Here is a 72,089-nt window from a genome sequence, read left to right as displayed (position 1 = left end):
TAATGATAGTTGTTAAGAGAGTTGCATTTAAAACTAATCTTATGATAATTGAATATGAAAAATTGAAATGTTACCAATAACTTTTTTTATGTCGTTTTTGTGTTTAGAAAATCATCATAGACATAAAGGCAAAATAATTGTATTTTTGTCTTTAGAAATTGTTATATAAATTTATACTATTTTAATTAGTGAAATTAATTATTTCAGATTTTAACATAAATACAATGGAATCAATTTTAATTAATAGAGTATATTATTTCACATTTTAACACAAAAATAATAAAATCAATAATTATTAATTACACCTTAAACAATATTCTTAAAAACTGGTTAGCACAACCCTAATGATAATACCTACCATCACAAAAACAATTATATAAACTTTACAAAATATTAATTCTGAATAACATTAATTAACCATGAATAGACTGATAATATTATAAAATTATCCTGATTTGAAACTAAGTCTTTTTAGACTGTAAAGAACTTCTGGATAAAAAAAATTAATGTTGTGCTTTATTAAGAACTAAGCTTTGGGATTATCAAATATGAACGTAAAAGAATTAAATTTTGAATTTGTCACATAAAGATATATATATCAAAAGTGTATAATCCAAACACTAAGTAATATATATATTTTTAATTATGTAATATGAAAAAATATTTTTTTATATTTCTCACATAAAGATGCATAAAAATATAACGATAGTGCATGTAGATATTGTCCCCTTTTTGGTAAAGGTACTTTTTGTCTTTGACATATGGGCTACAAAGCCTAGATGAACGAGAGAAAAACAAAGGAAGTAAGCTAAAAAAAAATCATTTTCTCGTACTGTACTCCCATTATTATCAACTGCACCCCTATATTACGAGAGAAAAATACTAAAATATCCTTCTCTCACTATAACACTCTATCGTTGTTGTCACTGCTACCGTCCCATTGTAGCTTCGTTACTGCTATTACATATCTGTTGTCCACTGCAGAGGAAGAAGAAAGATGGAGAGAGGGCTTGTGCTCGAAAAAAGCTCGTTTTGGAAAATTTGTTTCGGAAAACTCATTCCTAAAAATATTATATGTCCCAGCAAGAATGTTTTAGAATGCATTTCATTGGTTCTGAAAGATTTGCAGAATATATAATCTGGAAGTCACTTTTACAAATAGTAAATTGATTATTTTTAAAACTATTTGTAGTCAGAAATTTTAGGGATTCATAATTATTTTTATAAGGTTTATAGTGTGTGCGGTTAAAGACCTATTCGTTTTGTCAATCGAGATTTATAGCTTAGATTTAGTGAAGTTCGGACATCGAGAATCGGATGTTAGAAATTGGATACTGTATGAGAGAATTTAGTCAAAGGTGAGTCTGACTTAACAAGTAATTTGTTCATTGAATTTCAGGACTAATAGTTCCATAAGTTGTGATTGATTTAAATGAACTCATAATCAACATGATAAACACTATAAATAGTGCATTAATGATGATTTATAATTCACTTTCTGCATTAATTGAGATTTGATAAAAAAACTCTTGATCAATTACTGAGTTGAAGGTTAAAGAATTTTTTGTAGAGAAAATATCTTTTTGAAAAATACTTTGTATGTTATTAGAACAAAATTCAAAATATAAAAATGATCTGAGTAATCAATTAAACCCAGCATAAATTGATTTCAAACTTGGAAAGATTAAACTCTGGTAATTTACTAAGAAAAAGTTATTTAAAGTTGATTAATATAGTAGATGGTGATGGCATATTAGGGTTGGCTTACCGTGGCAAATCAGAACTTTTGAGACCAAAATCTTATTGATGGCGATGGATCCAATAATAGTGGTAGTGTAGTGATTTAGTGTGGTAGTAGTGGAAGAAGAAAAAATCACAATGGTATTGATTTTGGAGGATTACGGACAATTCATAAATGTGGCCATCCAAAGATGTAGCATCAAGGATTTGTCACATTTGTTTGGAAGTTTTTCAACAATCATCACAATGAAAGAGATTTCATTCATCACGTATGTATTCTATTCTTATTTATTTCTGACATAATTTTTATATATATGTACATCCTATATAACCTAAATTTTTGTTATTTAACTAGGTGACAGGAAGCCCTACAAAATTTAGGATGATTAAAATAAATTTAAGAATTCGATATTTTTATTTATTATTAAAATTATTTATGTTGACATATATCATAATTTTATTTAAATTATATTTTTCAGACTTTTTATAATATGAAATTATCTATTAAATTGATATTTTTTTCAATCAAGAATAAGATCGATTTCTATTATTTTTGTTGAGACATTATTAATCTTAAATAAGTTTTTATTATCATTTTTCGATTCTATAATTTCCTTTAAGATATTTAATTCTGAAAATAAATTCAATAAGATTCAACAAATTATAATGTTTTAAAGATTTTATAAAGTTTAAGCATTTTTCTTTATATAATAATTACTTTATAATAAGAAGACTTTCTTCAATTATACGTTTTGACATTATTTAGATTACACTCGTTTGATATTTTATTACTTATTCAATTGAGTGTTTGAAACACCATTACCAAATTACAAGAAAATATGAAATTATACACTTGTATTTATAAAAAATATGTTATCAATAAATAGATACAATTTTATATTAGCATCAAGTACGTTTGTCGATAATTTATGTTTATACAATAAACAATACATTAATCGGTTGATGTGACATTAGATAGAGAAAACAAAATTTTTTAATGTTTAATTTACTTATTAAATAATGAATAGAATTACATGTGCATTATGGGCCAAATTTACCAACTATCAGATGGTTTGATAAGTAAGTTCTTATTATGAACTTATTTTTATTGGTAAGTTTAATAACAAAATTGAAAATATTAGATGAAATCTATATCATTTTTAAATTTTCTTAGATTATATATGATCATAAATACATAATATGTATTTTTTATTTTATTTATGTACAATGATAAGTTATAAATAATGTAATAGGCTAATAATTATGTTTAATATTTAAATTTATCAAATAAATTCATTATATTCGTTTCGTAATTAAATTAATTAAATATTTTTATATTTTTGACTAAATTGAGGAAATCCATGATCAATGTTTTTCCATTACATTAAATTAGTTGAATGATAAAAAAGTTCATCACATCTTCTTTCATCCCCATGTTATCTAAGGTTTTCAGCGACTTTTTGGTTTGCAAACAAACGATTAATTCTAGGTAAGATTGGAATTGAAATAATAAAAGTGGAAGTTGAAATAAGCACATCGATATTAAATATCTAGCCATAAAAGAACACGTTAAAGAAAAGAAAGTGGTCATTGAGCATGTTAACATTAAGTTGAAGATTTCTAATCCTTTAACTAAAGGCATGCCACCAAAGAATTTTAAGGATAATGTAACATGAATTAGACTTGGTTATGCGATATGACAATCATGTACATACTTTCATTTTGATAAAACTCTTATCTGGTTTAATGTTTTCTAAATTATTTTGTGCACATAACTAGTTACTTTGAGAAAATTCATTTAATTGTGACCTATGATAGACATATGATTTATTCGTTAGAGTTATGAGCTTATGATGTGAGACTTAATACATTGTGATACATGGGAATACTCATTATTAGAGGAACAATCACTATAATTCTTATATTTGGTCTCTTATTATTACCCTTGGTCTCTTTGTTGCATTTATGCAGCAAAGAGGTTATAACATAGTAATTGCCTCTTTTTTTATTACTATGTCATCTCCTTTAATTTTCTCTTTACTTTAGTTAGGATCTTTTTTTGAATGTGGTTTATTTTTCAAACCGTTTCAAACGTGTGGTGGATAGGTGTAGTGATTCCTGCAACAAGTGTTCAAACGTTCAAAACTCTATAATGATTTTGGAGTTCTTTAAAATTGGATATTTTTCTTTGGTTTGATCATTGAAGCTACTTTTGACTTTATATACATTATCATTGTATTTTGAGAGCAAAGGTTTAGAAAAAAAAATAAGCAAAATGGCTGAAAGTTGATTTTTTGCTTCCACATTTCATATAATTTTATGCTAATATATGTTTATATTAGATTAATAGAATCTCTAATTTAAATGTTACATGTTATTCACTGGAAAACCGTTTCTTACTCTAAATATATGAATATAGGCTACAGTGTTATCTAAACCATAACGAATAAATTATCAATAATTTGAAAAAATGTCATGGATTTTTATATCTTATGTTTTTGTTATGATTATAACCTATGTAATTAATTAAGATATTTTGCACAGGTAGTTATAAGATAACCTGGAGGATTTGAAATCTTAAGTTGGATGGGTGGCTCTGCAAATGTATATATAAATTCTGTAATTAAAGTCGACAAAAAGTCAAATTTTACAAGGAATTCTATAAACCTGAATTAAGAAGCAAAATGAGAAACAGTACACATGAGTTTCTCACCAATTTATTTGATGCTTTATTCAAAATAATGATTTATTCTTTATAATTTCTCTTTCTTTTCATCTATTTTCAGAATACATTTATCTTTCTTACAGTTCCTCGTTTCTTTTAATCTTTTTTAAGTTGAATTCTTTATTTATGATTTATTGTTTTAATTTTCAGTTTTATTGTCTTCCAACAGTCCTTTAGCAAATCTTATTTAACAGTGCTTTAAAATTTGAGTTATTTGTTTTGTTATTTTCAAATTGAAGATTATTATTTTAATTTATCTTAACGGTTTTTCAATTACAATTTTTTTAATATAGTGGATAAATTTGACGCTAGTATGCATTTAAAGAAAATCACACATATTTTATAGAAATAATCATATCAATGTCTTCTAATAGAAATAATCATATCAATGTCTTCTAATAGATCAATTTGTACTAATATAACGTATTTATAAATCATAAAATGAATCTTCAAAGTAACTTCAATTCTTTTATTTATTATACATCGAATTACAAACATTTTCATTAAAAGCTGATTCTTAGAATAAAATAAAATATTTTTAACAATTAAATTAATTTTAAAATTATAAAAATTAAGTGAAAATTAAAAATTACAAAATATGGATTCTTATAAAATTTCCATCTTGAGAATATTTTTAACAAAACATATCGTATTTTCTTAAAATTGATAAGGTATATTAGAATCTAGTTAAAGCAAAATAATACCTTTTACAAGACTCATAAATTGTAGATTGTTTAACTAGATAAAAAGGAAAAATCTCCCATAAAATATTAGGATAAGATTAAAAAGCTCATGAGTAAATGATGGTGAATTATACTAAGAAATTTTAAAATAGAAAAACATATGAGAAATAGTGTGTGGCATAAGGTTGAAGAGGTTGAAGGAGCCAGGCCCCACTGGAGAGGGACATCAAAGATGAAAAGACAAAAATGAGAGAGCTGGCGACATGTGGCATCGGCGGCGCGACAAAGAGTGACGCGGGTTTTGTTAGAGAGTGAATGACGCTAAAACAAGAAGCGCGTGGGTCCTTTCATTCGTAGGTGTCAACTCCTAAATCTCGCCTAACTTTTCCCCCACTCTCATCTCTTTCTGTCACTGTGGGACACTCATCCCTCTCTACCGTTTAAACCTGACCATTGTGGGACCCGGAGACAACTCACCAGTTTTTACAATTAGCTTAGTAAACTTTCCATATATATGTTTATATAAATTTATTATATATACATGTATATATATATATATATATATATATAGATATTTATATTTGATTTTGGGAATTAATTTACAATGATTTCATAGGAGAATTGATGAAAATAATTCAACACCTAATAAAATAAATTATGAAATTATTATATTTAAGTTTTATAGTTTGTAAGTTTTTATTAAATGAAGGATTTTGATCGATTAGAGAAAAAGTTGATGAATATAAAAGTAATTTTAAGAGAAAAATTAGACTACTTGAAAGAAGATTAAGTTGTACATGTTAAAAAATATTGAAACGGAAGTTTATCTTTGTTTAAATATTTTTGAACTTGTACAATTCAATAAGAGATAAAATAGTTTTTTATTTTTATTTAAAAGGTTTATTTCATTTTAAAAGATTTTTTAAAATAGTAAGATTTGGTGAAAAAAATATTCAATTAGAAAAATCTATAGATGTCAAAACGGATAATCAGGTTCGACCCAACTCGGCTCATCATGGGTTGGTCACTTAGTGAGGAGTATTGCTCCCTCCACCATCATCCCTTCTCCCTCCACTTCCCCAACCCTCTACAAAATTTTTTTAATTACAAAAGTAGCGTTTTTTACTTTTAACCCTATTTGTTTACTTTATTCTGAAACCCTAAATTCCTACTTATTTTTACCCACCCATTTTTACTCGCGCAGCCCTACCCTCCCACTCTCCCAAGTCTCATTTTCTCTCTTTTCAGATTCTCATCTCCTCAAACTCTCACCGGATCTGTTTCTTCTCATCTCCCAACTCTTACTTCTCTTCTCCATATCCATTTGGTTCTTCTTCATATTCCTGTCTCCATATTTGTTTGGTTTCGTGGTGCGGTGGTGTGCCTTTTCATGGTGCGACGATGCAGGGTGTTTGCGGTGGTCATTCTATGGTGCAGCAGATCCAAACGATAATGAATATTTTATGACTAACAATAATGAATATTTTATGACTAACATCATAAAAAAATAATTTTATTGACATTGATAAAAAATTATAAATGACATATATCGTTAATGTTGGTAAAAAAAATGATTGCAAAATAAATTTGAAAATTAACCACAATCGATTGTTAACATGAGAGAAATATTGATTATTGTTAGTAAAATGTGTTAAAGTATTTGTATCTCAATTTCAAAACGATAACGAAATAAAAAAATGAAAAATGTATACATGAAATAATTAAAAAAATTTCAAAAGTTCAAAATTCTTACTATTTAATTATAACTTAAAATTTTCTAAATTTAAATGATCAAATTCCTCTCTTAAAGTTTTAAAATTTCAATATTTTAATTTTTTTTATTTAAATGATTATATAAAATGTTTCAACCTTTTTATGACATATATTTTTTCCTCATGTATCAACATTTTTTTATGTGAGATTGCTTAACTATTCGTATGTTGGTGTATGTAAGATAAACAATCAGAAAATTCAAAAGATACAACAATGGAAAGAAGCATAAGAGAGAGAGACAGAAGAAAATGAAACATAGAAACATGGGTCCACCATTAAAATGGTTGTGTTGTTTGGGTGATGAGATCGAAGAGAGAAAGAAACAACATAACTATCAATAACAAATGCTTGTTGGTTAAACATAAATCAGACCATCGCATTCATGTAAGGGATTGGAGTGGGTAGAAGTTAAAAAATATTAACTCTAGAAATAAAATTGACCTGAAGGATAAAACAGGAATAGGAAAGTAGAGGAAGGAATAAAACAAGAATAAGGAGGTGGAGGGAGCAAGAGGTGGTGGTGGAGGAAGCAACACCCCTTAGTGAGTCAACCCAACCCGACTCACTTATTAGCAAGCTGAAAAAATTCAATCTCGGCCTGATCCACCACGGGTTTGTGGGTTAAAAGGGTTGGCTCACTGGCTCACTTAATTATAAGTTTTTTCTAAAATAAAAAAATATATAATTTTTTAATTCAAATCTAAATAAATTTAATTCTAAAATGATGTTAAACTCCAAAAACAATTAAAAAAAATTATACAATCTAAGCATAATCCAAAAACTAGTGTTGTCAAATTGGGTTGTAACCCGCGAGCCAACCCGGCTCACCACGGGTTTGAGACGGGTTGAGTTTGAAAAAAATGTAATTTTTTTATGTGGGCTAGTTTTCAACCCGGCTCACTTATAACCCAGCTCACCGGGTTGAACCCGTGGTGAGGCGGGTTGGTTCATTAACCTAAATAATTTAATTTAATTATTTATTATTTTTTGTTTCAATATTATTAATTAACCTTTGTTTCTTAAATTGTAGATGATGATAAAGAAAAAGATGTTTCAAGAAAGAAAAATATTATAGATTTATTTATTCAAGCACAAAAGACAAACAAATAGTTTTTAATATTGATAATTTTTGTATCACTTGTCCATTTATAATATTAGTCTTAAATAGATAAATTTATAATATTTTTTCTCTTGAAACATCTTTTTTTTAATCCTCATCCACAATATAATAAAAACATGTTAACTAATAATATTGAAACATAAAATAATAAATAATTAAATTAAATTAGGTGGGTTGATGAGTCAACCCGGCTCACCACGGGTTCAACCCGGGTGAACCATGTTCTAAATGGCCGGGTTGAAAACTAACCCACATAAAAAAATTACATTTTTTTCAAACCCAACCAGTTCAAACCCGTGGTGGGCTGGGTTGGTTCACTGGTTACAATCTATTTTGACAACACTAGAAAAACCATTATTAAATATTGTTAGATATTTTTGGATATTGATATATACTAAATACATTTAAAAATTAAAAGATATATTGAAATATTGTTATAAATTAAAAGATATATTAAGATATTATTAGATATAATTAGATATTATTGTTAGATAATAATAATAAAATAAAAATTAATATTTAAGGACTTATCATTATCGATTAGAATAAAAATATTAAGATAGAGTATATTATCTAAAGACTTATAAGAATTAATTAAGTTAAAAATAATTTTATTATATTATAAAAATAATGAGCTTCTATAAAGTATTTGGAAAAATAAACCCAATTGGGTTAGGTATACCTTCTACAGATAGATTATCATTATATATCTTAGATAGATATCTTATTTTTATCTTATCTTTATCTTTTATTTTTAGTTAGTTGTTATTACTTCTTATTAATATTTTGGGCTTAGCCCATATTTCTTCTATTATAAATAGAGTATCTATATGTATATTCAACCTAAGAAAAATTAATCTATACATAGTTGCTACTATATTAGACACCTCCTATTTATATAAAAACTCTAGTCATTAGGAAAAAGAGACAAAAACATTGAGGGTGAGAGTGAGAATTTGATTGAGTAATGATCTGTGAAAGCTAAGGGTGTTGTTGAAGGACATTGTTTATTTTAGGAAAAAGTTTTAGCGGGAAACCTAGGTGAGAGAAACTTACATTCTTGATTTGTTACAATCTTGACTTTTGTTTTCTTGTTTTCCTTTCTTTCGATGTTGTTGGGTATATTGTTGGGATATTTTGTATGATGCTATGTTGTTTGGATTTGTTGTCGAGTTGTTTGTGATGATTGTTAAGTCATAGATTTTATCGGTAGTGTTGTTCAGTTCTGTTATTGAGTTGTGTGGTTGGTTGTTATGATGTTTGAACATGAATGTATTGCTTGTTGTTGGTTATATGCATGTGAGGATAGACATGTTGTTGAGGGGTCGTTTCGGCATACCTAATAAGTCCAACGATGACTCTTTTGGCCATGTGATACATGATAGATACTATCTTTTGCCTTGTGTGCAAAAAGAGAGTGGCGTTCAAGTGATGCACCCCCTTTGTATGGAGGGAATGATGTTTTGCCTGGTCCCTGACTTATTGTTGAGTGTAGTATCCGATGCATAATGTGCCGACCTTTTTACTTGTAAGTTCTTGTGGAGTAGGGAAACATATCCTTTAGTCACGAAAAAGGGACGACTTGAGCGGGCCTATATGGGGAAGCTATATATGGTATGGTAAGGTTAGGGTGATAGACCATGGGTGTTTATGGTAATGTGTTTTTGTATGATGCGTATGTGATTGACTTTATGACTTGGGGTGAATATCTGAAGAGGGTAGATGAGTGTGATTATTGTGATTTATCTTGTTTTTTTTAGCTCCACTCCTTGTGGTTGTGATTTTTACCTACGATGATCGTTTTTATACAAGAGTAGATGATGTTAAAGATGACGTTGGTGGTGTATAGAGTGAGAATATGCATGAGAAAATAGTATGAAAATTTTCTAAATGTATTTGAGAAAGTAAAAAAAGTTTATGTTTAGATTTTTTTTAACATTATAAGCTATAATTGAATTAATTTTTATTTTTACATGATTTTAATTATATTCATGATAATGAAAGAAAGTTTTTAACTTTTTACTATTTCGTGATGACATAAAAACTCAATTTTTCTTAACTTAATTAATTACACATGAAATCTCAAATTAATTACACATGAAATCCTAAAATGAAATGTTACACCTCATACATGGTGACCCTCGGGCTTGCATACTGACCCACATTATATGGTACAATCCCTAGTTATGTTACTAGTGTGAGGAAGAGAAGGCATAACAGAACAAAACACAAGAGGGACAAGACAACATTAGCTAAAATTAAAGCATGGATTTACTGTGGTGGCAAAAGGGGAATAAACCAAATCCCAAGATAGCTCTCAATCAAACCCATCCTCTTTAATTCCCAAATCCAACATCACAGACATAACCAAACCCCTCACTAAGGCCCCAAACATGAATGACATTATCGTGGTTCTTTGACCACCTAACGTCACTACCTAAATTGAAAACATGTAAATACCTTATGTGAAAGACTCCCAAACATGTGTAATGAAAGCTATAATACTCAATACATCTCTAATATCAACATCTTCAAATATCAAAATCAAAACAACTTCTCTTAAGGCCTGAGTATACATTTTAAGTCTACAAAGACACACATGAAGCGAGAGTTGAATTATATTTGTATAATTTTTTTTAAAATTGGTTTTAAGATATTGTTTGATGATATACAATAAAAAAATTATCAATCATAGGAGTGAAGTAAAAGTAGAAATAATGTAATGGATGAAAAGAAGGTGAGACCAAAAGGAGAGGCTGAGTGCATGAGAAGCACACGTGTGAAGTGGGCCAATTCAAAATTACATGGATTTCAATGTTGACAAAGAATACAAATTCTGTTAGAGGAAAGAGAAAGGGAAGGAGAAAAAAAGAAACTTGACCCATCTCTCTGGGAAATTCTCTCTGTGATTTTCTGTTATGGTTGTTTAATTGATTTTCATTGTATCCTGACTATCCATGGTAGCAGGGGAAGAAAAAAAATAGAATCTGCCATCAATAAACTTTTCTCTAATATTCCATATTATTTTGTTTATTCACTGTTCTGATACTTTTGTCATAACAAATAAAAAATTGATAAAAGCTAGTCTTAAGGTAGTTGTTGAAGTAAAACAACTTAGCTTGCATCCTAAGATTTCTTTATGTTTATATGTTCTTTGATGGATCCTCTTACTAATATTAAGATGAAAACATTTCATACATAACAAAATAAACTTAAAAAATATTTTTATTAAGTATAACATAAAAATTAGAACTATGTGTTTATTGTTTGATGAAGACTTCACTTATCCAACAAAACACATGCTAGTGTCTTCTGTTAGAAAAATTGTTTGTGTCTTGTAGGATATCTGAACAAAATATTTCATATTTTATTCTTTGTTTTGAAAACCACTTAACCAAAACTAAAATTGTTAAACTTTACTCTAAATTTGAGTGTTTTCAACTAAATTTTTATTAAAAATTATTTTTCTACTTAGTGCGTAAAGTCTTTATATTCTTCATTTAATTCCTAGTTTCATTTGGAGTCATGTAACTATTTGATTTTATAGTGTCAAACGAACATGACGACTTGGACCATAAAAAAATAAATTCTAGAACCTAATTATCTTTGTATAAAATAACATTATTTCCTTTTATACATTAAATATCGAAACTATGGGCTAAAAGTAAAATAAATGATACAACCCTAATTATCTTTATATAAAATAACATTATTATTTCCTTTTATAAATTAAACATCGAAAAAAAAGTCGTATAACTCATGTAGAGACACAAAACAACAATTTTATTTAAAATCTACTATCAACCATTTAGATAGCCACATTATATGAGTGTTGACGTGGTTCGTGTAATATAATAGTATTTTGACAAAAATAAAATAGAATAAAAATATATTACATGAATTACTATAAAATTTATATGAATTAAAAATCAATCTATATATTTTATATGAATTATATACGCCAATTATTTAAAAGGAACTATCGATCGATATATATATATATATATATATATATATATATATATATATATATATTAAATAAAATATTATATTAATGTATGAAAGAGACGAAGACTTAGGATAACATTTCTCAAAATCATTATAAAATTTTAATTAATTTTCATGATAACAAGAGTATAATGACTATAAATAACGATGAACTATTTTTATATAAGGTGGTGATAGTATAAAGTATGGAGGCAAGATAAATTTTTACTTACATCACATGGTAGGTGTCAAATATTTTTATTAGGATCCAAATATGAATCTTTGGACAAATAACAAGTTTTTAATACTTAGAATCAAATTCATTATTGTTCGTAAGTAGAAGATTTATTTGTAAAAAACTCTCTGATACTCTAAGAGAGTTTTAGATCTTTATGCATAAAAGAGATAATATAAAAAAGTTGTGTGTTTTTTTCTGTGAAATACTATATGTATTTATAATATATATATATATATATATATATATATATATATATATATATATATATATATATATTTATAAAGTTTCAAAACCTTATTATAAGTTTTTTTTGTAAAAACTATAATATCAAGAAAATATAAAATAATATTAAAAAATATAACAACTTATCATTTATATCAATAATAATAATAATATAATATTTTATCTTATTAACCATATATTATATTGATAAATGATATTAAAGAATATTATAATATAATTAAACTATAGAGATTTAGTTACTTATTCAGTTAATATATAATAATTGGATTAATATTGGGTTGGATATATACAATTTATAATTTTTATTAAACATTTTAAAATTTAATTATTTATTTTCACACTTAATTAACAAGGTGTTATCATTTAAGAAAATATAAAAGTAAGTTCTCCATTACATGCTTCATCATCATGTTCGTACGTTTTTTAAGTGTATAATTTTTTCACGGTTTGTATAATAGGTCCCTAAGTCTTATATTGAAGAAAAGCCCTCATATTTCAGAGAATTTGTCACTAAGTAAGTGGGAATAGTTCTTTAGAGAAAGTTGTCAAAGATTCTTAAGTGCTTAATTAATACCCTCGTTGGTTTTGCACAGCTTTTGGAATTATTGGTTGAAAGTTGTGATCTTTTGTACTATAATTGGTTAGAGCACAATACTTTCTAAACTGTGTCTTTCAATTTCTTTATTAAGAAAAGGAAAGGAGATATGATGGCTACTAGCACTCACTCATCTATATCATGATTTATAATTTATGGTCATAATCTTTTACATATAATCATTATTTTCATATTTATTTTTTATATTTTATTATGCAACTTTAGAATTGCAAAGTAAAGAGTTTTTCGAGATTGTTAAAAAATAATAAGTGAAAGACTTTTATAACTTTTATTAACAATTATATAGAGCAATTTTTGAATTGAATATGGACTTTTTATATTATTATAACACCTGGATCCTTTCGTGACTTAGAATAATCTCTCCTTTAAAGTTAATAAGTTCTCTCTCATCTATCATTGAGATTATCAAAGAGTGATGTGTTGAGGAGTTTTATAATTAGTTATGTTCTTAATATTGTATTATAACTTTCTTCTTTTGAATGATGTGAAATACAAATGGTTGTGAATATTTTATATATTTGATGTGTGTGTAAAAGAATTAGTAATATCTTGACAAAATTTTATATATACACTTTGAGGAGAGAGAAATAAAAGAAAAATTAAATATGTATACACTTGTACATAATTTCATTCAAATTTTTTATCTTAGATTATGATTGATGGATTAAATTGAAAATTATTCTTATTAACAGTCAACCACTCACTTGATAAGATGAGATGCTAATTTATCAATTGCTCAAATTTTGAATAAAAAAGTGAAATAATTTACAAATGTAACATTAGACCAAAGACATTAAATCAAGAAGAATAAAGTTTTTAATCTCACATAGAGGAGCAACAAAATGTCTATTATCCTTGAAATATGTGGAATCGAACTATTTCTAATACATTTGATGATTTTTTCTATAATACTTTGAAGAGAAAAATATAATAATAAAATTTGAAATTAATTTAAGTATAAACTAATTTATATAAGTTCTCCCACATAGTTTTTCTAAAATTTTGTCTGTATATAAACTATTATATTTTATGGAGAAACTCATTTAATTTAATTTATTTTTCTTTCCTATTTTGGATGATGAGCGATGGCAAGATGACAACAATTCTTATGAATGTCAAAATTCCACTCGAAAAGATGAGTGAAAATATCAATTGATAAAAATTTAAATCAAATGTTTAATTATTTCGGTATTAATTCTATGGAGAAACTCATTTCATTTAATTATTTTTTGATTTCATATTTTAGATGATGAGTGATGGTAAGACGACAATAATTATTATGAATAGTAAAAAAATCCACTCGAAAAGATGAGTGACAATATTAATCGATCAAAAACTGATTAAAAAATGTTTAATCATTTCGGTAAAAGAAAAATAAACATATAATAATAATATATTTGATTAGACGCAGAGAAAATAACAAAAAGATTATTGCACCAATACTTCTTTCAAAATCATCATCAAGAAAATATATTAACGTATATGTAAATAAGTTTCATTTGGAGTTACTTTCAAATATACTCGGTAGATATTTTTGTGAAACCGTGACACTAACTTTTCTGACGTAGCTTCTCTTTTTCTTATATCTGAATCTTCTGCTCCAAGTTCTTTAAGTCCAAGCCGAGGGATACTTGCAAAAGACACTTTGACGCTCAAGTTAGACGTCTGTTGAAAGAGCTGTTGCTCACAAATGGATATTATGGTAATTGAGTATTATGAATTCAGTAGCCGTGAGTAGGATGTAAATGGAATGTTTTGGAGTATGAATTGAGCCTACCCGGTTGATGTCCCTGACCTTGTATTTATAAGTTGTCACAAGCCAAACAGACTTACCTTAAAATTCGGGCGGTTGAAAACAGACTTTCCTTAAAATTCGAGCAGTTGCTCATAAACAGCTTTATGAATATCTTTTAATCAGATATCTTTGACTGTTTTGACCATCCACTAGACACTTGGCCAAATGAGCGCTAGCCCAAATTAATAAAACCGATTGCCCTTGTTAGCTATAGTGGTGACCGAACGGTGCTGAGTGTATGATCGTTCGGTATCTACATAATTGACGAGCGTTGTCACGGTTTGACCTGGCTGACGAGCGTTGTCTGGTGGACGAGCGCTACTACAATATATAGACCGATCGATCTTGGATGTTAAACGTTCGGCCTAGATATCATACTATACATAATGTCCCTCAAGTCCGAGTTAACCGTTTGGCTTTAACCAAGGTTAAGTATAGGACTTATATGAGCTTGGGGAAGGCCGTCCTTGTTCTTTTTATAACTTTTTCCCTATGTTGACTAGCGACTTTGATAGCCTTTTGTTTACCTGCAATATGAAGTCGACTGGCTGAATACTTTTTGGACCAAATGGTCGAATGTCTGTGAAGCCGAACGGTCTAGTACTTGTGAGGCTGCATGGCTGAGCACTTTTGAGGTCGAATGGTTGTGTATTTGTGAATGCGTGTGAGCGAGCATTCGTCGGGGAAATGCCTTTATCGTTCGGATGATAGTCCATGAGGGACTGTCGTTAACGCTCGGTTTATAGTCCATGGGGAACTGTCTTTGATTTATAGTCCATGGGGAACTATCTTTACTGCTCGGTTTATAATCCATGGGGGACTGTCTTTGATTTATAGTCCATGGGGGACTGTCTTTACTACTCGGTTTATAGTCCATGGGGGACTGTTTTTGCCGTTCGGTTTTGAACGTTCCCTGAGTCTTGTAGACGACCCTGTAAGGTCGATTGGTCGAGTATCTGTGAGGCCAACGGGACCGAGCGCTTGTGAGGCCTGATGGTCGAGCGCCTGTGAGGCTAGATGGCCGAGCGCCTGTGAGGCTGGATGGTCGAGCGCCAGTGAGGCCGGATGGCCGAATCGAATGCATGGGATGCCGAATGACTGAATACATGCAAGGTCGAACGGTCAAATGCATTTGATAAAGCGTGATGGCAGTGTCATAAACGTTTTATTCCAACAAAGAATTTAAACAACAAAAGTCTATGCCTTAAGAAATTGAAATAAGCATGATAGTAATGTTTACGTAAACTTTGAGATTTGTTGCACGTCTCATGTTAGGAAGGAATTTTTATCATCTCTTTTAGTCGATATGGCCCCGAACTGAGCGGTAAGGGCTCTGACTGCGGCTACGACTTCGCCTGTGTCTTCGTTCGGTCCTTTGATATGACCATTCAGTTTCTCTATGCTGAGACTTTTTTCTGGTAGGACTTTTTGTTCGGGTTCTTTCTTCTACAAATCTCTACATATGTCGCCCTCGGATGAGCCTTTTTATCTCATCCTTTAATGCATCACATTCCTCTGTAGTATGTCCTTGGTTTAGATGAAACCGACAGCTTTTCCTTTCGTCAGCGTCTTTTGGAGAAGACTTTTTTCGAATTGTAAGAAGCTCAGTATTTAGAGCTTCCTCAAGAACTTTTACCCTGTGTGTGTTGAGGGGAGTGTAATGATTATACCTGGGTGTTCGGACGAAATCCTTGTGAAACGTACCTCCATTCCTGTCATTACTGTTGAATGACTGCCTGCCTTCTTTCTTGCTTCCACCTATAGAGATTTCTTGTTGTTTCTTTCTTTGTGAGATTCGCATGTCCTCCATACGGATGAACTCAGTTACTCTTTCTTGGAGTTCTTCCAAAGTTTTTGGTGGTCGCACATATAATTTTTCAGCAAAATATCCTGGTCTCAGGCATGAAGGCAAATTGTTAATAATAAAAGAGTGACTAACCTCTTTAAACTGTCGTGCGGTTTCGTTGTACCTTTTCATGAAGGCCTTTAAAGTTTCCCCTTTCTCCTATTTAGTGTTTACCAATTCCGCCGGGGTTATCTCTTGTTTTTTATTGGAGGTGTATTGCCTTCTGAAGAGGGTTTCTACGGTGGCGAAGCAATCCACTGTGTTTGGGGGAAGACTGTTATGCCACTCCAATGCCTCGTCCTTGAGTGATAAGGAGAAGGCTCTGCATATGACCGGATCATTGTCCGTGTAGAACGCCATTGCGTTGGTGAAGATCATGAGGTGATTGTCGGGATCTGTCGAGCCATCATACTTCTCTAATGTAGAAGGATTCTTCTCCAGCATTGGAGTTTGTATGATGTTTGCCGTAAAAGGGAGTAAACTGTTAGGCCGAACGGTTTGGAGGGGCGATGGTTCTCTCCTTCCTCGATCGTTCGGGTTGGTGTGCTGGGATGGCTGCCGATTACGACTTCTCTCGTTGTCATTCTCTTGGTTTGAGGCAGACTGCTCGGTACGAGCTCATTCCGCCCTAAGCGCTGCAATCTCCTCTACATGCTTTCACTGCAACTACTGTTGTGCTTGCGCCTGTGCCTATATGGTTCTTGACTAGGCTTGTATCTATGCTTGCATTTCTGCTATTAAATCTCTGGTATTCTGTTGTTCGTCGATGATCCTTGTGATCACCATTTGGGCTTCTTCTGCTTGCTCCCGGCCCCACGGTGGGCGCCAAAATGTTTTGGTAGATATTTTTGTGGGACCGAGACACTAACCTTTCTGACGTGGCTTTCCTTCTTCTGACCTCTGAATCTCCTGTTCCAAGTTCTTCAAGTCTAAGCCGAGGGGAAGGTACCTGTAAAAGGCACTCCGACACTCAAGTTAGACGTATGTTGAAGGAGCTGTTGCTCACAAATGGAAATGGAAATGGAAATGTTTTGGGTATGAATTGAGCCTACCTGGTTGATGTCCCTGACCTTGTATTTATAAGTTGTCACAAGCCAAACAGACTTATCTTAAAATCCGGACGGTTGAAAACAGACTTTCCTTAAAATTCGGGCGGTTGCTCATAAACAACTTTATGAATATCTTTTAATCAGATATATTTGACTGTTTTGATCATCCACTGGACACTTGGCCAAATGAGCGCTAGCCCAAATTAATAAAAATGATTGCCCTTGTTGACTATAGTGGTGACCGAACGGTACTGAGTGTATGATCGTTCGGTATCTACATAATTGACGAGCGTTATCACGGTTTGACCTGGCTGACGAGCGTTGTCTGGTGGACGAGCGCTGCTACAATATATAAACCGATCGGTCTTGGATGTTAACCGTTCCGCCTAGATATCACAGTATACATATTATATTATGCATGTAAATGTTGATTCATGTAAAGGATTAATACTTTATTAAATCAATATAAACTTCCACCGAAATAAGTAAAAGTTGAGTACAGTGTTTGAAATATTCCAAAAGCATACATGCCAAATATGAAAACTGTAACCCAACACGAACACCATTTGAATGGGAAGAAAAACATCAAGAATGCGAAATAACCTTAATGAAATTCATGAAATGAGACTTATCAACAACTTCTTACCGAAACACGAACTGCTCATGATGTAATCAAATAGACCACAGCACTAAGTTAATAACCACAGAATTTACCATAACTTTGTTGTTATTATTCTCAACCCCATACGTAATGATCTTTACAATTTATGTTTGAATTGTGAAGAATTTCATTGGGTTTTGTATTTAGATAATTTGAAGTTAAACTGATTGTTATGATAGTAATTAAGAAGATAAGTATGCGAATGAAAGAAAGAACAAAAAGAACATAGTAGTTCTTTGCCATGAAAATGGTGAAAATGAGTTGAGGAACACTTTGTGAAAGGCATGTTGGCAGTGATTTCACATAGTTAACGATGAAGCCGTGTAGGACTCAATTTGATTTACTTTTGTAGATGGAGGATTTATCATGTGCCATAAATAAAAGCACCAGATGGTACAAAAAGGAGACACGTATATTATATTTTTGGACAAAATAAGAAAAAAAGAGGGCATTGATGTTCTCATGTCATGGCATTGCAGCTTCAAAACGCAATTCAAGCATCATGGAACGGGAAATGAATGATTGAACTTTTTCGAATGAATGAATTAACTAAACGTTGAATCGATAATCGCACATACAGACAAATCCTCTCAGCATATATGTCTTTATTTAGTATGACCAACGAAAACAAAAGTATTTGTTTTTGGAATATTGTTTAATTCTCTCTCATACACACCGATGTATAATCATAAAAAAATTATAATTTAGTTCAAGCGGATGAAATTGTATAAAAAAAAAACATCCTTGAACCCAAAAATATCAAGAGTAACAGAATTGTGGGAAATAACTCCGAGAACATATTCTGTTTCTTTGTTCATCTATCTTTGATTTTCTGTGTCGAAGATGACTTCAAGTGGTCCTACGCTGTTTCGTACTTGTCATTTATATTTGTTTATGTTCACGTGAACACTTCTAATTTAAAATCTTAATATAATAAATTTATGAATTTTTAGAGAAAAAAAGAATTTAAAATGTTTATGGATGTTTTGCAGAAATCTTTTGTTCTTATTATTGACTTGTATGAGTTCTTGATTTCAAAGGCAAAAGCAAAACAATTAAAAGAAATTAGAAAAAAGATAAATATGTTAGAACTTATAATAGCTGGTTTATTAGTTTCAAACAACAAGAAACGTTTTCAAATATATAATTGACTCTATCAGAGAATGTCCTGAAATTGATTGGGTAAAATTGAATGGTTGACTGAGTTAAACATTCTGGCTTATCATCCACATGAACAGAGGAGAGAGAAAAAGAAAAAAAAAAACTTTCAGGGTCATTTCCACAAGGAGCTTCACTTGCAGAAGGTAAATGCAGATAAGTTTGTTAATATTAATTTGTCCATGTCAAAGGAAGCGCGTGCACGTGTTTCCAAGAGAGGGAATAGAGAGATTTTCATTTTTTAATGGTTACTGTTCTTGATTCAGTCCCCACATCGAAGAATTAAATATCGAATTCAAATATTACAAGAATAAAGGTCATTCTCTTAAGATTTGGCCATAGAATCCAGATATAAAAAAATGAGACCAAACCATGTCTCATTCTAGTATTAATTTTAATAAAAGCTGATACACAGTAATCATGTTCATACCATACAAACCATAACAACAACAACAAACCTAGAGTATCGAACCACCAAAACAGAGTTCAGAAGATTTTTTACAGTACAAAATATATGTTTCGCTATTGTACAGTACAGTGCATCTTTTAGTTAAAATCTATTGCAGCAGCAAGGACAACATCCCAATCAAACCCAAAGAATAAATATTAAATGCGGATATTCTTTTTCTGCTGAAAATGTTGGATTTGTTTTCTTCATGTGAGATCAGTAGTTCCACAAGCTAGCAAGGTCCACTGGTGCAGCTGAACCAATTGGGTTGTTTCGATTCTCAAAGAGTCTATTCCCCATCTCAAGATTTGACACAACTGAAGAGGTTTCTGCGTTCACTTCAGTAGAAACACCTGTTTCCTGTGAGACACTGACCATTTCCGTCTCTGGTTCAAAGCCATTCCTCAAGAATGATCCTTTTCCATGGTTGTTAAAGAAGGATCTGAGGTAATGGTTTGAAGAACCGGGTGAAGGCAACGTTGGTGGAGCCTGAAGTTGAAACCCTTGAGTGGAGTAGAATGAATGGTTTGAAGAAACCCCATAAAGGGCGTTGTTGTTGTTGATGACGTTGATGTTGCTGAAGGAATCGAAGATCCCTCTTGGAACATCAATTGGATTGGAGAAGCAGGGCACGTAAACCTGTTCAGTCACACTCAGTGCTTTGGTGTTGCCAATGGAAGGTGAGGAATCAGTAAGAGGTGGCAAAGCAGATGAACCCAATTCGTTTCCGTAAGAGTCCATCATCATTATTCCATCAATATGAGTCTTCTTCCCACCCGAACTCTTCTGAAACACCCTGCAAATCACCCACTCGTTCTGCAACACACCAATGAATAGCACTGAATTAAACTCAGCAACAGAAAATTCTCATGACTGCAACATGGTGAAGAGAAAATTATTGTAAATTAGTTACCTTTGCAGTTTTGGGGAGGTTGGGGACAGAGAATTTACCCTCAAGTCTATATTCATGCATGACCCAATCAGTTTTCTCTCCCTTGGGTGCCCTTCCTTTGTAGAAAACCAAAGTTTTCTTCATTCCCACAGGAGATTTTCCTCTGAAGATCTCTTTGTCTTTCCCTGTGGCCTTCCAGTATCCTGCTTCAGTGGCCCTGTTCGTCCTCAAACCGGTTGGATACTTTCTGTCTCTCACACAGAAAAAGTACCATTCTTTCTCTCCCATTTTGGCCTTCCCTATAACAAAAAAGCGTGTGCATAAAATTTATGATATTTTGCAGTACTTAGAAGCCAAAACCAAAGTGAGACTGAACTTTTTTTCTGTTTTGAACTTACATGGCAAATCCATCGGAACCTCTTCCTTACAAAGAACCGAAACGTTTTCCATTCCCACTTACTCTAAAACCAACCTCTTTGCTTCCTTAACCAAGAATTCTGATCACAATCAAGCTAACGAGGATTCAATAACAAATAGACAGCAAAGTTTTAATTTTCATTGGAAAAACAACTTGGCCAGGAAGAGAATGGAATGCCCTTTTGTTCTTCTTTATTTGGTTTTGTTTTGTTTTGAAACAACTGAATTCAGAAGAATATTTGTAGACAGTAGAATAAGCTAGAGTGGTTTTTCATCAGATAGCAAAGTCCCCAGAAAGTAAGAGAAAAAAGAGAACGATGGTGGTGGAAATCATGGAACATGGAATGGAACTGAAATGTGATGGTAACTGAGGGTGGAAGAGGTGGTAATAGGTGGAGAAAGAAACAGAGAGAAAAAGAAACCCCTAAATACTGGTACGCTGAAGAGAAAGAAACGTGGAATGTAAGGCAACCTTTCTTTAGTTATTTATAGCTCACACCTCTTATATTTATGCATAATCATAATTTCATCACCCTAATTTTGTTTTCAGTTTTGACTCAACACACAGTGCCCAAATACCATGCATGTAATTATGATATTCTGAAGTGTTTACTTTGCAAATTCACTGTTTGTGGAAAACATTAATTCATGTACAACTAACCTAACTTGGGAACTTCCAAGTTTTTAACACCAACCACCAGACAAGACATTGTTGTTCATTGGTTCTTCTCAACTCAGCTCACAACTTCATAATATTTTTATTATTATTTTATCAATAGTGTCAGGTGGTGCAAAAAATACAAAGGGCATTGGAGGATCAGTTATTTTCACTTTATTTGAATTTAAATTACTAATTTGGCCTTCGGGGATGGTTGTGGGGGCAAAACGCCAAAAAAAAGATACGAGAATAATAAGTGGCTTTTATGTTAAAGTTTCCGAAACTGACATGGCAATTGTATTTTCAAGCCATTAAAAGTTGAAAACTGAAAATAGATACTTGCAAAGCCTGGCAAATTAACATTTCCTTTTTCTTTTTTCTACTCCTAGTGCTGAAATTGTGAATTTGTTGTGACACACTAACTTGAAGTAAAAGAAGCGAAGATAAATGAAGCACGTAGCTCTCGAAAGACACACTTTGAGAATATCTGTGATGACTTTAAGCTAAGTCTTGGAGGGTGGCAAATGACAAATGGCAAATCCAACTTCCACACATTATTTCATTGTTAACACGTAATTTAGTCCCGTAATTCAGCACTTCATAATTAATTTATGAATATAAATATTTTATTTTTGGTTTTCAGAGGCGAACAATTTTAATTTTAATTTTAATTTATTTTTTACCTTCCTAAGGGGTGAAATATCATATATCTCTCTACCTTGTGTTAAAAGATGGCCTTTTAATAAGTTAATTATTTTCTAAAAGAATATAAAATGTTTTATGAAAAATAATATTATCTGTATAAATTTTTTTGAAGGAAATTAAAATTCTTAGAATTTTATTAAAATAATTGTATTACTTAAAATTAAAGAATTTAAAATAACACTTAAAAGGTAAGAATTTAAAATTATTCTCATTTCTAAATTCATATTATTATCTATAGGTCAATATAGTTTCAAGTTGTTTAGTTTGACATGAGTCTAGGTAGACTCAACTTGACTTGACATGAGATTGACCTAACATAGTTTGACATAATATTAACCGATGTCTAAACTTAATTCGACTTGATTATACCTAATTTGATTTATGTTGATCACATATGAGCTTAATCTGACTTGGACCTGACCCAAGTTAAACCTAACCAAACTTGACTTGACATTGACCTAAACCAACTCAATTGAACATGATCCCACCCTAACTCAACTTAACTTGGACTCCGATCTACTCGACTCAAGCGGCTAGGAATAACTTAGTTTGACTGACCTTGACCAACTCAGCTCTACCTGAGTTACGGTATACTTAGGTAAACATACGTCGAGACCAGCTTAACTTGACCTAGACTTGCCTTAACTTGGTCTTGCTCGAGCTAAGCCTGACCTAGTCTTGATTAGACTGGGACCCATCTAAGCCTAGCCCAACTTGACTAAACGCATGTTGGTGTTCACTAGGATGAATGTTGACCCACCCCAACTCGACTTGACCTAACCCGAAGCGACTCAGCTCCACATAGAGTAAGGCTAACTTGGCTTAATTCTGCTTGTTGGGATTGACTCAACTCAAATGAGCTTAGGATGAATCAACTCAAACTATATCCAAACATACTTGGTCGACCCAACATGACATGGTCTTTATTAGGCTAGGACTAACTTGATCTTGATCTATCTATGATTGACTTGGACCTAGGCTAAGTTAGATTAACATGGACTCACCCCAACTCAACTAAATATGGGCTTGCACTAACTTAGCATAACTGAGACCTTAGTTGACTCATATTGACTTTGGCCTAGACCAACTTGGGTGTAGATTCAGCTTGTCTAAGCTGACTCGACTCAGCTTGTCTAAGCTGACTCGACTCAGCTTGTCTAAGCTGACTCGACTCAGCTCAACTCAATAGACCCATACCAACTCTATATTTGAGTGTAACTCTTCACAATTAGTCTTGCTTTATATCGTTATACTATCTCATCTTATTTGTGCTTGAGTTTATAAATCCTTTTGCAACGAATGAGTTTTTTTGCCTTGTGTTTATCAATTAGGACCAAATATTATTTCTTGTCAACACTTTTAGTCCCTAATCCATGGCTATCCTCCAATATTCATGTTTGATAGTCTTGGAATATCTAGTGGTTTAGGTATAGTGGTGACATTCATAACAAAAGATTGACATATAACATAACCTTTTGTTCCACTTTTATATCCCAAAAAAATGTACTTTATGGCTCTAAGATCAAATTTAGTTCTATGATTAACAAGTGTGGAGGAGAAACAAAGCGAACCAAAAACCTTAAGTTGAGTGAACCAAAGACCTTAAGTTGAGTCAAGGTAGGAAGATGTTTATATAGAAGTTGATAAGGGCACTTGTTATCCAAAATCGATGTAGGAATTTTGATGTTGATATAATTTGACCACATGACTATATAAGACCAAAATAGTTTGGGAAGGTCAGCTTGAAACAATAAGGCTCTAGAAACATTAAGAATATGTTGGTGTTTTCTCTATACTATGAATTTTTTTTCGAGGAGTTTTTATCCAACTTGTTTGGTGAACTATTCCTTTTGTAGCATAAAATTGGTCAAATTTGAACTACCTACCATTAGTTATAACAATTTTAACTATAGCTTGAAATTGGTTTTCAACTAGTGTACATAAGGCTTGAATTAAATGTCTAACTTCTATCTTATTTTTTACAAATAAATTCAGGTGTGTCTAGAGTAGTCATCCACTATGGTAAAGAAATAAAAATGACCATGTATGGATATTACAGAAATTGAGTCCCAAATATAAATGTGAATCAACTCAAATATTGTAGTGATGAAGTAACGAAAAAACTTAGGTTTCTTTGTTTTGTAATATTTCATAAATTATAATCATAATTTTTACTACAATGAATGAAAGGAAACATGTTATAGATTTTTTTTTGATATTTTGTTTATGTAACCTTTATTACCTTTGTTTTCCATTTTTTTTGAAAATTTTGCCTTTACAATTTTTTGTTAATGATAATATGTTTTTATTGGGATTATTTACTTTTTATAGGTATATTTAGTGTAAGCTTAGTTTGTTATTAAGATAATTTGTTTTTTATTAAGTAAACCTTAATTTCTTGCTTGATATTCAATATTTAATGTTTTGTTTGCAATTTGAAAAAATTGCATATTTTTTAAAATTAATATAAGAGAAAACATTATTAATAAAGTATGTATTGAATCTTGAATTGTTCGATTAGATACATTGAAAATATTAATAAATTTTTAATAATTTTACAATACATACATACATATTATATAAAAATATAAATTTTAATAAAAGTATTTGTATAATATTTATATAAAAAATAAAATTCGTTTCAATATAAAAAGAATGAAATGTTTAATTTAAAAAAGAAAGATTTAGTGGAGACAAAATAAAAATAAATTAAAACTAAAGTAATGATACATTACATATATTGCAAGAGTCACATGATACAAGATGTGCAAATTATTATTTTTTAAAGAAAATTAAAAAAATATATTAAAAAATAATGATGTTAATATTACTAACAAAAAGAAAGTTACTCCATCAAATTGTTTAAAATTGAAACAAATAAAAATAAGAGTATGATTTGAGGTTTTTCTAAAATAAAATGATTTATCTTTAATTTAAATACATGTATTAATTATATGTATATAGTAAGTCGTAATCTTCATGAATATAAAGGGTTTTGGGATTAGTTTTTTAAAATGAATAATACTTTTGCCATCAAACTTTTATTATCAGTGTTTTTTTCCCATTTACTTGTTAAATTGTGTTGAGCCAGAAGTCTATATTTTAAACATATTGAATAAATCTGACGCTTGAAATAAATAACATTTTTTTTCTAGGTTTATATTCAATCCACGAATAATCAATCTGGTTCGAGTGTTAAATAATAATATGCAAAAAATGTTTCTTTCTAGAATAAAGTTTATCAAACTAAAAATGTTTTTTTTTCTAAAATCTTTCTAACTAAAGATATTATGTTATGTTTCTACGGTTTGTAATTAAAATATATCAAGACTTAGAGTGTCAAAATTTAAATCTTCTTAATTGAAGTATTAAAGTCTTGTATACAAATATTCATTTAGTTAAATTTGTGGATAATTACGTACGCTGAGGATTAAATCCGTTAATTCTACAAACTTTAATTTCTTCTACCCACCCTATTGTCTTTTGTTTTCATTAAAGGATCCATGGCAAGCTTTTGTTTTCATTAAAGTTTTACATTTGGTGGGGATTTCCGCAGTGGTAAAGTCAAATTGACAAAGAGTGCAACGATTGAATCATATTTAATTATAACGAACTTAAATTAAAGAAAAAAATAAAAATCTTAAAGAAGCATTTTCAGAAGATCAAAATTTCAAAGCTAACTACCAATACAAGAAAAGTGGTATTTAGAATCTGCCAAAATTAAGCATAAAAGAAGAAAAGTGTACACCAATCCTTTATTAATGTTATTGTCCCTTTATTAATGTGTTGTTGTATATTTACATAGGACGACATTAAAAATATGAATCTTACTGTCTATACCAACGATACCGAATGCTATTAATGTTGACTTAAATGAAGTTAAATCCGACACAACTAAACAAATTTATGAATACGAATCAATGTTAATGTTGACGAGAAAAACATTACAAAGATAAAGAAAAATTTACTGGATCTATGTGAGTCCAAATTTTATAATATTAAATCAATTTTATAATATTAAATTAGGTTTAAATAAAACTAAAGGTGTCCTAGATTGTATTCGGTTAGTCAGTTTATCTGTCTACTAATAAAGAATGAGTTGAGTTGAAATTTTTAATTCACTAGTATGCTTTGATCGGTTTAACTTAACTTACTAAATTAGTCTTGACTTATTGATCGGTTTTATTTTTATATTTTAATTAAAAAATTAAACTTAAAATAATTAAAAAGATAAATTTGTTATATTATATTTTTTTTAAATGTAAATATGTAATATAATTATAATTTAAATAGTTAGCACTTATTAATTAAGTTCTAATTATTAATATAATAGAATAATTTAACTTGTAATAATCATTTTAATTTATCTAATTAAAACTATTAATTAATTAATAAAAAGCATGATTAAATATATTTTAAATATTTATTTATAAATGTATATACAAACAAATTTTAAAAGTAATTTTTTTAAAATAATTAAAAATAATATAAATTAAAAAAAAACATAAAAAAAGTGGTGATTTTGCTCATTGGCTTATCTTGTAGTGGAACAAGTTGCAATTTATAACCCGTTTCTTGATGGCAGAAGAGTCCAGTCCGATTTGGTACGTCAAAATTTGGGTAATCTGTTTTTTCACCCTAATTTAAGTGTACCTTTTAATATATAACATTGAAATATTTATTAAAACATAACATTGATTTATCCAATCCTAACGAATGATTGTATAATATTATTTTAGTATGTATTTGATCAATGTTAAAAATTATAAACTGAATAATTTAACAAATATAGAGTTGATGGATAGTTCCGATTTTAAAAATTCAGCCTCAGTAGAATACTATAAATGAAGAACTTTAACTTTAAGGTGGGTATGTGGATTATACTTCCAAGGTCCAGAAACTTAGACAACAAATATACGAATCTTAATTTTAGTTTATAATTGACAACTACAAAGGATTGATAATTAATATCTGGTGTAGCCCTGCCTATAAGTTCTTTATTATTAATCATATTTTCATAAGTAGAATGAGGATTATGAAAAGAATGATGTTATTCACCACCCATAAATTTCAACTATCACACTAATTTAATTTGTTGATTCTTTTTATGTAAAAGATTTTCAGTTTAAGGTTCAAGGTCAGCCAATTCACTGCTATTAGATCTAATCATACAACTCGTACAACCAAGAACAAAATCAAACGTAAAAATGAAAGTAAGCAAAATACAGAGTCTCAAATGCAACAGCTGACCATATTTTGAGAATAAGATTTTTCAAACCAGATCAGCACAGCAGCTGCACCAAGGAAACTGAATGCACCTAAATTTTGAGAATCATATTGTTTTATACCTCATCAGTTTCAGCTGCCCTTTGTGAAACCAAATTTGAAGCAAGCCTTGCACCAAAATTTTAAAAATAGCTACACCAGTTTGAGCGAGCAGTTTGCGAACCAAAGTACACAAATCAGCTTTGTAACAGTTGCAAAATATTTTCTGAATCACAGCTGCAACAATTTGAATTCTGATTTCACACCAGATTTTTAACAACAGCAACAAATCATCGCAACAGCACTGATTTGTCTGACCGCGCCAGTTTTTTGACTCAGCTGTCTTGTACCAGATTTCGTGAGCCAGATTAGCAGCTGCACCAAATGTTTGTTTTGAACTACTCACTCGTATCAGAACAGACCACACTGTGGTTTGTTCCATAATTTTTTAATTGAACTGCTTATGTTCTTAGAGTGCCGTAAATTCTGTAAAGACTTCAACAAGTACTTCAAAAGCTCTAAACGCTTTAAGCTTCTAACTTCAAAGGGAATTTTTTCTCTTCTAACTTCAAGGGAATTTTTTCTCTTTAAGGATACTAAACTTTTCCTAGTCGAGTAGGACTTCTGTCTATAAAAGACGTTCCTTAGAAGTTATAATCGACTAGAGAAAAAATCAATTTATAATATATAAATGAATCTCATTTTACAAGTCGGTTTATGGAGTTGAATTAGACTTAAAACCCATTTTATAATATGGTATCAGAATCAAGATTAGAGTTTATCCTAATCATATTTCTTGTTTTTTGACATTTCTATTATGACATTTCTATTCTACATGTTATCGAGCAAGTATTGATCATCACAACAAATTTCTTAATGAAACTAGACTACAATTGATTTACATCCTTGTTCCATTTTGACAAGTGATTACTGAATTACTTTCAAACAACTTAGTTTCTCCTATTTTCATCAATATAAAGTTTAACCTAATTTATCTTTCTCGATGATGTAAATCCAAGTTGAATACATTTTTTTTATCAAACAATTAGAGATGAAAAGTGTTAAAAATTAAAGTGTAGAACAAGGAAAATCGAAAGCACCACAAGAACGCAAGTCTTGCAAGTGTCAGAAGCAATCCCGAATCCATCCCTTCAAACATTTAATTTTAACAAGAAACAACACTATGAGAAATTAAAAAAAATATAACATTGCACATTACAATTTTCACTGAAAAACTCAATCCACATTGAATCCATATTGGGTTTTGGACATGTTCTTCATTCTTGATTTAATTCAAACCTAATCAATAGCATGAAGGAAAAGAAACCAAACTAAGCACATAAAGAAATTAAAAATTAAAACCTTTCCACAATTCTTGAGAGTCTCAAAGGACAAAAGACTAATCATCATTTCAAAATAGAAATATAGTTTAAATATATTTTTAGTCCTTAAATCTTGTTGTAAAATTGAAATTAGTTTATACATGAAACTTTAATATATTTTGGTCTTCAAATTTTAAAAATAATAAATATATATTTTTTAATTCATTTAAGATAAAAAGTTTTGAGTGTTAAATATATATTTTTTTAATCCATTTAAATTAATTATTCATAATGTTTAAAATATTTTCGCTTAAATATCAACTCAAAAATACATTTGACAAGTAATAATAATTAATATAATTATGGTAAAAGGAATTAATTTATTTATTTTTAAAATATGCAACAATGATAGATTTCAATTTCACGTCAACAGATACTAAAAAAGTTTAACTAAGAATAAACTCCAAAACAAGAAAACAAAAATATTGGAAGAACTAAAATATAGTTTTTCATATATAATTGTTCTATCATTTCTACGTACGGTGAAAAAATATAATCACAGAAACTACAGTTTCTATATTTATTATTTTTAAAAAAATTAAACATATATATAAGTAAACGCTTAAGCTATGTCCTTAGAGTGACAATTCCTTTTCATTTATGACAAATTTTGTACACTTGATTGTGTTTTCATAAAAGTTGTCACTCATTTTCTTTACACTAATTTAATGATGACATGTGTGACAAACAATTTTAGAAATAAGCATTTGGTGTCATAAAGCGTCGTCATTAATAAAATTTTGTGATAACTTATGCGATGTAAGATTTAAAGATGTCATCTCAAAAATTATAAGTTAAAGCTTGTCATAAAATTCAAGTTTTTCTACAAAAGTTGTCACAATATCTTTATTTTATAACAAAATATTTTATAGAAGCAATATTTTTTTAGTGAATTTCTAAACTTCTCCTCTCCTTCTTCAATGTTTTGGTTTGTTATTTTAATAATTATTTTGATTTTCAGAGTACTTCAAAAATGAAAACCTTTTTTTAGATTGCAATTGAGAAATACTATGCATTAACACCAAAATAAAATTCCCGTTCAATAATGTGTTTTCTTATTGTTTAACAAATATTTTAACAATAAAAATATAAAAAATATGGTGTTTGTCTCATAAATTATCACCTTTTACAAAGAAAAAAAACATAAAACAATATTTATATTAAATATGTTTATAGTTTTTAAATTTGGATATAAAATTTTAGACTTTGAACACACACTTAAAAAATAAATTGATATAATCTTTTTAATTTAATAATTATTTTTTTATATATTAAACGTTGTTAGAGGCTCAATATTTATTTATTTTTAAAATTTAAAAATTAAAATGTATCAAAATTTAAGAAGAAAGACAAATTTAAATTTTATATCAAAAATCAAATTTTAAAGTTTAAAAATTAAATATATATATTATGAGAGTTTTTCTACAACTGCATTATATTTGATACATATGTTATACTAATTAGCGATGAGTGTAGCTAAGTAATCAATCTTTCACGCAACATGCTCTAATGACTAGTTAATTAAAGTTTTCCTCTTCATATTTGAATATATGTGGTTCTTATTACAAATTGAAAGATAAAGGTTTCTACCATTAATGTGAGAATATGAATGAATAGGATGAAAGCAACATATGACACCACGCACGCCAACGAGTTTCATTCATCTAGCCAATTGCCTAACCTAACTTTTATTTTATTCACCTTCTAATACTCACTTGTCACAACTTTTTCTGATTTTTAATTTGCAAAACCTTTAATGACTGATTTTTAATTCGATAGTTAAATATTTATCAAATTTCGATTGCTAATTAGTCACTAAAAAGTTTATTTCTTCTTAGTTTGTTCTTTGACAATAATAAGATAAAAGTAGAACTTATCTATAAAAAAAAAATCAGTCACAAAATCAGTTGCTAAATAGTGATGCAAATTTGTTGGTCTTTAATATAATTTAAATATTTTTGGTGGCTAAAAAAATAAAAATGACATTATAATTTTATTTTACTACGACATTTATAATAATAATAATTATTATTCTATTAAATTATTAAATAAATATATTACTATTAACGGTTATAATTTGAATATTTTATTATTTATTATTATCCATTAATATTGATAATTTAATAAAATCTATTTTTGATAATCACCATTTAAATCTATAAAAATTATAAAGTGATAATTATATTAGTTATTATCTCCATGAAGTTGTTTGATGCTACACTATAAAAATAATGTACTATCAGAGAAGTTTGTTTTCGGGCGGTTTAGAAAACTTTCAGTAATATTTTGTGGTTTTATTAAAATTTAGTTAAGTTATAAATATTTATTTTAAAGATATTTTTGGCGGTTTAGGAAGGAAATTGGCGGTAAGGGTGAAAATATTATTTTGTCTGGTCTTCTTAAATCTTTGTGAAAATATTATTTTGTTTGGTCTTCTTAAATCTTTGTCGATCGCCTAAGTCTTTATTCCTTGTCTTGTCATGGTTACTTGAGCTTCGTCGGTCACATTTAAGTTTTTTTCTTTCACCATGCCTAATTCTCTCGTCACTTAAAATTAGTCTGAATTCTCTTTTCCATTCTCTATTCTCTTTCAAAAACTTTAAAAATTAGAAAACCTCTTCCTATTTAAATTTAGGGTTTTTAATATCACGTAAATGGTTATGGTTAAATTATTGGATTTTCGTCTTATATCACATCAATGGTTAGAGCATGTTGTGAGTGATGTTCTTGGAGGGAATGCACAGATGTTTTAGGGTATGTTCTTTTGGGGTGATTTGTGAGAGATGATTTGGGGGAGATGATTTGAATGGATTTGAGTGGATTTGAGGGTAATTTTTTAGTTGTTTTTTTTAGTGGATTTATGGATAATTGAGAGTGAATTTGGAAGTAAAATTTATGAGAATTAGTGTAGAATTTGATTGATGTGATAAATAAAAAAATTCTTTAAATGATAAAAATTGAAGATTACCAAAATACCCTTAGTGATTATTATAATATAAAATTATATTTGTTAATTTTATATTTAATATTTTATATTTAATAAGTGAAGATAATTATTGTAATACATGATGCATGTTGCAGTGTGTTTCTAAAATGGACACGCAAGCACACATGTTGCAAGACATCATCTTTAGTGCTCCTCCCTTCCTTTAGACATAACACCAACATGCTCTTTCTTCCCCACCACTATCATCATCGCCTACCTCCTTTCTCCCTCATTCTTCATTTACAAACTCATCCTTTTCTCGGAATATTATTTTCTCCTTTTTCTTTGTAAAAGAAACAAAAAAAGGTCAATTTTTGTCATTCCTTTCCTCTACCCTTTCGATCGCACGCACGCTGCATTCTCTCCGCACCTAAATTCATCCAATGTCTACTAATTCAACCTTTTAAAACTCAATTTGGGATCTACTTGGCGGATCTCAATTACTGAAATCCTAATGCACAGTTACACCTGCCTGAGCGGAGCAGCGCGTTCGCCGCCGTCGTCGCCGCGATTCCACCACGGTCGGAGCAAGAACGGAAGCTGGAATTCATCTAAGGAGAGCAATTCCATGGAGAAGTTGGTCTTTATTCTTATGTCGGCAGTTTTTAGAAGGCGGGGTTTGCTTCTGTTTGCGCCTTTGCTGTACATTTCTGGAATGTTGTTATATATGGGTTCCTTCAGCTTCGATGTTGTACTTCATCTTCATAAATTCTTCACTCTCTGGAACCGAATACTGCTACAAATACACCTCCAGTTCTTCCTCTTCAAATGCTTTGAATTGTTCTTCGTCTTCAACCATTTGAAGATCAGCTAGGACTGGAGTTTAAATTATAAAATACGCAAAGGGTAAATTAGATATTGTATGTAAATCTTTGCAAATCTTTGCACTTCAGCGGGTGATGAAAAATACTCCAATCCCACAAATCCGCGCCTTTCCATCGTCGCAATTTCGTTAATGTGAACACGCATCGTCCCGCAAATCCGCGCTTCCATTTTCTTTTGAACAGTGAAATCAGCTCAAACGAACAGAGCCTTAGAGTAATAAAGATTTCTAAAATGATGCGTTTTTTATTCATGGACTTGTGAACTCTGAGGCATAGTAGTGTAGCAGTTTTTTGGGTTTGTAATAGTTGAGTATGGAATTAATTTTGCTAATGAGTATAATTTGTTCTTATATTCTTTTGATCATATATGCCTAAGTTTTTTAATGTTAAAAAGCATGTAGCTGAGTGTTGGAACGAACTGTTTAAAGTGAGATTGTGTAGGGTAGTAGCTGATCATTTTTATTTTTCCTGCAGTGGTAGTGGATGTGGGGGTTTAGTGTAGTTTTGTGTTATGTTACTTTTTGTTCACTTGAATGAATTTGGGAGAGAGTGATTGACTGGATTTGAAGATAAATTTTGTTGTTGTTTATTTGAGTGAATTTGGAGGTAAGTGAAAGTGAATTTGGAAGCAACGTTTGTGAAAAAAATAAGTGTAGGATTTGATTGATGTGACAAATTAAAAAAAATTACTTCCAAATTCACTCTTACCTACTTCTAAATCTACTCAAATAAACAACACAAAAATTTATTTTCAAATCCTCTCAAATCCGTTCAATCACTCTCCCCTAAATCTATTCAAGTGAACAAAGCCTTAGAGTTAGTGAACGGTGAGTAGTTAGTGCAGAAAGCAGTCTTTTTTCTTGATACTAAAAGTCTTGTTCAAACTAGTTTGAGAGGACTATCGAGTGTAGTGTTGTTCAACTTGCTATTGAGTTTTGAGTGTGTGAGAATCGAATGCATTGTCTTGCAGTTCAATCCAAATTGCAGACAAGAAGATGGACCGGATTGAAATAGTGTTGCCGCCATTGTTAAAAAATATGTCTCAATCTAGTGGAAGTACTTGTTTCATTCATCATGTTTCTTGTATTTATTCCTCTTTGTTTTTCTTTTTCATCATTATTTACATTATAGGTAAGAGTTATCAATCAATTTTTAAATCTATAACCATAATGTTGACTGCTTAATAAATTTTACCAAAAGCTGGAGATCTTCCTCAAATAACATAAATTTTTTCCACTAAGAGATTAAAATTAAATTAAACTAAAGGATTAGTGGATTAATTAAGTAATGAAAACTATTAAATAAAGTCCAGAGTGAATAGCGTGGTAAGAATTAGTAAAATTGATCTATCACGCACACATAGATATATCTTTTCTTTATATTAAATAATTACATAGCAAATTTATGTGAACTTAATACTTGAACTCTTATTCATTTACTATTTCCAACAAATTAGTATAGTTGCTAAAATGTCATTAGCCATATAACTTACACTCACTTGTTTTTGTTATGCAACTTAATAGCGTCATGGTTAATTTGATAAAATAACGAGATAAATGCATTTTAATAAAAAAAAGGTTAAATAATTTTTGTTACCTGGAATTAGTTTCTTTTTAAAATTTTAGAATAATTTAATTTTTTATCTTTGAAATTACGTAAATTAATTTTTTTAGCCAAATTTTATTAAATTTATTTAAAATTTTAAACATAATTCATGATAATATTTGATTTGTTTATATTGTTTGACACATTTTTTCTTTAATTTTAAATGTGTTTAAAACCTCAAATAAACCTAACAAAATTTAGTTAAAAATATTAAATTCACACATTTTTAAAGTTAAAAAATTATTAAATTAAAATTTTAAAAATAAATTAATTTTAATTTTCACTTAAAGTTAAAAGACAATATGTTTAATTATTAGTAAAAAAGAAGGATTCCCTTACAAATTTTAAAACGAATTAAATGAAATTGAGCCCAACTAAATAATAATGGAACAAATTAGTATATTAAAATTGAAAAATGCAGAAAAGAATTTTTAATATATAGTTTTCTCTTTGCACAACTCTTTGACAAATAAAGGTGAATTATGATAATATACAAGATACTAAATAAGTTTTGACATCCTCCCACTATATCTGAAAAGTCAATTATTTGTCTCACAATACCTTTTCCAACTTTCCCTCATATTTATAAAAAAATACCTTTTTTTCCAACCAACTTAGGACGTTCCAATATAAGAATAACCACAATCTTAAGTTTAAGATTTGGTCCTTATAGAAAATTCCCATGGGTCTTAGAACTAAAAAAATAAATTTTAATAAATATAAAAAATTACGTTGTAAAAAATTGAAGTATAAATATAAAAAAGTTATAAAAGAGTGACTCTAATAAAATTCTTGTATCAGAATAAATTTTACAAGAATGTCTTGAAAAAGAAATACCATGGTAGGATTTATTTAAAGTAAAAATAAGTTTTATTATAAAACTCTTAAATTATACATAAATTATGACGTACCAATAGATAACTAATTAAGTAATTAACTGGTGACGGATGAAGTTATCTGTAATTGTTATAAGCTGATGGAGCTGAAAGTAAAATCTAGTGATAAAGTTAGGAAAACATATTTACACCTTTGAGACCGTCAATTTTTGAGAGTGCAGTTGAGTTTTGAATGGTGGCATCGACAAAAGTAAACTTTAATTGACAATTTTACTTTGTTTCATTTTTCAAAATTCTTACTTTCTAAAAGCTGTTATCCAAAATGAGTTGGGTGAAATAAATTTCAGAACACAATACTATTTATCTTTATCTATTCTGGTTTTTTTATTCTTGAACTTATCATTACAAAATGGTATTTCTGGAAAACAATTGCTTCTTCCACTCCCTCAAATTTCTTTTCGCACCCATCAATTCTATCAAATGTCAAAATTAACTTTATTGCTTCTTGCACTCCCTCAGACACTTTACAAAATATGTTTTCGGAATGAACTTTTTGAAACATATTTTCAGAACTCATTTCCAAAAAGCACACCAGATCTATTCCGGAAGCATTTTTCCGGAAGACATTCATCAATGCCACTTCCCACACTTCAACATACTTGCTCCGGTTGCCTGAGTTCTCATGAAATGCTCTTGATCTTGACTTTGCAGTCCCTCATACCGCTCTGCTTATTCTAGATTCGTCACAGATTGCAGCAATCAAGCGAATCTGAGAAGAGAAGAGGAAAAAGATTTATATGGCATATGGGTGGCCTCACATCACCCCTCTCGAGCAAGGACTGTGTCCATCTGCACATAAGGAAAAAATTTCAAATAAAAAAGAATTCCAAAACATAATGGGGTGCAGATAAAAATTAATGGGGTGCAAGAAGTAATTGTCTATTTGAAATTGATAATTGTTTTTCGAGCGTTACTCCCTCCACCACCACAACATACTTTCTCCACCTTCCCAAATTCTTTTAATTCTAATTTTACCCTTGATTAAAACATTTTACTTTTATCATTTAGGATATTTTAATTTATTTAAAATTCTACTTCTCCTTATTTATTCACTACACAGCTGCACCTCCAATCTCACGGATTTCTCTTCTCCATCTCCGTTTCACGTTTCACTTTCTCTCTATTGTTCTTCACGCAACTGCACTCCCATTTCCGTTCCTTATTTTTCTTTTTCCTTTATTTGTTTCTTCCTTTTTTTCCTTTTGGTTTCATTACTCAGTATTCACTGTATCATCACCATCAGCAGATAAAAATGGCACCAATACAGTCAGTAGAGATACTCCTGCAAACTAGCCACGGTCCACAGATGCTGATTCTTGTGAGTGAAATTCATCAATCACTCCAAAAGCATCATATTTTAAAAAACTATATTATTCATCACGGAAATGCCTTGCAGGTCCACGTACACACTTTAAAAACACTGTCATGCAGAATTTTGAGTTTGTCAAATATCAGACACAAAACTTTGTTTGTAGCATAAGAGAAACAAATATGAATTCATGAACTTTGAAGGTCGGAAAGGATTAAAAGAACCATAGCCGAAATGATAATACAAGTTAGTGTGGCACAATTGGAGTTGCTGTCAACTAGAAAATGGGGTAAATAATTTTTGGAGTACAAGAAATAAGTACAAGTCTCAATCTTGCAGGTGTTTTCTTCCAAGGTTGCGAAAAAAAATTGAAACAGACAAGAAATTGGCTTCACGAGGTTCCATAATGTTGGAGCTTAATTTATGTAATGACCAAACTACGTAGGTAAACTAATTAGCGGGAAGAATAAAATTAATGAGCAGAAGCACATGGGTGACGGGTTGAGATAAGAGGCCGTGATCCCGTGACTATTGTCTGGTTTACTTTCCATAATAAATTTAACTCCGTTGATATCGGTTAACGGATGCTGACATCCGTTTAATTTTAAACTTTACTAGAAGGCAAAACAGAAACGGGAAGGTGCTGGACCAGTATGTGATGGTATAGGGAACAATACTCTTGTTTTTTTTGTCAACCTAATAGACAACAAATTAAAGAGTACGATCCACTAAAACATTTTAATAAACATTTTTGTTATAGATCAATCTAAGTTATGTTTATTTGGATCATATTTTAATATTATAACTCAGTCTCATATGTTAATAATTATTTATTATTCTATTGTTATTTATTATATTATTGTTATACTCTCTATTTAAGTATTATAATAAAAAAAAGCATACACAAATTATCTATGTTAATCTTATAAATATAATTAGTATTTTCAAGATATTCACCTCATAATCATTTTTGCTTTCACTCTTACATACAAGTCTCAATTTTCTTACTGTGACTTTGAATGCTGGAAATTTTTTTGTAAGTAGATCAACAAATAAAGGATCTCGTAGGTCCACTTTCAAAATCCTGATAAAAACATCTGAAATTGAGAAATGTGACAGCGTTTACTTCATGCAGCCCAGCAATTATTTTGTAGCAAAGTGGTTTCCAGAATACATATTTTGAAAATTATATATGTTTCAAAATAAAAATTTAGAACGAGATTTTTCAGAAAATAATTTCTGAAAATGGAATTTTCAAAATGTGTTTTTTAGAGTAACACATGAAATATATTTCGGAATTGACTTTTTGGAATGCGATTTTCGTAAAAAAATTCAGAAAACATATAATGCCTTTCGAAATGAGTTTTCCAGAATACTCTTACAATGAATGTATTTAAAAAGAACTCTTCAGAACATGTGAAATACATTTTGGAAGACCTTTTTGAAACGAGCTTTTTTCAAATTTTCTCTCTTTTTCCTTTGCAATGTTTCCTATCTTTTCCTCTACGGCAACAGTGATGATAAAATCGGTGTTCGTGGTGACAATATGGTGAAAGGTGTTTGAGTCTTTTTCTTGTTATTGTGGGGTTCAATTAGTAATTGCGGGGTCATCATACACACCAAGAAGAGTGACCCACCACAAAATTCCATCCACTAAAATTTGGAGCTATATTCCTAATTGTCCGAGCAATCCGGAATTCATTAGAAAAACCATCATAGAAGAATGAAGAATGAAAAGAAGAACGAAGACCATGAACATGAAGGAGGAAGAAGTGCAGGAGTAACTTTTACTTTTTTATTATAATTTTAATTTTAGTAAGGATTGTTTGAGATTTATGGATTTTATGGAAGAGCAAGAACAAAAAACATTGGTACATAAAAAAAAACCATCTTGAAGAAACAAGTTCCATGGTGATCCCACATTTTTCAACCTCTAAACAACATTCCAGATTTTAAACCCTTTTAGAAATTTCATTTTCTAATAATAAATACATGGAGTTTTGTAAAATAAATATTTTAAAATAGTTAAAAACTAATCTCGAATTATGCATTTTGGAGTTTTTTTTATTTTTTATTTTTTGGGATATGCAATTTTGGAAGTTTTTTATTACATTAAAGGTAGTATTTTCTGAAAATATAAGAATTTTAAATGATTATTTGTATTACTTCGCTATAATAAACCATTCCAAGGTGTAAAAAGAAATTACCTCGAAATCACGTATGAATTGACTTCACATATTGAAAAATGTAACTTCAAAGAAAATTAAACTAAGTTTGAAACTTTCTATGACATTATAATGATAATTGACACAATGTTTTGATTGTAATCTATTTTGGTTTGAGTGTGTATGTATAATACAACCCATTTCCTTAGTTTCTATGAGGGGGTCGATAACTCCACGTTTGTAAAGGAATGGTAATCTACGAATGTTTCTTTTGTTTCTTATCATGCCATTGTTTGATATCAGAATCTATCCTTGCCTTTACCCTGGTCTTGAATCCTGGATATGGTTCGTATCCAAAACTAGATTGGAGGATCTGCGAAAGACAATAACATCAAATCCACCTTGTTTCACTTGTCAAAAAGACTCAAATACAAACATTATCAGCAAACAATTACCTCAAGCACTACGAAGTAAGGAGCCATCAGAAAAGCTTGGCTAAGGTTGTCCAAGAGAGCTGGTGCACGTTTCTAAAGGAGATAAACAATGGTCAAAACATAATTGGAATGTAAAACCTCTGCATCATGGATATAAGTAATGGAATAAATCCCTTACCTCAAACAAACCGTGACCAATAAACTGACCAGTCCAACAAAACAACTGAGCAGCCAAAACAACCTGTGGATTGTCATCATAAACAAGTTACAGATTTGAAAACGTACGACTACGGCATTGTTTTCTTGTCTCTTACGAAATAGAATATGCACTCACACGATGATCAAATAAACGATGTTTTAAACATATCAAAATAAGGATATGTATTTGACAGTTTTGAGGGCCATTGAACTGAATCTAGAGCATGGTTAGATTAAATTTCACAAACTCAAGTTTGAAAGAACTTCATTTTACAAACTGAGATGGCAAAAACAACTCTTCTTTTGCTTTCATTTCAAAGCGAGTGTCAAGGTAAGATTAAGACAATACTCAATTTCCAAGCGGACCCAGTTGGAAACCAGACAAGCAATTCATTAGGGTCTCCCAACCAAAAACCAAAGATACCATCATCGTTGGTAGAAAACTAGCAATTCAAATATTATTCTATCTCTTCTATTATATAAAGACAACTTCTTTTCATAGCATTAGGATGAGCTGATGAGAAAATGAAAAAGAAATATTGAACTGAGCAAAAAAGTCAACCAAAACCGAGCTTTTTTCACTCTTATACAGGAATGATGTTTGCTCCAGAACATAATTTCCTCACTGGCAAACTTCCAAGTTGTAAGAGTTGGGAAAATGCAAGAACATGCATATCAGAAACATAAAATTTAAGCATATCTATCAACAAAAACTACCATAAGAAGAACCGGCATTTGTCAATAAAAAAAAACTCCAGGCGTGTATCTGTTTATCAGTCTAATTCTTCCTTCTCACAGTCAAACCACATCCGACATGCATTCATGATCAGCAAAGTACAGCGTGAATTCAGACACAACCTGAGACTCCAAACACCGAAACAAACGAAAAATAATTTGCCAACGGCCCACATGATTTTTTTTTTTAAAATTTTCCACAATCATCTTCTTTTCAAAACTCGGTCAAACATTAAATGGTTAAACATTAAAAGCTGACATATCTACCAGCAGAAAATCAAACAACAGTCATCCATGTGGAAAAATACCAGTCCTTTTCACTTCATCCTTCTCTGGACGAATATAAATTGGAATTATGGAGGCTCCTTGGGGGAGGAAACAGCATTTAATTCAACAACCAAATTTCGTACAGAGAAGAGAATAAACTTAAACAAACCAGTTGAAAAGAGTGACAGAAATACATAACACATAAAGTGAGCCCCAAATCAAAAAGACTTTATTTTTAAGGGTATCGGTGATTTAGTATTTAGTACCTTCCAGGCGAGCGAATAGCCGAGGTTATTGGCGACAAAACTGGAAGCGACCCAGCAGAAGAAAGTGAGAAAAGCAGTGAAAGAACCAGCCTTTGTATCCAAGGCCATGTAGAAGAGAGCGTAGAAGACGGTGGCGAAGAAGCCCCAATTGAGAACAAGCACCGGGGGAAGGAACCCTAGGGAGAGAAGGGAAGGGGTGAAGTAGAGGATGATTTGGGCGGTGAAAAGGATGGGCCAAACAAAGAGGATGTGGATGCCCACGTTGATGGGGTTGCTGTGGTAAGCGCCATAGAAGGCGAAGTGCTTCTCTAGATCCAACAAACCCATTTTTGATTCTGAATTTTTGATGAATGGTTCGTCAGAATTGGAGGATGAAAACTTTCTTATAATACGTTTTTTGGGTTGAATGGGTTGAGATAAAAAGGTTGTTGTTGAAGTGTGAAACCATGTGTTGGGGTAGGCTGTATTTGAAGGTTGGTTCAGAATTCTGGATGAGAACGCTGTTTTTCTTGTTTCCACGGCACGGGGCATGAACATGCCCCTGCTGACCTGGAGCCACACGCAATTGTTTGTGCCCAAGAACATCCTTTTCCACCACAACCTCAATTGAATCCTTCACACAAATACTTTTCAAGGAAGGAAAAAACGACAAACCAACAAATCTATCAGGCCCCATCATTGTTTAATACAGAGCATATTTTCCTTCAAATTTATTTTTGTCAAATTTCTCATTTTCTAATCTTAAATGTTTTTTTGCAATTTTAATTATCTTAATTTTAGTCTTAAATTTCTCCTTACCTTCATCTGTTTTTTTTTTCTCTATAATATGTATTTAGTTACACTTTAACAATTATTAAGAAATCATTTTTCGATGTCAATTTTCCTGCATTTATCAAAGTGAAAGAGCAATTGACGTTTTAACGAGCATTAATTAATTCACACCTATCTTTGATTTCGACCTTTATTATTTTCTTCTTTTTATTTAAGTATCTCTTACCACTTTTACTTTTCTCTCTCCATGGGTTTGTTATGATAGTGTTTCCTTTTTAAGATGAATTTAGGTGGTGATTTTCAAGAAAAAAAATATTACACATTAATTATTTATTTATAAACTATTACACACTAACTTTATAACAAAGCAGCCTAAAGTATAACAGATAGTTTAGATTGATTAAGAAAAAAAAATATTACACATTAATTATTTATTTATAAACTATTACACACTAACTTTATAAAATGTAAATCGTATTCGCATACGAAATATGCTAAAAACATTACTAAGAAATAATGATGATAGAAAAATAGTTTATTTGTTTTATTAATGTTATTCAATTTATTGTTCTCCATTATACATATTTATATATTTGTGTAGTAAATATTATTCAGTTTCTTTTCTTTCCTATTATTCTGATTTTTCCTATTTTTCCAAATAATGTATAATACAATTAAAATTCACCTAAATTTAATTAAGATGGGTTAAATAAAAGAACTCAAATTGAAACGTCGTGAATGTTAGTACTAATTTAAAGAAGTGATTATACTTTTATTAAAATAAGTTCGTATGGTTTTTTTTTTCTACATAATAATTCATGAGAACTTTTTAACTTTTTTATTGTAATACCTTTAAGTAAATAAGAAAAAAAAAGGAAAAATGAAACAAAATCTTAATTACTCTACCTGGTAATAAATGGGTAAAATTTGCCATTAAAAAAAACTTTTCTAATTAATAAAATGTGGCTAAGGCTACTACAGAAAAATTAGATTTTTAATAATTGATTACTTTCTTTAACTTTTAGTTTAATGATGCATATTCTTTTGTTATTTTAAAGATAATATTACATTGTACTCATCAATTTCCTTACATAATTGGAAAGAGCAGTAACTTGTGATTTATTTCTTTTAATTGAAAGCGTTTAATTAGGAGATTAAAATTGTATAAAAATAATTAAGTCTAAATTATGAATAATTAAAATTAATAGACTAAGTGTTAAAAAACAGATACTAAAATTAACAATTTACAAATATGCAATCAAAATATAAATTAAGCCAAAATAAGTTTATAAAAATAGAATTTGAAAATTAGAAAAGTTGGAGATAGAACTGTGAAAATGAGATGGGAGTAGTAAAACCATAACGTTTTGCTTAAAAGTACCCAGGCACTGTACCATAGAAAAGGCAAGTGAACACAAACATAAAACTTACTAAATAGTTTAAATAAAAGAAAGGAAAAACATTAATTATTTTCCGGAATTAACATCGCCACTTAATTATATTTCTTACACAAAAATATCAAAAGATATATATACATATAATTTCAATTTTGAAAATTATAGAATGGGTTGTTAACATTAATACACACTAAATGTATATTAATTATTCATGTTAAATAAAAATTTATTAAGAATCCTTGTATATGCTAATAATTCAATAAATTTCTTTAAGTTCCCATATAATATTATTTGTTGTGATTCATGGAAGATTACATATATATGAGTTTTCCTTTATATATAACATATTTTACTTTTATTTCATCTTTATCTTTAAAAATATAGAGAGTGGAGTATAATATGTACATATTTAACCATACTTGTTTCATCTATAATATAAAAAATTATATTTATTTTTGCATCGATATAATATATATATATATATATATATAGACACTAGTATTATATGAAATATTAAATAGATATTCAAAAAAAAAATAAGCATGTAGGATGGTAACCAAACACATGGTCCAAATTACTTCAAACAAATTGTTACACCTAACGCATTAAGTACTAATGTAGACATTCACATACAAAAGATTAAGCTTTAAATAAAATATTAATGTGATACTTAATAAATATCATACGTGTATTGAGATGACTTCTTAATAAAAAAATAAAAAAAACACCCTAATCTAATGTTACGTCTTTTAATTATGCGTTGAATTTTTGGTTGTTATTTGGTTTACATCATATCATAGCTCTTACGGTATGTTGACATTTAGTATTAATATTTAGAATTAAATTGAATATTCAGCACTCGATCGTAGGTCATGCGTATTAATATTAAGGATTAGATTGAAGAAGAACTTTAATTAAGTTTCAAATACTTTATAAATTTAAATACTTTTAATTAAACTTAAAATTGAGATAACGTCAAAAGTTGGCACTGAAATGTTAAATTAGTGCTTAATTCAGAGTAGTTGAGACTTTTTTTAAAAAAACTTAGCAAGTAAAAGCAGACGTGAGATTTAAGTTAACTGAGTCTGGAAGTTAAATGTTTGCAAGTTGAACATAGATTACTCGAAGGTTAATGTTTGTAATAAATTAGTCGAAGGTTAATGTTTGGAATGAAAAGGATATTCATGAACGAGGACAATAGGGTCATTTTGGTGAATTGTTGAGTAATATTCCAACCAGACCAAACTGTTGGAATTATGTGCTAGAAACTGAAGGGTGGTTCTTCTTTGTGCTCTTATCCACTCTATCCCAATATGAAAGGACCATAGTAGCAACCACTTTTTCTGCACTTTTTGCTCAAAGCAATGGCTGAAGCTGTTATGGGTTTCACCCTTTTCAAATCACATAATCTTGGCTCATCTCTACAAACAAGGAGGTTTCAAATGAACCATTCTTCAAGACTGGTAAAATGCTCCTTCAATATCCATTTTCATCACATGTTACACGTTCAAAGATGAACCAAAAAATGAAGGTGTTTCTCTCTTTTGCAGCATTCAAACTCGACTCTTTTTTCCAACAGACCGTGGCAGGTACGTATAGTTCATGTTCAAAGTTCAAAACAAGTTTACTATATTTAACCTTAGAGCATATGGATTGAACTAGAGTTCACAAAATTCATGTATTTGAAACCAAAATTTTTATATCATGTTGCATGTTACGTATTTGTAAGAAGGTGTCAGAGGGACAGAGCAAAAGGGCATCTTTGTGTAAAGTGAATGGCTTACCAGATTGGCCACTTATGGCAGTTATAGTTGAACACATGGAAGGACAGAGAGATTTGATCACTACTAAAACAGTTTCCCATCTTAGCGATCAAGCAATAAAGAATGTTTGTAAGTCTCAACTACCAAACTCTGTTCTTTAATTTCTCTTTTGATTTCTTATTGGTATATTTTTTCTGTTGTAGACACTTGGTACATAATGTTCACCGTTTGGGGAGGCTTATTCTTTGGTTCAATGAAGGTAATAAATGAAGGGACTTCTATGGATGTTTTATTTATTTATTGTAATATTTCTTTGTTTGATACGATTTTAGGATCCATATTACGACTCTGAAGCATACAGGGGAGATGGAGGAGATGGTACCGGCAACTGGATCTATGAGAAGGTAATTATTATTATTAGGGATTTTTTTGATGGGAGAAACTGTTTTTCCTGCATAAAATATGCAGTACTGAAGATGACATCAATTGATTTTTAGTTAGGAATATTTAATGGGTGTCATTATGTATATGCAGCAAGAAACGATGGAAGCAGAAGCCAGGGAAGCTCTATGGAGGGAAGAATTGATTGAGGAGATAGAAGAAAAGGTTGAAGGGTTGAGAGAACTTGAAGAAGGTGCCAAGAAAGAGGAACTCGTCAAGTGATTCATGCATCCATACTTATTGTATATATAAATTATGATTAACTTCTTATGCTTCAAATGCAATGCTAAATCACAATATAAATCAATGTGTGGATTTTATTCCTACTACTACTACTATTATTATTATTATTATTATTACTATTATTATTTAATTATTTTATTCATATATAATTGATTGACTGAGACTACATATACTTAAAAAGAACACAATATTATATATGCATATGATGTGTGCAAATATAATGTTCAGAGGTTTCACAACTTTGTTTTTCTTCTGTAAAACATTGAGATATACAAACAATTGAAGGCTATTACATCCTAAAATTAGTTATTTTCTGAGTCAATTTATTTTTCATCCTATAATTTTTTCCCATACTGATTTAATTAATAATTTGATTTTATATTTAAACCTTCGATTTCATTATAGGTTTTATATTTTTTTTATTCAATTAAATCCTTATTTTAAAAAAAAACACTTAATTGAGTTTTTATTTTTGTAAAAAAAAATTATTTACTTTTTCTTTCATTAAATGTTAATATCATTTGAAAATATATTATATATCAAAATTTAACTTTATCAAGTATCAAAATTTCTTTTACTTATAAAATGTCGTGTTAAAATAAAATAAAAATTAAAAAATAATAGAACTTTTGATACATGTAATACTTTTAAAAAATATTAAGACTAATTTAGCCAAAAACATCATAAAGAGTCTTTTTACAAAAATATTTAATTTAATAAAAAAAACAAAAACAAATATAAAAATCAAAATAAATCAAATATCTAAATATAAGGATGAAATTACTAATTAAACTCACTGTAATACATGTTTTTATATAAAATAACATCATAAGAACTAATTTAAAACACCGGTATACAAAAGCCACTTGGGTGTTGCTCCCTCCACCACCCGAAGTGTTCCTGCACCTCCCCACTATTTTCATTTATTCCAAAAATACTCTATACCTCTCCACTATTTTTTTTATTCCAAAAATACCCTACACCTTCCCACTATATATTGCAAAATGTAAAATAACTTTAATATTATTTACATGACTCAAATAACTTGAATAAAGTATTTAATTTATTAGATAAATAATATAAAAATATTATTAAATACTTAAAATATAAAAGAAAAGTTATTTGTTAAAGATTTGTAATTTATTTAGTTATTTCGTTATTATAAAGTTAGTATATAATAATAATAATATATTATTATTATTTACTATTAATATTATTATGTTTATTATTTTGTATTTGCATCTAACTTTTAATTTTATAAACTGGAAGTGGTAGAAGCACTAATATTGAAGTTTATTTGAATTTTATATTTTGTAATATATCACAAGTTCAAATATGAGCCATATGAATGCTCCATTAATGCAGAGAGAGAAAGATTATTGAGGATAGTGGGGAGGTGTAGGATATTTTTAAAATAAAAGAAAATAGTGAGGAAGTGTAGAGTATTTTTGGAATAAAAGAAAATAGTGTGGAGGTGCATGAGCACTTTGGGGTAGTGAAACAATATCCAAGCCACTTTTATCAAAATTAATTCACCCAACTCTGAAATAATTATTTTATTGTAACTTACCTCTTTTCTTCTAAAAAAGCGTGTTAGGTCCATTAATTAAATTCTTTTAAACTTAAAAAGTGACCCTTTGATAAAATGTGTTGACTCTCTAACAAAATTAGCTCGTAAATTTACCTTTAACTGATAATTTATACCTCTTATTTCACAAGAAATAAAAAGGAAAAAAATGAGATTGATCGAATTTTAAATATTCAAATTTATTAATAAAATAATAAGACTTTTTAACATTTTGAATTGCATCAAAATTACTAGTCACCTCAAATAAGTTTATGTAAAATTTTAGAAAAATGATAAAAGATTATTGTCTTATTTGTCAAAGAAAGATAAAACACAGTATAAAAAAAATTAATCAATCAATTTAATATTCGAAACTCACAAATTCGTAAGATAATTTATATAAGATAATCGACAATGATAGGTAAATAATGCATAGTTAAAAAGATATATAATTGATATAATAAATTTAAAAATTTGATTAAATATGTTTTTAATTGTTAAACTTTGATGTGAAAGTGAAATAGATTCATGTCACAAATTTTTATACATTTTAGTTATCAAACATTAAAAATAAAAAATATAGTCATCAAAATTCAACTATATTAATTAGATAAATAATATAAAAATATTATTAAATACTTAAAATATAAAAGAAAAGTTATTTGTACTAAACTGTGAGTTGTTTACATCATTTTGACATGTTTTGGTTCAAATATAAGCCTTGTTTAGTACGTACAAAAATATTAACATCATTAAATTAAGATGACTATATGTTCATTTCTAAAGTTTGATGACCAAAATTATCAAATTTTGAAACTGATAGTTTCCATTATCATATTTTTTATTATGTTTATTTTTATATTTTATTGATATTTTTATTGTTATATTTTTAAATATTTGGGTTTATTAAATTATTTTGGAAATAATAAGCATTTTTATCTTTTATTGGTATTTTTATTATTATTATTTTAGATAATTAAGGTTTTATTAGATAATTTTGAAAAAAAATAAGTATTTGAATTTTATTTGTGGAATATTTTGTAGATAAGTGAAAATTCCATAAGATTAAATAATGTATCAATTATTGAATGTATCAATTATCATTTAGATATAATTCATTCAAGTGTATTTTTTAGACTTAGTCAATTTGGTCCAATTCGCCTAATGTGTGTATTGCGAAATTGAGTATTTAAATATGTTTTCAGAAAGTTTTATCATCTTCACATTTTCATGATTAGAAATTGCCTAGGGTGTTGGAGAGAGACTCTTGGAGGCTGTTGGAAAGCTCTCCCTTCTTGATAACAACCTCCTTGGCTAGGTTTGGTCAAAACTAGAAAAATACAATGAAGATTGTCCCTTGAAGATATATGGTGCAGCAATATGGTGGATCATCAAGGATAGGGATTGAAAATGCGGAAGCTATGGTGTTTGTGAGATAAGAAGCTCATGGCCATATGGTGTTCAATGGTGGTGGTGTGATGTTTGAAGGCTAGGTTAGACCAATTCAAAGAGGAAGCTGACTAGAGGTGTCTCATGGGTTGCTCTAGTCTTGATATTTAGTTGGATATTATGATAAAAAAATGGATAGCATAACTTTACTCAACATCAAAAATGAATATAAGAGAGAAGACACCTCTGTATATAGGTAAGTAATTATCGATAGTTTTTTCTCTGACTGCCACAATTTCCAAGAGTTTTAGAGAAATTTTCTCTAATTGTAGAAGTTTTATAGAATTATCGCTATTTGCAGAGGTTGTCAGAAACTGTCAAAACTAACTAAGGTTTAGAAACCGTCACTACTTACAAGATTTACTAAATCAACACTACTTATAGGAGTTTGGAAAACAACCACTACTTACCAGGATTTGGAATCATTGTTACTAACTTGGATTGCAAAACTTCTCAGAATGCAAATCAGGCATTGAAAGGAAGAATTGAATACTAAATAGTTTCCCTACTTAGTTATTAAATTGTTGACGAGAATAAACCATGAATGAATAAAAACACTAAGTAGCATACATGTTATCAAATTCAACTGGTTTTAAACCAATTTTGAGAACATACTAAGTTATAATGATAATAATAATGTTTTTACTTACATGCACAAAACCAAGATGCCATAAGACTTCTTCCCAACTTCAGTACTTCGACACTTAAACTGTTCATTCAAAACAAAATGTACGATTAATAAATGTAACGCCCAACGTCAAAACTTATATGACAGTTCAGAGTTGTTCTAAAAATATATAACAACCGAATTCACGAAAAAACACCACCTTTAATTCATCCAAAACAGTAATAACTACCACATAGTTTATAACCATATCTTATATCCATATTCCATCTCCACAAGGTAATAATAACTGTCACGGTTGAATATGAAAATAAAGTCACCATACAAAATCACTTTTGAATTAATAAACATGCTTATAAAAATTTAGAGTGAAATAAATTAACGTTGTACAAACAGAAGAGTTCACACAAAGTTGAGGTATAGGAATCATCAAACATTTAGGGTTGGGTACAGATTTAAGTCTGTGATAACTTACACACTCAATTTAGTAAGTATCATTCTACAACTTCTAAGTTCCCAACATTAAGTTATATTATTTTACCCTTTGAGTTATTAATGAATAACAAAATCAAATGGACCCAATTAACAAAATGGCTGTGAAATGTAGGTTTTAGTCACATTGGTCCCCCACATAGTTAATGCAATATGATATAAATATTTTCACTGGATAACAACTAATTAATACATAGTTAATGCACTTCATCTAGATTTTCTAACTACATTTGTAAAACTAATTTCGTAAAATTGATTACTTTCTTTAGACTCAAGATAGTAATAAAAAGATTATATTTTCATGCTGTTTTTGTTGTAAACACAAACGTAGGAATGAAATACTGTAGTGAACTCCAAAGGCTTATCATCATACATATATAACTCAACAGTAGTGATAAAATCAATTGGAGAAATATAGACAAAAGAGCCCTGCAGTTATCAGCAACAGAACCATTGAACTTACATATACTTATACACATTCAAATGCAAAGTAGATATTAACAATCAATTACACCAGTTGTCTAAAGAATTTACCTTTTGTAAATACCAAAGCATTGTTCGTGGTAACGGTGAGGGGCTAGGACGAACGAAGGACACTGTTGCACGCTTAGTAATGAATGGCGAAGAAGAAGTGGAGTGGAGAAGACGCATTGGAGACAATGCGAATTGGAGAACAAGATGGAAAGTGTGAAGGCAAAGTGAAGAAGACGAAGTCTGAAGACAAAATGGAGAAGACGAAGTTTAAAGACGAAATGGAGAAGAAGAAACAGAGATATGCTACGAATGGAATAATTAGAGATTGAATTGGAAAAATATTTTAACATTACCGACTATTATCTTCTAAAATCGCTAGAAATTTATCTAAAAAAACTTAACTGCAGACTCTCTTAAAACCGCCATAAACTTATTCAAAGAAAATAAAATCAAACTTGACCAGGATTTTATACCAAAACCGCCAAGAGATTTATTTTAAAAAATAAATAAAAATTTAACTATTTGTAAAAATAGCTGGAAATTACTGAAGATTTTAAAAATCTTTATAAATAAACTCCTTCAATAATATATTATTTTTGTAGTGTTATTTATAAAGATACTTATGTTCAGCTTAGACTGTATATATTCCTTAACCATGATTTATCATCATTATCTCTGTTGTCAACTATGTTTCATAATTATGTCTTAATGAACTTTAGACAGATTATTGAATTAAAACATCAATCTACATGGGAAAAAGTTGCATTTACTGTTTATATATTATCCAAATCCAAAGGATATGAAAATATCTCCTCAACATCTATCTTTTGATGATGATATTATCATATTTCATCAGGATAATTATCCAATCCTCAATGGTCATCAAACTGCTATTGAATAAGTATAAAATTTTGCATTAAATTAAGGATACAAGTTTTTTTTTCTTTTTATTTTAATCAATCACCTGAAAAGGACAATGTCTTTGCAGAGAATAATGCACAGAGACAGAAAATTTCTTTTAAAATAGTTAATATATTTATTTTAAAGTATTAGAAATGTATGGTGATAAAGTTAAAGTACGAAGGTTAGAGAATCCATTGATCGGCAACAGTTATCCTTTGTTTGACGAGGAACAGAAGGATTCTGAGACTTTTTCAAACCGAACCAAAGGTGTTATCCAAGAAAGGATTGCACAGAATATTGGTGAAAACATTGAAGAGGCAATTCAAGCTCTGACACCATCTTTTTAAACCACTCACCTTCTTCAAGTGATGTCACAAAACCTCTTACACCTTCCTCTTTTCCTGACAAGTGCCTAGCCTTGTTTTCTTTAATGAATTTGAGGGAATTTGAGAGGATTTGAAGATAATTTTTTTGTCGTTTATTTGAATGAATTTGAAAGTAAATGAGAGTGAATTTGGAAATAAAATTTGTGAGAATTAGTATAGAATTGTATTGACATGACAAATTAAAAAAATTTATTTCCAAATTCACTCTCATTTAACTCCAAATTCACTCTCATTTACCTCCAAATTCACTCAAATAAACGACAAAAAAATTTATCTTCAAATCCCCTCAAATCCACTCCCTCAAATCCACTCAAAAAAGCAAGGCCTAAATGTGTGTGTCATGCTCCTTCCAATTCCGCGTCTTCCATTTTTTGTCATTCATTATGATAACATAGGTTCCTTTTAGTTCACTAAATTTTATGATTTATTTAATATTTAACTATTCCTAAAATATTGTTTTAACGACCATTTTTAATTAGAGAGGTCAAAATGAGTTGAAATTCAAAAGTCAATTCACTCTATTATGGATTTGGATTGGGTTGAGTTTAAAAAATGTGAAATTTTAATGCGAATCAATTTTGACATGGCTCGTTAAGAATCCGATTTACTCGAGTTGAACCCGTGATGATTGGGTTGACTCACCAATATAAAGACCTGAAAAATAGAGTGTTATAGAGTAGATAGTTGTGTTAAAATAATGAGACATATTATTTTAATTTAAAATAATCTTATAATATAAATAGAATTTTATAAACACTTCTCATTATTCTAAGAACACTTCATCTCTCTAGACACTAGTGCAGAAAGGGCTTTAGACGTCCGTTCTTTTGGCTTTTTGACGTCCGACCTACCCCCAATGTCTTTGTGGGTGATGTTACTCAGACGTTGGGGGGTCCACAACGGACGTCTATGTAGACGTCTGATGTGTCAGCCCCGACGTCTACGTAGACGTCCGATGTGTACTCTCGGACGTCCACATATACGTTCGATGTGCACCCCTCGGACGTCCACATAGACGTCCGATGCCTCCTCCCCCGACGTCTCCACAGACGTCCGAGGTGTATCCCCCGACGGCCATATGTCTGAATGGTTTTGTGCTAGGGATTGGGTCGGACGTCGGTTTGTGCACTGCCAGACGTCTACTGGGCGTTTTTTTTTAAAAATTAATTTATTTTTGCAATAAAACCACACCTGAAAAGCAGAAAATTGTCCCAGAACAATATAGTATAATATATATATATATATATATATATATATATATATATATATATATATATATATATATATGCGTTTCATAAAAAGAAAGTTCTACTTAATGTAAAAAATAATCCACTACCAAAACTATCAAGATTAAACTTAAACTAAAACTAAGCAATGTTCAACAACAAATAAAACTATTCCTAACTCCATCTTTGCAGAAGATAAGCGGTCCACTCCTGCCTTATCTGCCTAATTGTGTCCTCTGGTATAGGAGATGTACTCTTGAAGCGCTGTAAAATTCAAGAAAGATTCATTATGGTTTCATATATGTTTGAAGATGAATTTGATTTGTAATGTATTCAAGGTATACATCATTACCTCATTCCAGTCATTTGTAATGACAGCTCGAATGATGGTCTTAATCCAACACATCACATAGAAGCCACATTCCCATGAATCTAGCTGCTGGTTACACTAAAATGACAAACTAAATAGTTAAGAATTTAGATCATTCAATAACATAGAAAATGAATTAGAACTATAAATGACTTACAACCTTTGGATACAAAATTTGAACCAGTTGACCTCGAGATTTACCAATAACTCTGTACAGATTGAAAACACAAAGTATAATTAATATGACTATATTTATCATAAAAGTTGAAGGTGAACATCAAATTCAAAGTCATTTTTGGAGAAACACTTACCCTTGAAGCATTGTTCTCAAGTCATTTTTCATCTTCCTATGCAACGAACAAAACCATATAATTTTACATGCTTTGGGAATGATGACCACCAGCTGCCAGTGCAACCTATCACAAAGGACAAATAGTTATTTAACTAATTAAGGAAACTATAATAATGAACTTTTACATATAACAACACATACCCATCAATGTATGGCACAAGGTATACGTCTCTTTTTGACTCATCCATCCATGTTTGCAAATAATGTTGTCTGTTTTCAAGTGTGTTACCAGACGGTTGAATGGTCTGAGGTTCAACAAATCCGTACATGGAAGACCGACCTTGGTCTACAACGATTGTGTCCATGTACCTAAAACAACAAAGTTAAGTTGTTAGAAACTATAAGAATCTAAATAAAAGTAATATGAAAGACAAAATTTACTATCTTACATGCACCACAGTTGAATGATGGAAATATTCAACATCCTGTCTCCCCTAATCACCTCCAATGCATCAGACAATGTGATATATATTGGCACATGTGGGGGAAGACCAAATACTCTCAAATCCTAGTATAGTTCTAATGGTGCTTTCTTCAACCTGGGTAATCTTGTCATTAGCTTTGATAGAGGATCATCCTCCGCTTCAGCCATGTCATCATCTTCATGTATGACTGTATCATGAATTGGCTGCTTTTGAGGACGTGTGAACTGAAGATAAGAATTTACGTCAAAGAGTTATCAACAAATATTTGAAGAATAAACATAGAAATACTAATAAAAAAGACATCATACCTGTGGAGTAGCGATGTGTGACATGATCAATGCTCTAGGCCAAGCTATAAATGATCCTATGGCCTCCCCCACAAAGTTAATTTCTGGAGTGGGTACAGGCACCTGAGCCTAGGGATCCCGAACCTCGTCAATCGTCACACGCATGTGGTGGGATAATATGGGAACACCATGAATAGTCTGCCCTTCCTCAAGCACTCGTCCGACAACCACAATGCATGGGGGATCCCTATCAACCAACATCTCATATTGACCGCTATACTGAGTAGGTTCTACAGTAGAGCATGATCCTCTAGTGCTGACACGAGGTGGTGTGGGAGTTTCAGCGGTCCCCATGTTGTCTTGCGTCTCGAATGCAGCTTCTCTTCAAGCGCTCTTTGTATTTCTTTTTGTTCTTGTAGCTGCTCCATGAATCGTTGCTCCATTGATCACATGCTTTGGTTGAGTCTTTCCTCCCACTAAAGATCTATCTGCCTCAGTGTCTCCTAACTCATTGATGTTGGGGTTTTCTGTGCAGGGCCAAAGTAGTCACGAAGACCAATCACCCCAGGAACTCCACGTACACGTCCTGGGTGCTCGGGCCTTCCAATGACCATTGTTAGAATGTCGTCCCTACCTTGGCCAGCAAATATGCCCTGAGTTTGCTGCTCAACCAACTCATCCTGCACATAAAAAACCAAGTTACTTAGAAGACATGCTGTGATAGATACACAATCAAACAACTGTTTAGAATTTGAACTTACAATTCTTTGTGAGATCAAGGCAGCTGAGGAAGATGTCATGTTCCCATCAGATTTAGTCCGAGCAGCCTTCCACAGCTCGTACCTAGCAGGTGCAGGTGCTAGGTCCGGCGACTCAAGTCCCAAGGCATCCGCTCTAGACTTTCTAATTTTCTTTTCTAGTTTTGCATAACCACCTCGTGATAACAAGTGTGGTGCATCGTTTAGCCTTTGTCTTTCTTGGGCGGCTAACCTTTTACCCTGTGAAACCATGTATATAAATAAGTGTAAAATCATAAAAACTCAATGAAAGACTTTTTAGATGTTAAGAAACATACCTTCCATTCGTCAGACTCTCTAGATGCCCGAAACTGTATCCAGTCCTCCTCTGTGAAGGTATATTGCTGACATGGATTTTCATGTTGCTTGTCTCCAAAGACATATAGTCGTGTCAGCCTTGTCTTGAAATCTCTCCATCTTATCGCTATATGCGATAACACTTTCTTTCTATTTTGTATTGTGTTTGGAATATCATAATGTTGCTGTTTAAAACAAAAAACATGTTATTGATAAGAAAACATGAAAGATATAAGTATATCACAAATTGCATGAAGTATAAACATACCTGAATATCTTGCCATAAGAGGTTCTTGTCGACCTCTGGGACGTCATCCAAAGTTGCATGAAGGATAGAGACATGACTTTTTGCTAACTTACCTAGATAACTCCTAAACCTATCAGCATTTGGCCCTGATGGATGACCTAATCTGGGGTCGATATCAACATGTCTCCTCTGCCCATCCACGCGTCCAGATGTCACATCTGCCAATCGTGTGACGCCTCGACCACATCTGGTCTGTCCCGATCCTGAGTCTGAGGCCGACATACCTGAAAAATTATACAAGGTTAGTAATAATTCAATTATGATGAACATATATATAAAGTCAATAAAAAAAAATATCACAACCGATTAAGATATTGTTTTTTCCCAAATTCCTTCATTGTGATCACTACGAATTGCCTGGATGACATCGGCAACGTCATCAACTGGGTCTTCAATGGGTCTAGATGCAACAGATGTTGTCTCAAGTATATCAAGAGAACGGTCATCATCATGTCCATGCATGTTTTTTCCTTCTAAAACCACTGACCATTTTTTATTCGCTGGATCATTTACGTAGAATATTTGTCTTGCTTGACTAGCCATGATAAATGGTTCATCAGTGTAATTCATCTTGTTCAAGTCTACCAATGTGAAACCAAAGTCATCTGTCATGACACCAGAATTTATATCAACCCATTTACACTTGAAAACTGGGACTCTAAAAGTGACGTAATCAACTTCCCATATTTCTTGTATTATTCCAAAATAACTCATGGATGCTGTGATTGGATTTTTGTCTTTAGAACTAGCAAAGTGCACAGCCTCAGCTTGTAGTGTGACGCCACTATTTTGAACTCTACTTTTGTCATCTTCTACCTTTGTCTGAAAAGAAATATTGTTTATATAGTACCCACCATATGTAATGACATCTGTGTTCGGCCCACGAGATAACCTCAATAAACTTTCAGAAACATGTGGAGTCGCATAAATATTTTTCTTAAACCATTGTAAGAAGGTTTTCACATGTTCATTAAGATGCCATTTTTCACTCATTCTTGGGTTTGCTGCCTTTATTTCATTAACGTGGTTAGAAATGTAAGGAATCACATCAACATGTTGTTTAAGACGTACAAATGAGCTTGGTCAACTTCTTTTCTGCTAACACTTTGAATTCTCACACCTCGAACACCCTTACCTTCACATTTTCCTTCATGTTTGCTCTTGGGAAGACCCACGGGTTCACAAGATGGCATATAACTTGAACAAAATTCAATGGCTTCTTCTGCAACGTATCGCTCTATGATTGAAGCTTCTGGTCTATACTGATTCTTGACATATCCCTTTAAGTTCTTCATGTATCTTTCAACTGGGTACATCCACCTTAAGAAGACCGACCCACATATTCGAATTTCTCTAACTAGATGAACAATTAAATGTACCATGATGTCAAAAAAGGAAGGTGGAAAATACATCTCCAATTGACATAGTAGTCTTATTCCTTCATTTTCCAATTCATCTAAACCTCGAGGGTCAACAACTTTCTTGCAAATGGCATTAAAGAACAAACTCAGACGTGTTAGAATACCCCTAACAGAAGGAGGTAATATGCCTCGAATAACAACAGGTAACAATTGTTGCATCAATACATGACAATCGTGAGACTTTAAACCAACTAACTTTAAGTCTTGCATAGAAACAAAGTTACTAATATTTGAAGAATAACCTTGTGGAACCTTCACACTTCTTAAACAGTTACAAAAACTTTGTTTTTCTTTTTTAGAAAGTGTGTGACAGGCTGGGGGCAGATAGGTGCGTCTTCCTATTATCTGTGGATGTAACTTAGATCGGATTCCCAAGTCAGCCAAATCTTGTCGTGCTTTTATTCTGTCTTTGCTCTTCCCTTTGACGTTTAATAAAGTTCCGATGACACTATCACAAACATTTTTTTCAACGTGCATCACATCAATACAATGTCTAACATCAAGTTCACACCAATATGGAAGCTTAAAAAATATTGATCGTTTCTTCCAAATGTTTTTTGCAAAGGTACTTTTATGATGTTTTCCAAACACAATGTCAATGTTTTTGACTTCGTTGTACACATCTTCACCATTCCGGGGTCTGCACACAACCTCATCCTCAACACTTCCATTAAATGTTTTTTTCAATCTACGATAAGGATGATTACGAGGAAGGAATTTTCGATGTCTTGTATATACCGTCTTCTGACCATGCTTCAATTGAAGGTAACTAGTGTTTTCTTCACATATGGGACATGCAAAATGACCTTTAACACTATAACCGCTCAAGTCTCCATACGTTGGGAAATCATTTATAGTGCAAAACAACATTGCACGCAAACGGAACTGTTCCTTAACATGTGAATCAAACACGTCGACCCCTTCTTCCCACAACAATTTCAAATCATCAATTAAAGGTTTTAAGTAAACATCAATGTCATTTCCAGGTTGTCTAGGACCCGATATCATCATGGACAACATCACATATTTTCTCTTCATGCACAACAAAGGAGAAAGATTGTAAATCATCAACATAATTGGCCATGAACTGTGTTTGGTACTTAAGTTTCCATAAGGATTCATACCATCAGTTGCAAGTGCAAGTCTTAAGTTTCTTGGATCTGCACCAAATTCTGGAAATTTCTCATCAATCTTTTTCCATTGTGGTGAATCAGCAGGGTGTCGAAGAAGATTATCGCACTTTCTTTCGTCAAAGTGCCATTTAAGGTTCTTTGCATCTTCTTTAACAGAGAACATACGTTTGAATCTAGGTATTATAGGCAAATACCACATCACCTTAGCAGGTGCACCATCATTACCTTCATTAGCAGTGATTCTGTTAGATTTCTTTTCAAAACGAGATAAACCACATGTTGGACAATACTTTAGCGAAACAAACTCCTTTGTGTACAAAACACAATCATTAGGACAAGCATGTATCTTTTGATATTCAAGACCCATTGGACATAAAAAAAATTTGCCTCGTAATTACGAATAGGTAGAGTATTATTTTCTGGAAGCATCTCCTTCAACAACTCCAACAACTCGGTGAAACTTTTATCGGTCCATCCATTCCTTGCTTTTAAACTAAACAACTTTAAAGTTGCAGAGAGACGTGTAAAGTTCGAGCATCCTAGGAACAACGGTTGCTCTGAATCATTAATAAGAGAATCATACAAATTAGCTCTTCCAAAATTATCTTCACCGACATCACGTATCATGTCCTCTAAATGGTCACTCATCCATTCTTTCACATAATCCGTTCCTCGTGACGTGGTAGGCTGGTCCAGTACTTCTCCATACCAAGTCCAAACGGTATAAGTCCTCATTATACCGAACATGAATAGATGGTCACGCACATTGCCTAAGTCTTGCCGTATTTGATTAAGACAACGAACACAAGGACAAAAATATGTCCCGTTCACAGACTTAGCATTTTGTTCAACGTATTGCAAGAACTCCGAAACACCCTTATCATATTCTTCACTGATGCGACGTCATTCATCCAGCTTCGATCCATACTATGTTCGTAAAATCATCAGTATAAGTTTTTTAACTCTCACAAGGTTAGGCCCTACCCATTCAAAAAAATTAATTTTCATAATTTGCTAAGACACGTGCAAAGAAGTCTACATCATAAAATTGATAAGATTTTGGCAACATTTCGCAATTGTCTTCGAAATACACGAAATGAGAGTAGTCAACGATGACCACAATCAAATATGCATTCGGAGAACAACACAAATACTGAACCGAAATTTGATCAATCTTATCCATAAACTCCAACTTACATGTTATGGCAAATTATGAAAATTAATTTTCTCAAACTGTCCAATCGGACAATTCAAAATTTAACACAAACGATTAAAAGATTAATCGTTTGTGTTAAATTTCAAACGGGAACTAAGTGTCACTCAATGATTTGATACTTATATTCTAACATGACAATTATAATAACACAACTAATACATGCATATTCAAAAGCCAATAACACATGCAGACCTTAAAGAAAAAAACATGCATACACAAAACCCAATAACATGCATACAAAAAACCTTATCAACGAAGAAGCTAACCTGAAAAGCAGATTCCAAATGAAACGAAGGGAAATCGAGGAGGGAACGACCTAAAACGTAGGCCAAAAACAGTCAAAAACGCCACCCAAGAACACGCAAGAAACTGCACCAAAACGCACCGAAAACAATTTTTAATCGGTTCAAATCAAAGATATTTCATCACAGAGTACTTTAATCAGATTAAAAGTAAATTTAAACGGTTCAAAAGAGAGAAAACGCACCTGGAAATGCAATGCCGCAGAGAGAATTCACGGGGAAGACGATGAACAGTGAGCGTAACTTCTCGCGGGTTCGCGTTTTAGTATAAATATCATTAGACGTCCGGTACTTGGGGGCCCCGACGTTTATAATACTATAGACGTCGAGGCCATCACTAATATGACGTGTTTTGGATTTAAAAATTGATATTCGCGTGGGTTTTAGACGTCCGTTGGCGGGCCCCGATGTTTATAATATTATAGACGTCCCCTCCACAACGGACGTCTACAGTCCACTTACTTACGGATATGCCACTGGTCAATTATTTACGTGGGTGTTTTTGTGGACGGACGTCTATGGGGGGACGTTAAAGGCCAATTTTGCACTAGTGAGAACTCAATTCCTCAGAGTTCTCTGACTTCTCTCTACAATCTCTCTCTGCTAAGTTATCTGTTCGACGATCAGGAGGTGCCTAGGCGATCCTGGCGTTGAGGACTTCATTTTGGACCGATCAATTTTGTGTTCTTCAGCTGGTAAGTGGTTTCCACTATTATACGTTTTCTATGGACTGTGAACATGCACTGTTTTCGCTTTGCATGTGGTTAACAGTTCTTCCTTCCAGTTGCTAGCTCAATTTAGGTTCTAGGTGTTGTTCTCTATCACCAATTGGTGAGTTGTAGGTTTCTGTTGAGTTCCCTTGCAGTGCAAGGTACGGTTGGAGCGTTTCTGTGAATGTGGCTGTTTATCTCTGAGGTAAGGGAAGCTAGGTTGTGTTTCAGTTATCAGTTTGTGTTGTGTGGGATAATTCCGTGTTATTGTGCTGTTTGGTTGAAAATTTAGTTGATGAATGTATGTTCTTAAAATGTTAAATTGTGGAGACTGTGGAATGATGATTATGAACTGAATTAGATGTTGTGTTCTGCTGTAATTGAATATATTCAGGTGTGAAATGGTATTGTGGTGATTAAGTAAATGTGAAGTGATTTGAATGTGTTTAGTGTATTTTAGAGGAAGTCAGGTAGTGAATTTGAGTATTAGAGGTCAAGTGTTGTTAGAGGCTGTTGGGGTAGTTTAAACAGGTCTTTTGTGACTTGTTTGAGTCATCAAAATGATTAAAATCAGGTTCAAAGTGGTCAATTAGGATTTGGGTCTCTAAGTTGATGAAATTGAGGTTTTAGAGTAGGATTTGATGCATAAACACTTTAGATTGAGGTTAGGAAGGTCTAGAATCATTTAGTCAAGTATAAGTAAGTATATACAACAGATTAGGAGTGTTAGAAGTTGGCAAAGTTGAGTAGAATTGGTAAAGAGGGGTTGAGTTGCATAATTCTGCATAATTTCGTTCTGTAGATTATGCAGACTCGCTGTGCAAATGGATTCGCATAGCGAGTCACCTTGGCGAGGTGCTCTCTGCTAAGGCACTCGCATAGCGATGGGTGCGCTGTGCGAGTAAAGTGAGAGGGTTGCTCTTTGTTGGTCAATCCGCATAGCGAATCAAAACGCTATGCGACTGGTTGGGGTCTGGAACCATTATTCTTTTTTTTATTCGAACAACGAGTGGGTTTCGCTCTACGAGTGTTTAAGAAGTCTGAGTCTCTGTCTGAGGTTCTCGCATAGCGAGTTAGGACGCTATGCGAGGGGTTGGGATCTGTTACATTTCACAGTTTATTCGCATAACAAGTTTAGTCGCTATGCGAGTGGTTATGAGGAGTTGGTCTCTGTCTAAGAATTTCGCAAGGCGAGTTAGGTAGCTGTGCGAGAAGCTTATGGCTTCGTTGTGCGAAAGTGTGCGCTATGCGAGGGGTTCAATTCTAGTTCGGTTCTCTTGTGATCTTAAGTTGTTTTAAATGAACAATTGAGTGTTGTATGAAGTAAGATGAAGTTGTATCATGTAATATCTGTGGTGATTGATGTGTGTTGTAATTAAAAGTGTAAAGTTCAAGTGTGGTTATTGGACGTAATTCCGTGATTCTCAAGGAGATGAGACATGGTGGTGCCCCATGTTGTGATTCAAAGTGAAATCTCCAGTTGAGATTCAAGTAAGTTTAGAATGGATGCAGGAGCTTAGTCTTGGGGGTTATCCTGAAACTCCAATGGTCTTTCATTCTCAAGTAGAGAGGATTAATTCATGTCGTGAGGAGTAGCAGGAGGTCCTAGTCTTGGGTGCTTCCAGTATGGCCCAAGGTGAGTGATAACAGACCAACCTCGTGAGTGTGGTAGGGTGAAAGTCACCATAGCTCGGCAATTATTCTAAGTCCGGACAGTCAAAGTCAGTGTGGTGTTATGTGTAAAGGGTTTAAGTGATGTGAATGAATAATATGTTTGTATGAAGTTAAATGAATTGACGTATGATTAATCTTTGTTTAAACTAGCTTACCCTGTTGTGTGCTTGTGTTTTGTATGTTCTGTTGTTCTTCTTCTGCAATGACCATCCTTTGGATGTGAGCAGCAGAAGAAGAGGTTTCTCTGGAGCAAGCATTGGATGGAGGTGATGCTGTTGAGTAGTTGGATTAGTTATTAGTGATCTTGTGTATAGTTTTGAGTTTCCTTTGGTTTGTATTTATATAAAGTTTAAATTTATAGTTGTTTTTGGATGACTGTAAAGGAAACACTTTATACTCTAGATGGATAACTGTATTACTTTATCATGCATGTAGCTTCTCTTTAATATAGTCTATACTATATATTTTGGGGATGTTACAACCAATCTACCTATTTTTTTTTATTTTTTTAATAAAATAAAATTAATTAAATATTCAATGAAACAAAATACCTTACAACTTAAACCCTTATTCTCTTTCTGCAAAACCCTTTTTTTAATATCAATTGATCCAATTATTATTGTTTCAATTTGATTGATCAAAATAACATGTTATAAGAATAATGGAAGAAGAGGGTGAAAAAAAAGTTAAGTAAGCTAGTAAGTTAACCAGTTTAACTTACCAACCATATTCAAATTTTGTTCGACTCGCTAATAAATGAGTCAGATACTCACTAAGTGACCAACCCGTGATAGATGGGTCGATCGAGTCGGATCGGATAGTTAAGTCTTTAATATAATTTATAATATTCCACAAGATATACAACTTTATTTTTGTGATAATATTACTTTCTAATGAATAAAAAAATAATTTGTTTATTTAATAACATTAATAATAGAATATTCTTTTTTAAAATAATTAAATAATTTATTTTTCTGAAAATAATCACTAAACAGTTTTATTAATATAATTTTATAAAATTATTTTTATATATAAAGAGAATTTGTGACATCTTAACTTTATTTATTTATTTATTTATTTGTTTTATTAATTAATTTATTTATTTTAACTAATGTTACAATTCTAAAATATTATATATATATATTTTGAAAGAATTGCAACACTTTCATTATTTACCAAAATTACAACACTTTCAGTATAAATGCTTACTGCTCTCTTTTTCTTTTGATTTTTCTTAAATAACTCAGATCATAATTTCTGTATGCTTTGTTTTAAACTAAATTTGCACCGCTAATGAACACAATGTTTTACAATTAACACTATATTAATTTATTTACACTCTCAGTGTTTGGTAGGAAGAGATTCAGAAGAAAACTGGCTACAGAGTAAAGCAAGAAGAGGAGGAGGATGTATGTGATGTCGATACAAAGACCTTTGTTGATCAGCTCTCTGAATATTTTAACGTCAAGACGCCTGAGGTTTACTATTTTATATACATTCAAATGATTTATATGTCCATGTATAAAAGCTGTACTTCTTGTAACCTTATATCAAGATCACAATAGCTATTAAGCTAATAAATCTATACAATAAGATTCTCAATTAAGTAAAACCAATAATTTTAGTTAATTCATAGACATCATAACTTGATTGGATCTTTGGCAGCTAAGTCTGTTGTATTATGATATCTCTACACAAGTTGACTATGTAGTGAAAATGTGCACAATTTATATTATAGAGGTTTTTACTGTTATAATTGAACTTTTCACAAATGGTTGATCTGTTTCAGACTGGAAGGGCTTTTAATACTTATTCTGCTTCTACTATCACAGGGCCACCAGTGCATTGTATGTGAAATATGAACTCATCCTTTATTACTCAATATATATACAGGGTTGAATTTATCAAGGAAGAAGTTTACTATAAAATACTGAATCTAATTATATAAAAAATTAAAATAACTTTTTCATAAATTAATATATTAATGAACTTTTTATAATATTTTACTTTCTTTTATCTTTATTTAATATGAGACTTGAATTCACGCTTGAATTTCTAACCTGAACTTTCTTTGAGATTGACATCGAAGACAACTTTTATCAATATTGATTTGGTGGTAGCCCTTTTCTCCCTGAGATGGTTTCACTCATTTATCAGTCAACTTTATAGACAGTCCTTTCTGTCCAAATCTAATGAAAACCCAATTGTTAGGACTTGCACATGTATCATTTTAGACCTTGACAATTTCTTATCTACTTTTTGTATCTTTCTTCTCTAATTAGCATTTGTATTTCAATGTTACTCTTCCTTCCAAGGACACGACAGTTAAGTGTTGTGATGAGGTTGATCTGGTGGCTAAGGTAAAATGACTTACTTTGCATTACAATATAAGTTTCACAATTTTGGATCGATAAGTTGGTGCGTCTATCTAAACTTTAGGTTAATTTAATTATGGTTTAATTACTTCGGAAGTCTCTATTTCTGCATATTTGTATTATTTGGATTCTCATATTTTGAAAGTTTTTAATTGGGTCCCTATTTATGAAAAATTGAATCAATAAAGTCTATGTCATTAAATTTTATGGACGACGTTAAAAGTATTGTCTGATGGCTAGGTGAGGTGGCATCTCATAAACACGTGGCACGCAAAGACTTAAATAATTATTTAATTTAAAAAAGTTTAAAAAAGTCTCTACCACATCACCACCCTCACACGTCATCATCACCATCTCCAGACAAACCCTAATTTCTCTCCAAGAAACCCTAGCCGTCGCACCATCCAGCGTAGTCACCGCCATCCTCGCCGGCAGTTGTCCTCTTTAACGCATCACGCGCCACCACCAAAGCTATGCGACGAGAACGCGAGAAACCCTAAGTCTCCACGGTGCTATGCGACGATGCTTGAACTTGGTTTCTGGTTTGCTTGCAGGTCTGATTGTGGTTGCAGGTGGAGGCAAGCAACGGCGCGGTTAGTGGTGGAGAAGAGTGGTGATTCGCGATCTGCAGCAGCGGTGTATGGTGAACGATTCTGTGGTGGAGATTGGACGACAGTGCTGTTGGTGCGACGACGATTTGGCTGGTGCGAGGGTGAAAATAGTGAAGATTGGTGGTTGCGACATAACAAGGGATCACGTTGGGTGGTGGCGCGAGAACGAAGGCCGAATCGCGATGGCTTGCGATTTACATGGTGGTGTTGCTGCGGTGTAGAGCTTGCGTCAACGAAGGGCTTCGTGATTTGGATTTTGGGTTCTGTTTTCTGGGAATGATTGGCAGGTCCGGTGATATGCGAAGGTGATGAAGGTGCAACTGAAGGGAGAAGACGCTTTGGTGGTGGCGCGTGATGCGTTGGAGATGACGGCTATCGACGAGGATGACAGTGACGACGCTGGATGGTGCGGCAGCTAGGGTTTCTTGGAGAGAAATTAGGGTTTGTCTGGAGAGGGTGATGATTACGTGTGAGGGTGGTGATGTGGCATGGACTTTTTTAAACTTTTTTTAAATTAAAAATTCATTTAAGTCTTTGTGTGCCATGTGCTTATGAGATGCCACCTCACCTAGCCACCAGGTAACACTTTTAACGCCGTCCATAGAATTTAACGGCAGAGACTTTATTGATTCAATTTTTCATAAATGGGGACCCAATTGAGAACTTTCAAAATATGAGGACCCAATTGATACGAATATGCAGAAATAGGAACCTCTAAAGTGATTAAACCTTTAATTATTGGTGGTGTTTCTTATTCAACAAATGGCAACTGCCACGTTTAGGGTCATTTATGGAGCGTGCAAAACAATGATTATAACTGACACTAGTGATTCTCTCGTGCTACTTATTTTTCTACTAAGTGCTTCTCTCTACCCCTCACCAGTCTCACCCTACACCTTCCAATTGACAGTTATGTCCTTCATTTAATAAAATCTAAAAAATTGGAATAATGGTTTAATGATTTTTCAACCACCAACAACCCTTAATCCTGTGCTATTTTACTATAACCCGTGCATGCACGTCATCTCATTTCTTCATTGTTATGTTAACCTTGTACTATAAGCTTTTGCATGCATCCCAATCTTAATTCTCCACGGTTTCATTTCTTACTTTCTTGTTTCATTGAGTTTTATTTCTTTCATTGAATTATATTTGTGAGAGGTTATATGCTGTTTTTTAAATTTAGATTTATGTTGTTTTAGTTGAATGCTGTTTTAGTTTTATGTTGTTTTTCATTTCCTTATATATATTATTATAATAAATGCTTGGAGGTTTCACTCCATATAACTAGATCCGGTCATGGCCGAAGTTGAAGACTTGTCACGACACATTTTAAAGAGTTCGAAGATGATATGATTTGTTTTTTAAATATTTTCTTTTTTAATATTATACTTCTTTTATTTACATTAATGAATGTATTCTATGTTAAATCATGGATAAAATTAATTTTAATTAATTTTAATGTACTTTATATATATATATATATATATATATATATATATATTACTTTTTATTATAAAAAATAAATTTTATTAAATTAAGAAATTATAAATATTGATAGGTAATTATAAATAATATAATATAAAAATAACCGTTTAAAATTTACACAATTTTTGAAGACTTGTCACGACACTTTTTGTGGAATGATAGTGGTTTAAAAATAGATCCAAAACTTAAATATAATAATAATAAAACCAATATTAAAACTTTTCATTGCATTAATGATTAAGAAATTTAGTTTTATCACTTCCGAGTTATTTTACATCCTATACTTTCAAATTTTCATAATGTATTTCAACTTAATAACTTTTTCATGTTATAGACTTATACAGTACAACTAAAAAAAATTGCCTATAATGTGTTTCCTATTAGAATTGGACATCGTATCATTATTCAAACTTTGAAATAAAATAATAACTTTAGTAAAGATAATGTGAAATAAACAAGAAGATACTGATGTGCAGCCCGAAAATTGGAAAGTTATATATATGAAAAAAATGTATTCACATCCTGAAAAATGTAAAAAAGTAATATAATATCCTTATTTTTAAATAAGTAGATTAATTATTTATTATATGTATACTTTAACTATAAAAGTTATAAAGAAATCACACACTTTAATTTATATATTAATATTATAAAATTCTACATACATTAAAACTTGTATTTAGTATTTTATCCCGTAATGTCTCGGTGGTTGTAAATTAACCAATGATCCATCTAAGGAAATATAATAGAATAAATAAAAATAATATTTATAAAATATTTTAAGTAGTGAACCAACCGTTAAGATAAAAGTATTATCAATGTCTGTGCAGTGAGAAAAAGAAATATCTTTAGAATGTCCTTATTCATAATAATATATTTTTATTATTTTTAAAGATTTTATTGTTTCAAATAAAAGTTATGAAAATGTAATTAATATGATTGGTATATAAAATTATGATATAAAAAGGTTTAAATATCAAGAGTTTTAAACAAACATGCATAAGAATACAATTAATATATACTCACGGTTATTAAATATTTTTTTAATTAACTATTAATTTATAATAATAATAATAATAATAATGAGTTTACAAACTAATCAAATGTTATTTCAAAATACTCTACATATAATGTAGGTTTAAAAGTAATAAGTTGAAAATAACTATCATCCCATCAATTTAATTATTTTCTTTTCGATGATAATGGATTCAATAAATAACTTGGATTTATTGTACTACAGGGAAAAGATGAATAAATGGGAGTTTAATTCTTACACAAAGTCACTTATATTTTATATTTTTGAGTGAGTGAAATAATTTTAATAAGTAATGTGTGTTTTGAAGCAAGTTATCAAATTTAACCTAATTTCTGATCTCAATCAACATCAAATGACACAGTAACTTGATAGTTGTAATTTTTTATTTATCAAAGAGAGTCTCGCATGCGACAAGATTGAGACAACTCAACAGCAGCGATCAGGCGGGCTTGTATTCGGTCATAATTATCCTTAATAAATGCAAAGGATAACGGTGATGTGGATAATGTTCACCATCCAGTAAAAAGAAAGATCATGAAATCAAAACGGATAAAGTTACTATGATCTATTAGGAAAGTATCATTCACTTCTTCACCTTCTACTCACAATGCCATCTAGAAAGACCCCACCAACTATGCTTTCATTTCAATCTTATTATAAAATGGAAAACACTACATCTAATCTCTCTCATGAGCTCATCAAAAACATTCACAAGAAAGTAACACTTTTTGTCCCTTTGAAGCTCGCCCTCTTTAGCTTTTATCCATTGATTACCAGGAGACGCCTTTTGTGGTTTTTGATTTTGAGGCTTGACATTCTTAGAGTTTTATCAAAGTTTGCAAAGCTGGAAATTGTGCTCCACAATTTCATTGTTGGGTTTGTCTACTTTGGTTTTGGTTCTTAGGCTGAAACTAGTATAGCCGAAGACACTAATTTCATCTCATGATCTGTAAGTTGAGGACCAAGATCCTTTCTTTCTGAGTTCATACTAATCATGGCACGCTCTTTAAAGAGTGTTTTTATTATTTCTGAATTGAATGAGAGCATGCTTGGCTCCAAAACAAAAGGAGCTTTGAACAAAGCAAAATCAAAGGGTTGTTCTGTTTTGAACAATGCCTTCATGGGAGAATCTGCTGCCCTAGATGAAAAAGGTTTAGGGTATTGCAGTTCAAAAGCCTCTAGCAGTAGCAGTGTTGCTGTTCATGTATGTTGCACCTTTGTTTTCTGGGTATCTAAGCCTTTTTTCTTCCCAATGGTACTTTATTACTTTATTTTTATTTCAGGCGCAAGCAACAATTAGTGTTAGCAAGAGTTTGAAGTGGTGGGAAAAGAACCTGAAGCCTAATATGACTGAGATCCATTCAGCACAAGAACTGGTTCATTCTTTGCTCAAAGCTGGTGATTCATTGGTTGTGGTTGACTTCTATTCACCTGGTTGTGGAGGTTGCAAAGCCCTTGATTCAAAGGTATATGTATGTGTCTTTGTTCTGGTGAAAGAATTCTATATACCAACTAAAATTCTTATGCAACTTTTCTTTTTCTTTTTCTTTTTTCTGGTCACAACATTTGACATGGTTTCATGTGACCAGATCTGTCAAATAGCTGGATTGCACCCAAATGCAATATTTCTGAGAGTAAATTACGATGAACTGAAAAACATGTGTCACGGTTTGCGCATTCACGTGTTACCTTTCTTCAGATTCTATAAGGGTGCGGAGGGTCGAGTTTGTAGCTTTAGCTGTACCAATGCAACTGTAAGAATTTTATTTATACTGTTCTCATCATGTGCTATGTTTTTTTTCTTGTCTTTTCTTAAATTATGACGTTATTCTATGTCTATGTTATTGTTATGTAACAGATCAAGAAATTCAAGGATGCCATGGCAAAATATAGCAATGAAAGGTGTTATTTTGCTCCAGCTAAAGGTTTGGAAGAATCTGAACTGAAAATTTTGGCCTCAATGGGTGAAATATCAAATGACTCTTCGCCGTTGGTATATCCCAAACATGAGAAAATGAAGAATTTGGTTAATGATTTTTCTGAAGTTTGGAACATGGCTAGTAACAGCAGGGGAGTTATGAAAGACAGTATGTTCTGAAATTGATTTTGAAACTACCAAACAGAGCATTTATTTATTTATTTTGTCTTGTTTTAGGATGAAGATTTTGGTTAAGTAAAACAGCTTCATACCATTTATTTGTTTATTTCTAGGATATTTACTAGTTTTTATTTATTCTGTAAATTATTTTATTTAGTGTTGGGGGAGGGCTTAAGCCCTAGCAATTTAATTTTAAGTGTACTGAGATAATTTCATAATCTTCCTTTTATCTCAAAATCATTGTGATTTATAGAATCTTCATGGTTGTTTTATATAATTCTTTGTTAAAAAATAAGTTCATTATATGTTCAGTTTTATGAAAAGATAACAAAGTTTTGGAAATTAAAATGCTACATCAGTTATGAATTTGGCTTTTGTTGAAAGTCATAATCAATAGATGCTTCTTCCTCATATAAAGTTTTTCAAATCAGTTACTCCTTCACCTTCAAGTACAGAAGAAATAAATAAATAAATTCTGTAAGAGTTATTTTTATATTATGTTATTTTTTATTTTTGTGTAATGAAACAAATTTTTTAATTTAAAAAATATTTAAAATTGTTACAAAAATATTCCTAGCTTTTCAATTTATGTCACCAACACCATTTTTAAAAATTAATTTATTCAGTATTTTCAAAGTATAATTTATCTTTTAGATTGTATGCTATAAAATTATTTATTTTTATTTTTTATATATTAATTTTTTTACTATCTGTAAATTTAAACAATAGAATCTAAAAAATAAAAAAGTTATATATCCAGACTAAAGAACTTAAAAGGATATTTGTAAATACTAAAATAATTGTTTTTAAATATAAAGAAAAAAAAGTAAAGTTTATACAACTTCTTAGGAAGTAATTAAATATTAGGAAGATCAAGAGTAATAAAATAAAAACAAATGTATTTTTTTGCACTGATGTTGTAAGTACATTAGGTGCAGCAGTATTGATCCAAGAGAATGATTAACTCAGACTTTGTTGGTATTAAAAAATATGACTGTTGATGAAGTTGATTCCATAGTTATAGTCTTTTTGATATGAAATTTAGAGTTTTGAATTCATTTTAGATATAAATTATAAATTTAATTAATTAAATTTAATTTAATTTCTAATTGAATCAAATTATAATTCAAGATAAAGTCTTAAGATACTCTTAAATATCTTACTTATAGACCATGTTGATATATCTATAAAAAATCTGCTGAGTAAATCTGTGTGCGCATGCTGTTTGTTAAATGCAAATAAACAGTATGCGAAAACTTGAGCTTATATATGCTTTTTCTTTCTTAATTTTTAAAATTGTATCAATTTCTTTCTTAATTTTTTAAAATTGCATCAAAAAGCACGTTAATAATTTATGGAATTATTGAAAAGAGAGACAAATGTAAATATTTTTTAATTTTGTTTATAGTAAAATATTTTTTAATTAATTATATTAAATAATGGTAATATTACTGACATATTTTGCTTCTATTTTATAATAATTTCTAACCTTCTATGTGCTTTAAATAAATATGTACTTCCAACTACGTATAATAGAAGATAGAAATTTTATTTCTATCATATATATAAAGATAGAATTTATTACATTTAACTTATTAAATAATTTAAAAAAATATTTTTTTTTGTGTTTTTTTTTATTATAAACATTTATTTTCTATTCTATTGAAAAAGTAATGAGAAAATACTATGGAAAGACTTTCATAAACTCACCAATTCCTTTTAATAAATATTCCAACGTTCAAGTTATCTTATTATGTTAGTAAACAATAAATATGTGATTAATGAAAGCATATCAATATATCTCGTAAAATGCATTATTTATACTTATAATTTATTCACTTTTATACATGGATGGCCTAAGTCTATTGGTCCAAATACTTGTTGATTTATGAATAAATGTAGTTAATCATAGGTTATGATAGTTAAGTGTCATGTATGTTGTTGCATTAGCTATGGGTTGAGTACATGTCGACTTAGTAATCCGACATGTACTCGTCAAAGGACGAGACCTATTATGATATGATCAATACTCGATCATATACAATACACCACCCTTAGGCTTTACATGTGGCATGTTAAAGGCTTATGAAGAGCTTTACCAAATCAAACTTTAATTCTTCAATTTTTTACTTTTCGATCGATAGTCGTCTTGCAAAGAAAATCATACATTAATAGTCCCCTAGACTCGAGAAGCATAATGACAATGAGGTTGTAATAATTAGGTGTCAAGTATGATGTGGTCAGTAGGCATAAAGGTATGAGACTTGTGTGTTGCACATGAAACGATGCAATGCAAGGAAGGGATAAAGTTACAACTGTTAGCCTTTAGATTTAGAGAGATGAAATGGTTGTGGGGAAGGGGTGGGA

At 30.8% G+C, this 72,089-nt stretch overlaps 4 protein-coding genes across 5 annotated transcripts; 2 read left to right on the top strand and 2 right to left on the bottom strand.

Annotated features, from left to right (window-relative positions):
* Positions 1 to 19,984: 19,984 nt before the first annotated feature.
* LOC108330805 (NAC domain-containing protein 100) lies at positions 19,985 to 21,852 on the bottom strand. The gene is made up of 3 exons (XM_017565363.1): positions 21,373 to 21,852; positions 20,996 to 21,273; positions 19,985 to 20,898 (listed from the first exon to the last, which is right to left on the bottom strand). Exons 1-3 carry the CDS (start codon positions 21,422 to 21,424, stop codon positions 20,299 to 20,301), a joined length of 930 nt encoding a protein of 309 aa, XP_017420852.1. The 5' UTR covers positions 21,425 to 21,852; the 3' UTR covers positions 19,985 to 20,298.
* A 17,438-nt stretch (positions 21,853 to 39,290) lies between these two features.
* LOC108332068 (uncharacterized) lies at positions 39,291 to 50,604 on the bottom strand. The gene is made up of 6 exons (XM_017567172.2): positions 50,369 to 50,604; positions 49,368 to 49,426; positions 41,087 to 41,699; positions 39,799 to 39,861; positions 39,642 to 39,713; positions 39,291 to 39,559 (listed from the first exon to the last, which is right to left on the bottom strand). The coding sequence occupies exons 1-6, from the start codon at positions 50,483 to 50,485 to the stop codon at positions 39,443 to 39,445; spliced, it is 1,041 nt and encodes a 346-aa protein (XP_017422661.2). The 5' UTR covers positions 50,486 to 50,604; the 3' UTR covers positions 39,291 to 39,442.
* Positions 44,504 to 45,784, top strand: LOC108332069 (photosynthetic NDH subunit of subcomplex B 4, chloroplastic). 2 transcript variants are annotated; one of them, XM_017567173.2, is made up of 6 exons: positions 44,504 to 44,717; positions 44,805 to 44,843; positions 44,984 to 45,146; positions 45,221 to 45,276; positions 45,350 to 45,421; positions 45,552 to 45,784. In XM_017567173.2, the coding sequence occupies exons 1-6, from the start codon at positions 44,619 to 44,621 to the stop codon at positions 45,678 to 45,680; spliced, it is 558 nt and encodes a 185-aa protein (XP_017422662.1). In that variant the 5' UTR covers positions 44,504 to 44,618; the 3' UTR covers positions 45,681 to 45,784. The 2 variants fall into 2 exon arrangements, with proteins under 2 accessions (XP_017422662.1, XP_017422664.1); XM_017567175.1 differs by having other exon boundaries at positions 44,507 to 44,717; positions 44,987 to 45,146.
* A 17,673-nt stretch (positions 50,605 to 68,277) lies between the features above and the next one.
* Positions 68,278 to 69,999, top strand: LOC108330946 (thioredoxin-like 1-2, chloroplastic). Its single transcript, XM_017565547.2, has 4 exons — positions 68,278 to 68,828; positions 68,908 to 69,090; positions 69,214 to 69,378; positions 69,483 to 69,999. Exons 1-4 carry the CDS (start codon positions 68,619 to 68,621, stop codon positions 69,720 to 69,722), a joined length of 798 nt encoding a protein of 265 aa, XP_017421036.2. The 5' UTR covers positions 68,278 to 68,618; the 3' UTR covers positions 69,723 to 69,999.
* Positions 70,000 to 72,089: the final 2,090 nt, after the last annotated feature.

The sequence above is a fragment of the Vigna angularis genome, chromosome 4 (genome assembly GCF_016808095.1).
Source record: "Vigna angularis cultivar LongXiaoDou No.4 chromosome 4, ASM1680809v1, whole genome shotgun sequence".
Taxonomy (NCBI): Eukaryota; Viridiplantae; Streptophyta; class Magnoliopsida; order Fabales; family Fabaceae; genus Vigna; species Vigna angularis.
This window is presented reverse-complemented; position numbering and strand designations above follow the sequence as displayed.

Excerpts from the sequence above, each read along its gene's own strand:
- LOC108330946 (XM_017565547.2), top strand. The coding sequence starts at position 68,619 with ATGGCACGCTCTTTAAAGAGTGTTTTTATTATTTCTGAATTGAATGAG. Across the intron at positions 69,091-69,213 it reads GCAAAGCCCTTGATTCAAAG|ATCTGTCAAATAGCTGGATT; the intron begins GTATATGTATGT and ends TCATGTGACCAG. Across the intron at positions 69,379-69,482 it reads TTAGCTGTACCAATGCAACT|ATCAAGAAATTCAAGGATGC; the intron begins GTAAGAATTTTA and ends GTTATGTAACAG.
- LOC108332068 (XM_017567172.2), bottom strand. The coding sequence starts at position 50,485 with ATGCGTCTTCTCCACTCCACTTCTTCTTCGCCATTCATTACTAAGCGT. Across the intron at positions 41,700-49,367 it reads GGCATCTTGGTTTTGTGCAT|GATTCAATTGAGGTTGTGGT; the intron begins GTAAGTAAAAAC and ends ATTTGTGTGAAG. Across the intron at positions 39,560-39,641 it reads CTTACTTCGTAGTGCTTGAG|ATCCTCCAATCTAGTTTTGG; the intron begins GTAATTGTTTGC and ends TGTCTTTCGCAG.
- LOC108332069 (XM_017567173.2), top strand. The coding sequence starts at position 44,619 with ATGGCTGAAGCTGTTATGGGTTTCACCCTTTTCAAATCACATAATCTT. Across the intron at positions 45,277-45,349 it reads TATTCTTTGGTTCAATGAAG|GATCCATATTACGACTCTGA; the intron begins GTAATAAATGAA and ends ATACGATTTTAG. Across the intron at positions 45,422-45,551 it reads GCAACTGGATCTATGAGAAG|CAAGAAACGATGGAAGCAGA; the intron begins GTAATTATTATT and ends ATGTATATGCAG.
- LOC108330805 (XM_017565363.1), bottom strand. The coding sequence starts at position 21,424 with ATGGAAAACGTTTCGGTTCTTTGTAAGGAAGAGGTTCCGATGGATTTG. Across the intron at positions 21,274-21,372 it reads GGTTCCGATGGATTTGCCAT|GGAAGGCCAAAATGGGAGAG; the intron begins GTAAGTTCAAAA and ends TTTTTGTTATAG. Across the intron at positions 20,899-20,995 it reads ACCTCCCCAAAACTGCAAAG|AACGAGTGGGTGATTTGCAG; the intron begins GTAACTAATTTA and ends GGTGTGTTGCAG.